Genomic DNA, 72,089 nt, shown 5'->3' with positions numbered 1-72,089 from the left:
TGAATTAAATTGTAATTCTCATGGCTTCAATCTCTTTTTACATCAATCTTCTTATTGCATCCTTACAACTTTCTTGAAGTCAGTGACAGCTGGTATTTTTTGCCATTTCTCAGATAGGGAAAGTGCAGACAAAAAAAATATCTAAAACCCTATTAAATGATCAAATCTCAAACACTGAATTTATTACTCTAAGTCAGGTTTTCATCACAGTGATCTGTAATCTGTCCAATGGGTTATGTAATATGACATGGTTATGTACCAGCACAGAGATGAGCCTAAAGGCAATATCATGGAGTGAGTAAGAGCGCAGACTCTGGAGCCAAATTTTCTCAGTACAAACTCTAGCCCTATCAATTACTATCAGTTATCTCATTTGTAAAATGATGTTAATAAATCTGCCTCCTTTAAATGATTTATTTGTAAGAATAAATAAGCAAGTAAAGGTATGAAAAGTACTTAACAGTGTGTAAGAATTCTGTAAGTTTTAAATAAAAAAATAATCATTATCATCTGGCATATGAAAGTTACTTAATGCATGTTAATTTCTTTTACATTCACCAAAATGTTACTTTTGAGAACAAACTTATACATTGTAGTAGGAATTTTAGAAATACAAGGAGTGATGGGAGGAATGGGTAGTAAATTTGAAAATAGTAACCTATTGCTTTCTCTTTTCACCATGATATTCTGCTATGTACTGTTTTGTAAAGTCAAATCGAAATCCTCTCCCAAACCAGGTATGTTCTTGATTTTTTCTTTTCCCAAAAAACACAGGTTACTGCACTAGGTCTCAAGTGGGAGAATGGGTGGCTGATATGCATTAGAATGCTAACATAGACTTCAGTAGAAATGGAAATTTTGAAATCTTATTTAATGATTGTTTGGATGATGTTGCCTGCTGTAAGGATTTCCTTAAATGCTCAGTTTTGTTTTTACTATAATTTCCAGCTTCGCAGTATACTAACATGGTGAAAATCAGTTCCTCATATTTGCCTTATTGTTCACAGGGCTGAAATTCTCAGGAAAATACTAAATTCATGTTTTGACTTGAACACTCTAAAGCAAGGTGAAACAAATACATATTTTTCCTACAGGTGATGGAGCAAAAGAAAGGTATGAGTTCATCACAGCACAAATTGAGAAGGAATGTCTATCTATTGGGATGTAACTATCTGAGAAGATAGAAGCAAATATGTGTAGTACTGTTTTATTTGTTTTCAAATGTATGACTCTGTGTCAGATTCTTAGCTTCATCCATGCTACAAATTAATTTAACTCAAAATTACCAGGAAATGATTAGAATGAATCGATGACCTCCATTCAATATAAATTAGCACCCACTGCCCATTTCAATGTTTGTGTCTTGAATTGCATGTGTAGATTTTTGAAATACTATTAATTATTCTTTGAAGAATGACAGTAATATTTTATCCAACATAAAAAAAAATCCTATGAAATAATGGCAATAATGAGTGTAGACTATGCAACATGGTTTCTCCTATCATAAAAAGGTGTAAAAATATTATGATTACCACAAATTGGAAGTTTACCAAGATGAGTCCAGAAAAAACTCATGGAAAAAAGGACAGTAGAGATACTTTAATATGGAAAAAGAGTAAAGATTGATTTAATAGTCACTTTCAACAGAAAACAGTGAAAGTCTATCCAGAGCGAGATTTATCATTTTAAATAGCTAATAATTAGAAATAGTACATTATTCATAATAACAGAAATTAAGAGAGGCAAGAATAATGATAAAAGGATAAAATGCTGTATTTCTGCAGATGAGAATACATTTTCATAAGTTTAGTATAAATATTATTTTGTTGACAACTCAGAGATTATGATTTTGGTCACTAGCACTAACAATGTAGGGGATAAATTAAAATTAGTTTTGTTTTATACAAGTATTAAAATATGTGCTTATTTTATGGTTTCTCATTCAATTTGCCACATACAAAATATGACAAAATTAATCAAAGATGATTAAATATACAGTGATAGACAACTTCTGGTGAAGTGATATTTCTAAAATATTGGTATGGCAAAGAATTCTGACATTTGACAACTGGATGACTGGTTTGATTTTCACTATTTTCTCAGAAATGTCTACAAAATATCAATAGGAATTTTGTTGTTTTAAAAATCACAGTTTACGTATATGGCACAGTGCCCTATTTTTCTCTCTGTTATGGAAAATTCAAATCACATATTTAAAAATAACAATGTATGGATGTGAATTAGTTAGTTTTTGCTGCTCTTTTTGAGTAATCTGTACTTGTATCTCCTGTTCCAGGGGAAATGCTTGGAAATAGAAGTAACAGAAGTGAGCAGGTTTCTCTTTGTTATAAATGTAGTTTCAGATTTTAGAATCTCACCACATGGGGGTTCTTCCACCATGCACAAGAGAGCCAAATGCGACTGCAGTGAGAATCCACTTCTATTTAGAGCCAATGCTGATACTTCAGATTTCACTGCTGTCTCTTCAGAGTGCAAATAGTCTGGGCTCTTGGCATCATACACGAAAACAAACTTGGTAGTAAGAAGAGGATTATGAAACAAGAAAAGCTGCATAGCTCACAGCACTTTGTCTGTGAGGAAGCTGAGATCTTTTTGAGATCTTCAGTGGATGAAATGGCTAAGTGATAACCTGTAAGTGGAAACATACAGAAAATTAACCTTCGTAGACCAATAATGGAGAAATCATTCAAAAGTCAGTCACTCTGATTGACCTACTGTGGTTTTCTCCATGGAGGCAGTTACAGCTCATGTAAAAACAAATGTCACGCTTTCTTTTCTGTATGTATAATTTTTCAAGCAATCCTCTTGCTGTGTATTTAATGTTCTCTCAAACACATTGAAGCTTGACCCTTATTGTAAACAGTGCTAAGAGGATGGGAAATCTGATTATGTTATTTGAAAGGCAGGGCCCTTAAAAGGTGATTAAATTGTAAGGACTGTACAAGGACTGTGAATGGATTGATCCATTTGTGAAGTAATGGGCATGGTTCCGAAGGCCTTATAAGGATGGCAGGTGATAAAGTTAGGTCTCTCTTGCTTATGCCATTTTCTCTCATAATGTGATACCCTGAATTGCTGTAGATGTTCACCACCTGGGAGATCCTTGCCAGATGTGTTCCCTGGATGTTAAACTTACCAGCTTCTGAAACTGTAAGAAATAAATTTCATTCCTTTATAAATTACCCAGTTTCAGATATTCTGTTATAAGCAGCAGAAGTGCATTCATATACATTAGACTAATTTAAAATATTTTATATATTCTCTCAAATGTTAAATTGATAATGTGATAAACACCTTTATTCCACGTAGTTTTTATTCCATATAGTTTTATTCCATGTAGTTTAACCTTTGTTAATGACATTGAGTCATAAGGGATTAATCCACCCATGGATCAATGGATTATAGATTAATAGGTTATTACAGGAGTGGGACTGGTAGCTTTATAAGAATAGAAAGAGATACCTGAGCTAGCACACTCAGTTCCTTCATCATGTGATGTCCTGCACTGCCTGAGGACTCTACATAGAATCCCCATCAAGGAGAAAACCCTCACCAGATGTGACTCCTCAACCCTGGACTTCCCAGCCTCCAGAACTGTTAGAAATAAACTTTGGTTTTTTATGGCTTATCCAGTTTCTGGTGTTCTGTTATAAGTAATAGAAAGCAAACTAAGACACTTTCCTTTCTCCATATAACTACTAAACCTCTCTAATTTGACCATTCCACTTTCTGAAATGTTCACACACTGATATATGTCTTGTCTGTACATTGCCTGTTTCTTTGTTCTAAGCTTTATTACTTCTCTCCTGGTTGATAACAACCTCTAGAGGGTCACTCTGGCTCAGTGCATTTCTCCTCTAGCACTTCCTATCTAATTTTCCCACAGGGATGATTCAAAGATTAAAGTCCTCAGATCTTATCAATAAGGCAGTTCAAAGATAGTAGAAATAAGCTAATATTTTGATTTCTCCCTACAATAAAGGAAAATATACCAACGATTCAACCAGTAGTATTTTTCAACAAGTTTCACTAAATCTCTAGAATAAAGTATATAACTGTTTGAGATTTAGAGGACAGTTAATGAAAGATTCCTTTAATGGAAAGAAATGAAAATGTCTTGAATAATAGAATTTCCCAATAGCTTTGTAATATAATTTGAAGTTGGGTAGCATTATGCCTGCAGCTTTATTTTATTTTATTTTTTGCTCAGGATTGCTTTGGATATTCAAGGTCTTTTGTAGTTCCATAGGGGGCTAATGAGGAATTGGTAAATGGACACAAAGAATGATTGTGTATTGTAATGATGAATAAGCTATCTATACTGATCTAACCACCACATATTGTGCACAATTATTGAAAATCAACATTGTACCACACGTGTATGTATAAAAAAACAAAGAATGCCAGGATTGCTTTTTTCTATTTCTGTTAAGAGTGATGGGGATTGCATTTGAATCTGTAGATTGCTTTGGGTAGAACAGACATTTTCACAATGTTAATTCTTCCTGTCCAAGAGCATGATATGTCTTTCCATCTCTTTGTGTCCTCTTTAGTTTCTTTCAGCAGTATTTTGTAGTTCTCACTGTAAAGATCTTTCCCCTCCTTGGTAAATTGATTCCTAGGCATTTTATTTTATTTTATTTTATTTTGGGTGACTATTAAAAATGGGCATACCTTCTTGATTTCTTTTTCTGCTAGTTTGTTACTGGAATATAAGAATGCTACTGATTTTGGGGTGTTAATTTTGTATCCTGCAACATTACTTGAAATTGTTGATCAGCTGTAAGAGTTTTTTAGTAGAGTCTGAAGGTTTTTCTATATATAAGATCATGTCATCTGCGAACAGGGATAGTTTGACTTTGTCCTTTCCTATCTGGATGTGATTTTTTTCTTTTTCTTGCCTAACTGCTCTGGCTAGTACTTTCAATTCTATGTTAAATAGGAGTGGCGAGAGTGGGCATCTTTGTCTTGTTCCTGTTCTTAAAGGAAAAGCTTTCAACCTTTTCCCATTTAGGATAATATTGGCCATTGGTTTGTTATAAATGGCTTTTATTGTGTTGAGATAGTTTCCTTCTATAACTAATTTGAGATGTTGTATTTTGTCAAATGCTTTTCTGCATCTATTATGATAATCATATAGTTTCTGTCCTTGAGTTTGTTGATGTGATGTATCACATTTATTCACTTGCATATGTTGAGCTATCCTTGCATCTCTGGGATGAATTCCACTTGATCACGGTGTATAATTTTTTTGATGTGTTGCTGTATTCTGTTTGCTAATATTTGTTGAGGATTTTTGCATCTATGTTCATCAATGATACTGGCCTGCAATTTACTTTTTTTGTTATATCTCAGTCTGGCTTGGGTATCAGAGTGATGCTGGACTAATAGAATGAGTTTGGGAGAATGGCTTCTATTTCAAGTTTTTGCAAAAATTTGAAGAGAAGTGATATTAATTCTTCTTTAAAGGTTTGATAAAATTCAGCTGTAAAACCAACCAGTCCTGGGCTTTTCTTTGTTGGAAGATTGCTGATTACTGCTTCAATCTCTTTGCTTGCTATTGGTCTGTTCAGGTTTTCTATTTCTTCTTGGTTAAGTCTTGGAAGTTTCTGTTTGTGCAGAGAAACTTACTATGACATTCATCATTTTCAAAGCTGGATTCCCATTACTTTTGGTGTCCCTGGAATCTCTGAGGTCATCCTAGGTGTCTTCCTTTGTCAGTCTAGCAGTTACAGGAAATCCACACAACCTTGATTACCTTCTTTTCTCAAGAAGTTATTCCTTAAAATGATTTGGAAAATTTTGAAAAAGTGCCAATCACTATTATTGAGTCACAGATATTATGCCATTCATCTGGGAAATGTCTTGCCTAACTACTACATTTCACAGACACAGACTTTTAGGAACAGATGATTAGATATTTCCCTAGTTAATAGAACTACAGTTGTCAGAGACAAGAGAAAAATCTAAGTTTCTTGATAGACATCTCAGTGCAATTCCCTCTAGGTTATTTATTATATATAGTTTCAGGGATGTTATTAGAGAAAACATGAGGTTATGAGAAATACAACAAACAGACTATTGTTCACATCAGCCTTCCTAAGCAACAAATGATGGGATGTGGAAAGACAGAATAGTGAACATTTCCTTGCTTAATCCAATTTCAACATGACTGTGGCAAGACATGTTTATTACTGGGGGAATAAAGTTTATCAACATTTTCTACTACTTACAACATTAATAGTATAATGTGTATTGCACATTTTTATAAAATGGATCATTCCATAATTGTCCATACTTTGTCATACGAAAAACATATTATTAATCCATGATATGTATTTCAAAAATAAGGGATTTTGAAATTTATAATAAAGCATAAATTCTGACCAACCAAAGATAGAAGTTAACATAGAGAGCAATGGCCGTCTAGGGAGATATCTAAAGAAAGAAATCCGATGTCTCAGAAAATATTAAAGGAAGGCAGTATTTTACCTGCTGTTTGACATTCAGCATGATACTCAATGGTACAAGAAGGAAACTATTGGATTTCAATGATACAAGGAGAAAACTTTGGAATTAAAGTCTAGTTTCATATGATAATAGTGTTAGAGTCATATAAACTGTTGCAAAGCTAATTTTAAAACTTGATACTCTACAGACTTCTGCTTCTGTATTCATTACAGACAAACATTTCTCTTAAATGTTTTTCTCTGATTGAAATTTTGCTCTTTAAAGTGACTGAACAGTATGAGGAAACATCAAAAAGTTTGTGAAAAAAATGAAATTAAAACATAAAAATAAAAAAAGTAAACTTTATTTCTCAACATAAACTCCACTGGATTCAAGACACTTTTATATGTGATGATACATACCAGATATTTAGTCCATCCCTAAAGAATTGAGGGTCCTTGGAATTTAACCATGTCAATGGAGTCTTTTTACGTTATTAACTGAAGAACAGTGAATTCCCATTAAATATATTTTAAGATTAGAAAACAAAAAGAAGTCAGAAGGAGACAAATCAAGACTGTAAGATGGAAGTCTAATAATTTCCCATCAAAACTCTCACACAATTGCCCTTGTTTGATGAGAAGAATGAGCAGAAAAACTTGCTGTGGTGGAGAAGGATTTTAGTGAAGCTTTCTGAGTTGTTTTTCTGCTAAATCTTTGGCTTCCTTTCTCCAAACACTCTCTTAATGAGCAGTTGTTATGATTTTTTGGCCCTCCAGAAAGTAAAAAAAGAAGATGCCTTGAGCATTGAAGCTTGCTCTGACATTTGCTCTTGACTGGTCCACTTTTGCTTTGACTGGACTACTTCCATCTCTTAGTAACCATTGCTTTGGTTGTGTTTTGTCTTCAGGATTGTACTGGTACAGTCATGCTTCATCTACAATTCTTTAAGAAAATTCTTCAGGCTCTTGATGCCTTTTGTTTAAAATTTCTATTGAAATCTCTGCTCTTGTCTGCAGCTGATCTGGGTACCATAGCTTTAGCAACTATTGAATGGAGAGTTTGCTTGCCTTTAGTTTTTCAGTCAAAATTATGTATGCTGAAGCAATTGAGATGTTTATGATGTTGGCTATTGCTTCTGCTGTTAATCATTGGTCCTCTTCAATTAGGGCATTAACAAGATTAATTTTTTTCTTACAGATGGATGTGTATAATCTGCCACTGCAGTCTCCATCTTCAACATTGTCTCATCCCTTCTTAAAATAAGTTTTCCATTTGTGAACAGCTGATGTCTTTGGGACATTGTCTCCATAAACTTTTCACAAAGCATCAATAATTTCACTATTTCTCCATCCAAGCTTCACTATTAATTTGATGTTGGTTTTTGCTTCAATTTTAGCAGAATTTATGTTGTTCTGACAGGGGCTCTTTTCAAACTGATGTCTTATCTATCTTAGTGCCTCAAACTAGATCCTGCTCAGACATGTTATAACAAGTTAGTACAAATTTATTTTGGTGCAAAAAATTTTGGAATTCATGCATAGTTTTCTCATAATACCCTCTTTACCCACTTTTCATAAACTTTTTGAAGACCCTTTGTTTTTCATTAGTCTTAGAAAATAATCACAGCATGAACATTCTAATGTCAACAATTCAATACTTAATAATTATATTTTATATATTAGCCTAAAAAATAATTTAACTTTTAATAGAACCTGAATTTGAATTACAAAAAGTGGAACTTCTTTTTAAGCTTTATTTTCTTTCCTCTTCAGAGGAAATTTTTAAGGACACAGTTAACATATAGTAAGCAGAGTTTTTATTTCAAGTTTCAAAAACTGACAGTAGTAATGGAAATACATAGAAGATATTCAAAATATTGTTTTTTTCTCATTCCCCCTTTAATATATGAAATAAAAGGAAAAAAAGGAAAAAAGAATAAAATATACCTCTGAAAAGTAATTGCTCCTTGTTTTTTAAATGTCCTTCACTTTCACTAACCACTTTTTCCATATAGTGCTTCTTATATTTTGATTTAGATTCTAATGTGGCTGTGTATTTGTTAACTAATAACAACAAGCAAACCCCAATATATTTTAGGATATGCACTTGTAATTAACTAAATAGACCTGACTTTATGTATTTGCACAAAAGTAGAAAATATTGAAAAATCTGAAATAAATCCTTTACACCAGTAATTTTTAAAATATATATTTAGGGCTTTTATTATCCCTACTCCGTGATTAGTCATAAAATAACTGTCAGTTTTGTCACTGGTGATATGGTACACTTTCAGTTTTAATTGAAGAACAATAGCAGGAACTTAGCAAAGCAATCTATTTATTTTTTATTTCAAAAAATGTAAGCAATAGTATTTACAAGCTTTTACAAAGCTGCTTTTCTCTCATTACTTATACAAGGGTGTCTGGAATGCCAAAGGAAACATTTTAAACTATCACCCATCAGTCTTAATGGTATAATCACGAACAGTATCTTTCAGTTAAGACTGTAACTATTCATCTGAATTTGAGCAATTCATGTAGTTATAGCTTTAAGACAGAGAGATCTTTTAAAGGAATTTATGAGAAGCCCATCCTTCAAGTCCCTAACCATCTTTTAAAGCACTTGTAATGCTTTGTGATATTCAGAAGCAAGAAGCCAAAGATCTCGCATTTCACCATTCCATTAGGTTAACAAAAACATCAGTCATCAGATTTTTATTATTTGTAAAGATGTTCTTAGCTATATATTTGTTTGAAATGAGGCATTTGATTAGAATCCACACAGCTCCTATCAAAAAAAGAAGAGGCGTCACAACATTCTTTCTGTGATAAGTGCTAAAATCTTGAAACAGGCTTTGTTTGGCCAGTTCATAGAGATTGCGCACTAACTGCCCTTTTGTACCCTGTAGTTATCTTTTGACATCAGGGGCCAAATTCCACTTCATTTTAATATTAAATCTTCAGCCTAATGTGAATTAGGGACATATGTTACATGTACCTTTACCTACTGCCCACGTGCATGACTACCCTCTTAAATACTCATAGAATTCCCCCGAACCTGCTAAATATGTATTTAAAGCTGACTCTGCAAGACATAAAGACCATTTTTCCCTCCCTCCTTAGAGTGTAAACTTTCAGTTTTTCCCGGTTTGCACTTCCCAGATCTGCAGATTGCCTTTATTTTTTCTTTCTTTGGAAATGAAGTTTCTCTTTCTTTCTCCATAGATCTTATGGTCTCTCTCTCTCTCTCTTTTTTTTTTATTATTCTTTTTTTCTGTGACCGGTAAGGGGATCGCAACCCTTGGCTTGGTGTCACCTGCGCTGCGCTCAGCCAGTGAGCACACCGGCCATTCCTATATAGGATCTGAACGGCGGTGGGAGCGTCGCTGTGCTCCCAGCGCCGCACTCTCCTGAGTGAGCCACAGGATATGCCCCGTGGTCTCTCTTGTTAACAGTACTTACGTCATCAATGCGAAAAATCTAAAGTATATATATCTCCCTATAGGAAAGCCATACTCAACATAAGTAAATGTTATTAGAATGAATAGTCGTAAAAAGGGGAAGGAGGTTTCCTCTGAAAATGCTTCATGGCTAACAATTGTGACCACCTCTGTGGAGGGGCATACAGGATTACATCACCTTGGCAATATAACAGTTCCAGATTTTCAGAGTGATGAGATGTATTCAAGGTGAGAGATGTTGCTTTGTGTTGCTTTGCCCCTGCCCCATGGATTTGTCACCCCACTTCCCCTGGGTGACGGAGATGCAAAGGATTACTCAAAGCCCATCTCTTCTGAGCAGTGAGAAGCCCCAAAGTGGTTAACTTCCCTGGGAATGCTCCCTCCAGCAAGAGGCAACCCTTCCTTGGGAAATTAACCATGAATTGGGGTTCTCTTCCTGCATTTATTTTCCAGACCAGGAAGTTACAGGAAGAGAACATAGGTGGGGTTATAGTTTAACAATATAGGCTAGTAACTTTCAGTGAAACAAGCCAGATGACATTCTAGTAAGATTATCAACAAAAGCTTGATCTTAGCAAACATTCCTTCTCCCTCTAGCAGTTTTCCAGCAGCTTAGATATCAATCAGTAACTAATCTGTCTTGAGCCAGCAACCTTGCTGTGCCACAAATCTTTATCTCACACCAGAGACTTATAGCCTGAGGAAACTTTCTTGTCCTTGCAAGGTCAATATTTGAAACTGCAAGGCTTTGGAAAACCAGGCCCTGTGAAGTACATATGCGTTATCGTATATTCCACAGAGAGAGAGAGTGATTTACACAAATCAAATACTAATCCTTGAGTCTTGTTCAGATTTTTATAATGTATAATAGTGTTGGCCTGAAGATATATTAGCAACTTCTATTATTTGCAATCTGTCACGAAGCAGTCTCCCAGTATCGACAATAATTTCATATTACATCCCTAGAGAAAATCAACAATGTTATTCTCAATTACTGATCTCTTTCAAAACAAAGGCATTTACACTTTAACAAATGTTATTCAGATATGCTGCATTTCAGACTGTAAGACTGAAAGAAAAAGTGCACAAGTAATATTGCTTATTATGGACAATGAGCCATTACCAGAGGTCAAGTTAACCAAGCATCATATGGAAGAAGAGAAAGAAGGTCAGCATTTGTAGATGTCTGGTAACGGTGGAAGACATTTAACTGTGATGGTTCCTGCTCTGTAAATGTTAAAAGGCTTAAATCACAGTTCATCACAGACCACATCCTAGGGGAAGATGTGAACACGGGGCATGTCTCTGAAAGGCAATGTCAACCAGGGATCTGGCTGAGGGTCTGTCATGAGGAGTAGATGTGCAGCTAAATGATTAATAAGGACACATCCACACAGTGTGTCTTCATCACTAGAGGAAGACATGGTCCATCTGACTAACACAGTCACCTGTGATTTGCATTTTCAGAAAGGAATGACTCAGTAGTCAGATTATTTGCAGAGACCTCAAATTCCAGAAATGAAGAAACTAGTAGTTTGCTTCTTTCCCCCTTTTCTCTCTCTCTCTCTCTCTCTCTCTGTGTGTGTGTGTATCATAAAGCTCTTTCTTCATTTTCTCTAACATGATAATGAAATTTTTAAAATAGAGATTTTGAAAGGCACAAGTCACGTTAAATAGCATATTTTAAATCCCCTTCCTATTGAGACAATGTCGAAGACATACAATAAATGGTATTAATAACAGTGCCAACAACATTTTTTAAATGTGGAGCTTTTACAAAGTTAAAATAATTATGTCAGTTACTTAATAAAAATGAAAACAAAATATATACCACTCAACTGCTTTTTCTTTGATTTATAGCTGTCATTTAAATAATTTCATTCATGAACTAAAATTTACATAAATATCTTAATAGAGAAGATATATGACTTAGGAAATTGTCTTTTATATAGATAAACTCAAATGCTCATTTCTTGGGTGATGTATTCACCTGGAACATTCTGCTAATGTATTTCATAAAAGAAACTAACAAATTATTTCTGTTAAAGTATTTAGGTTTGGGGTAACAAAGAGATCTATTTTTCATTAAGCAAATATTCATTAGGTACAATTTATAAATGGTTATGGGAAATTAATTCTCATGTTTAAAGGCCAACTTCATAATATTATTAGAATGAAATATTAGTTCATCGCTTCAAAACACATTCCATTTCAACGCTAGAATTAGCAGGACAATCTTGAGCAGTTCTGTTAAGTGTTCTCTGCCGGTAATAATTCAAGATTATTTGTGTGGACTTGGGAAGAAGACACTTGAGAATAATTTAGATTTCCTAAGATAAAATGGTTCTTAAGAAACATATACTTCATTTCTGTTCATGTGTTTTAGATTAGCACAATTTTCATTTCATTATTTTTACAGTTTCCATCTCACTGCTGAAATATCTTTTTTAATCATCCTTATTTTATTTTTTAAAATATGTATTGTACATTGACAAATTTATACTTATATACATTTATGGAATACAATGTGATGTTATGGTTTATGAATACAATGTGGAATAATTAAAACAAGCTAATTAACATATCTATCACCTGAAAAACATCATTTTTTATGGACAGAATATTTGAAATTAACTCTCAGTGATTTTGAAATACACAATACACTATTATTAAATACAAGCAGTTAATAATAGTAGAAATATATATATTGTACAATAATATATCGTACAAAAAACCATATGCCTCCTCTCTAAATTTTAAAATGTAAAATATACTATTATTATCTATATAGAGTAGTAACAGTACAATATATATACATAGTACAAAAATATATTGCACACCCCCCCCCCAAAAAAAACCTTATTCTTCCTGTCTTTTGTGCCCTTTGACCATCACTTCCCCATTCTCCTACCTCCCAGCCTCTGGCAAACAACATTCTACTCTATGCTTCTCTGAATTTGATTGTTTTAGATTCCACAAATAAGTGAGAACATGAGATAGTTGCCTTTCTGTGCCTGGCTTATAAAATACCTGTATTGCATGTTGTCTATCTTTTTCATTAGCACGATCAACATATTTACCATAATTATTTTAAAATTCCATCTTATAGTTTCAACGAATGTGGCATATCTGAGTTTCTTTCTGTTGATCACTTTTTCTATACAGACTGATTTTTCTTGGTGTGTTTTATAATTATATGCTGAAAGCTAAACCTATTGTTTATGACAGTAGATAGTAAGGTAAGTATTTTGTATATTTTGAGAGGACTATGCCTTTCCATCTGCTAAGCTTTAAATAAGGGGATTTGTGTTAGTCTAGTAAGAAATTGAATTGATTTTGAGTTACTGATGCTGTTTACCAGAGCTGGAGTTTGGTTTTACTATGGGCAATGGGGATTTGAAAATCTTCTAGTGATACCTTATTTTTGACTCTTATATTGGCTTTAGGTTCTCCCTAGTGCTGCTCCCAGAGAGGGTCTGTCTGAAGCTGTTTTCCCATTATTTATTTATTTTCCTGGTGGTAATGATGGTATGAGGCTAGGTGTTGTGAACCTTCAACAAGTGTACTTGTTCCTTCCTCAGATATAGAGCTTCTATTTTATTAGACCTTGTTGCAGTCTGCTGCTGCAATCGGCTTTTATTAGGGTCTAAAGCTTTGGTTTTGATAACTCTATCATGACATATTATTTTTTTGAGAGGAGAATTGCAGGGGAAATATTGGATCTCAGCAGAGTTTTTGTGGAGACCTCCTTTCCTAGTCCCCCAGTTTCAATGGAATTTTACAAGTGCTCCCCCCCCGCCCCCGTAGCAGATCAAGTCCACTGTTTTGTAGTGAAGACAGGGTAGGTGAGTGGGCCATCCCAGCCAATACCACAAGGAGAGCTTTTTGTGGAGTCTACCATAACTTCCCTTTGACGACCTGGCTTCCTGGAGGAAAGAACTGTACTAGGTTGAGAACTCCTCTATGTCTGTGGTATCTAAGAAATTTAAACTCTCTAACTCACACTTTGTCTTTAGCAGTTTATTAAAAATGTCTAGTTTAATCTTTTTACTAGCTTACCTAGTGATAGAGTTTGGATGTGTTGTCCCCACCAAAACTCATGTGGAAATCTGATCTCCAATGTGGCAGTGTTGGAAACTGATTGAATCTTGGGGGCAGATCCCTCATGAATGGATTAATGCTCTCACTGGGGGTGGGGGAAGTAATGCATGAGTTCTCCCTCTATTAGTTCCCTCCAGAGCTGATTGTTTACAGGACCCTGGCACCTCCCCTCTCTCTCTCTTGCTTCCTCTCACCATGTGATCTGCTTGTACCTGCTGGCTGCCTTCCACTTTCCGCCATGAGTAGAAGCAGCCTGAGGCCCGTGCCAGATGCAGCTGCCCCTGAATCGTAAGTCAAATAAATCTCTGTTCTTTATCAATTATCCAGTTTCAGGTATTTCTGTTATAGCAACACCAATGGACTAATACACCTGGCTTGCAGTGGTATATGTCCACTTAAGCAAATGCTCAGGCCCTGTTTCTCTCTGCAGGAGCCTTTCTTTCTCCAGATTTCAGGTAAGTTGTTGCCCCCACCTGAGTTCTATAATAGGACCAATAAAAGTAGCTTGCAGTTTGTCCAGCTTTTTTTCTTGCAGTATGGAAGCTGCACTCTTCCCAGCTCTCTGAGTATCTGAGCTGAAATCAGAAAATGCAATATAGAACAATAAGATAAAGACACTGTAGGCCCATTAGAATGGAATATATCTATATCTATATCTGTGTGTGTGTATGTGTATATATATATATATATATGACATATATTTGCTAGTGGAAATATAAAATGGTGCAGCTACTTTGCAGAGAAATTTGGCAGTTTCTTCCAGAGTTAAACTTATAGACATATCATATGACTCAGTAATCATACTAAGTATCTACTGAAGTGAATTGAAAACATATTTACACTAAAAATTGTGTTTTAATGATTATACAGTAGTATATTTATTCATAATTGCATGAAATCAACCAAGATATGCATTAACAGGTGAGTAGATAAATTGTGAGATATTCATACAATGGAATAACATTGAGCAATAAAAAGAGATTGACTATTGATTTATGCAACAGTATAGATTGTTCTTTTTTTTTTTTGAGAGATAACATTTATTTTTATTTTAATTATTTATCCATGGCAAAGCACAATGCTTATCATATGGTGGGTGCTAAAATCAAATTGTTCTTAAAGTAGATTTTTTAAATTAAACAAAGTCAGACCCAAAAGGCTGTATGTTGTATAATTCCATTCATATGACATTTTATAAAAGGCAAAACTGTAGGAAAAGAAAGTATGCCAGTACTTGCTAGAATTTGGGGGAGGAGAGAATGGTTGACTACAATGAACATACATAGGGGAATTTTTAAGGTGATGTAACTGTTCAGAATAGTACTATAATGGTATATTCATAATTATATGCATTATTCAAAACCTATAGAACTGCAAACATTATGTATGCAAATTAAAAATAAAATCAACCAAGGTGTCAGGGACTGTACACTGAGACAAATGAAAATAACTGTATTTTAAATGTATGTCATAACTTTATTGATGGGGGTGGAAGAAAAAAGAGCTGTCCTAAATAGCATTATACCAATATCAATAACCCCCAAGTTAATTATAATTTAGTGTGGACCCATCAAAAATACCAACTGCTGTTTTTTTTTTTTTCCCTGAGGCACAAAAGTTTGTTATAAAATAATCAACTAAGAATATCCAGGAAATCTCCAAAAAAAGAGGAGCAATAAGAGGAAGACATTTTGCCTTATAAGAGATTAAAAAAATTTATAAAGCTTTATATACCTATACTTAAAAGAGTGTGTACTAGCACATATGTAGATAGACGCATTTACAGAACAAAGTTTTTAAAATGCAAATATTGATTTAAATGTCAACATTTAAGGAATAGTATGGACTTTGTCATTAATTGTGTTAGAATAGCAGACTATCATTTGGAAACTATAATACTGGATATAAATTTACATAATACACTAGGATGAAATCTAGTGGACTAAAAGTATACATAAAGAGAATACAACTATGCTAGTAACAAAAGAAAATATTATTGCAGTTGTTCATAACCTAGGTGTAAGAAAAACTTCTTTGAATTAAAAAGCATTCCAAAAGTAAGAAATAAAGGACTGATTAATTTGACTACCACAAAAAGCACATGGCAAACAAAACAAAACAAAACAAAACAAAAAGCCACAAGGAAAGTCAAAGAAAAGTCATCAACTACAAGAAGATACTTTCAACTTATATCACAAATTCACAGATAAAGGCTAATATTGCCAACGTGCAAACAGTTCCTAAAAGCTAAGAGAATAAAGACCAACAATTAGGGAAGTGGGCAAAATATATAAATTAGCAATTCACAAACAAGAAATAAAAGTGGCCTATAATTATATGCTGATATTTATAGAAAATACGATAATCAGAAATGTAAACTATATCAGGATACTACATCTCACTGAATTTGAAACAATCCAGAAGTATAACAATATGCACTCTGAATGGCTTTGGGTGATAATACACTGTTTTAAATGGCGAAAAAATGCTACAAAGGGAATTTAAACAGATATTCTACTTTTCGAATCAATACCAAATATGCACCAGGAAAGATATAAAATATGTGCACCTATGTATGGAAGCTTATTTGTAATAGCAAAAGATGTCAAGGAAACTAAATGTTCACTCGTAGGAGACTCTTTGAAGAAAGTATGACATAGCTACTTAATGACATACTATGCAACTAGAAAAAGGAATAAAAAAGATCTCTGTGCAATAATAGAGTTTTAAATATATCTTCATCATGTAGTTTGCCTGGAAAATTTATAGATAATTAAAATATATATAAATAAAATTAGAAGTAAAATTAAATCACAAAAAGTTTTAAAAAATGGAAATAAAAAATATATAGTGACATAACTATATTAAAAATAATTATTTCAAGTGATTTTAAACACTGAATTTTGATTGTATATTTTTAGAAAAAGATAATATAAGGATAAATATCTTCAATAAAAATGTGAAACTGTATTTAGTAGTTTAATTAGTGAAAAAATATTTATATCATTTTGAGACTATACATATATTTTATAGAATGATACAAATATTAATCTTTTAGCAAGAGAAATATGAAATGTGACAGTTGATATAATTGTATAATCAGGCATTTAAAATTCTATAATATTTAGTGTAATTTGGGAATTCCACTTTATATTTTTTAAAATAAATGCATGCTTTGTCTGTTGGATTTTCTAGATGTAATTTCAACCCAATTGCAATTGGCATAGCTAGTGCTTGAATTGTGGTGTCTAAATACTATTTTAGGTATGACGAAGAAAAATATGCAAGAGGAGCTTGGAACTCTTTCGTGCTAGAAGGCCATGAAGCTATCAAATGTTAATGGAGATAAGCCAAAGGAAGCGAGAGAAGCAAGAGGTCTCCAGTGCTGAAGGCAAGCCAATTATGCATCCAAAAAAACAGGGAAAAAAAAAAAAGAAAAAAGGCGGGAATGTAATGAATGTAAATATATTGTGAGTATAAAGTCTGTTAGCTTACAACAGTTGTTAAATATAAAAAGAGGAAGCCACAACACCAGCAACAGGTTATTTTAAGCCATTTAACTAGAACATGAATTCTTTATTCTAAAAGTTAACCATTTAAGAGTAAAAAATAGTCTTTGGTTCTAGCCTATCTTTCTTGTAATAGTTGTATTTCAGGTTTGGTGCAGAAGAGTTCTTCTTCATAGAAGTTTTCTTTTGTAAAAATGTAGAAGAAATGATAGAAATAAAAAAGAAATGACCATGTGCAATTCTCTGGAAATAATTGAGTCAAAGATTATCAACGGATGAAATAATTAGATGAAAGCTTAATGCCATGATGGCATATCAGTGTCACCGTATGAATCTCTTGATCAATCTAAATATGATGATAAAAAGTTAAATCTTAATTGTCAGATGCATTTGATGAATATTTTATTAAATTTGCCATCCTTGAATCTTTTACCTTCTTACACATTTAAACTCTATATTGTTGAGTTAATAAATGCAACCTATCTCAAACTGATAGATTTCATAGATTCAAACTTTGTGGTAGAACTAAACATTGATTCCTTAATTGAAGTGTTTAGGAGACAACATAAGACATCTATTTCATTACTCAGAGGCAGTTGCTTTGGTCTTATCTATGAGTAATCTTTGATGTATTACCCCACTTTAATTTTTTATCTTTCTTTTTGTCTTCATATATTTTCAGTAAAGCCCTTTAAATAGAAATTTTTATATACTCAAAAACTTACCTATCTTATTTTCTTCCATTTAACGATTAAAATAAGTTCAAGCTTAGGTCATAAATGAAACATGGACAAAATAATGTGATGTTTTCAGAAATTGCTTCTTTTTTTTTTCTTATTTGCCAAACAGACACCACAGATCTCAGAAGAGGAGGGCTACATGCCAGCACAGTCAACTATTTCCTACCTGAGGTCTCTAACACTAAGTCAAACTCACTGACTTTACAGACAGCTACAGGAAAGACACTTTTCAAGATGAGTTTTTATTTTAGCTGAATTCATAAATTTTTCATTTATGGAAGTTGTCATTCATTTATATGCAAATGGGTTTCCTCCTTTGATGTCTCATTTTCTGAAGGCAAAAGGAATATGTTTGCCTTAAGCATTTCATTTTCATGAAAGCCATATGGAACCAGACAATATTGTATTATATTATGTTTAAAGAATCCTTCTATTTAGAGTAAGATTATAGTTAACCACCTTGTAAGCTTCCTTGTGCTTATGCTGCTGTGGTATGTGATAGCATATTTAAAAAATTTTTCATCAAGAAAGTTAATTTGAAATATGTATAAATGTTTCTTTTTAGAAGCAAACTCGTTAAAATTTTGGGAGACATCTGTTAATAAATGGGGCATTCGATGTGGAATGTCTACATTTTAAAAAGTCTACAATAGATGGGTAAGTTTATTTCACACATTAAAAAAGGGAAAATATTTACAAAAATTTGCATAATATATTTATGCAAAAATACATACACATGCATATACAATCATTACTGTTTATAGCATGCAAATTAAAATAAATTGCTTTTTAAGTCCAATTGAATTTTCTCATATAAATTAATTTTCATTGCCCACAACTTTATAACTTTATGATTATTTAAATACACACAAAAGCATGCATGTGTGTGCATGCACATGTGCATATTTGGGGAAAGTGAAACAGGAAGTTAATAAAATTAACACGAAAAAATATATTTCTAAAGGTGGCGAATGTCATACATCATATTTATGCAGAAGGGTTTATATTAATTCAATGTCATCACAAACATTTATGGGAATATCAAAGACAAAAACAAATTTAAAGAAAATGAAGCAGAACAAAGACAGTGGGGTGTTCTACTTGAGAGAATGAATCATTTAAAATAAATAGCATTTAATATTTACACTGATACAGAATAAAAAGAAAGCAGAGAAAAATGGCAAAATGTGTATGTGCATGTGTACACAACTGTATGTATATAAAATACAGCTATTAGATATAGAAAGCATACATTGTTCTCTCATGATATGTTTTTCTAATTTGAGTTTCTCCTTAAAAAGCCTTTGAAATAACTATCTGCCTTTATACAACAAATATTGACCTGGGTATACATTTCCACAGTAGGCTGCCAGAGACACACTACTGGTTCAGAACAACAAAAAGCCACAAATGGGCCGGCCTGTGGCTCACTCAGGAGAGTGTGGTGCTGAAAAAGCCGCAAATGGTTGATGAGTGGGAAAACGAGGGAAATGAACAGAGGCCAGAAATTACTAACAATATAAATTCAGAGAGGTAAATAACTGCTGAAGCCAGCATTAAACGTGGGGTCACCAGTCCATTCTAGTGGATTGGATTTGGTATTTATTGGACAATGCATGTGTTTATTCATGTTGGTAATAGAAGATAAAAAAAGAAAATCTGTGGTTCAATCAGAGCATCTTCCCATGCAAATAGAAAGCAAAATTACAGGCACCAGCATAAAGAATGGACTATAGAAGGCATGCATTACCAGTGGATAAACAAGAAACAAACCCATGTAACAAAAATACAGTAGCCTAATTTCCTGCCTTAGCTGTAATTCTGGATAGAGCAGAAGTAAATGTGTCCTTGGAGACTCTACTACAACAGTACACTTCTGTGAGTTTAGAACTGGTTCACATCACCTCAAAGCTCACTAAGCATAAATTTGTATTCTCAGACACCTAGCAAAAACGAGCAAAAAATAAGTCTTGAATGAATGTGCTCTAAATATAGGCCTCAAAGAATTCCCACAGATAAATTTCCAAAGATTATTAGCTCACAACAAAAACACAGGGGAATGCAATCTTCCATGAGCAAACAACAGCATTTAAAAAAAACAGGCCTGCAATGTGTGATGATATTAGAACTTTGATATACAACATTTATAGTGCATTTGCTTAAAAATTAAAGGAATAAAAAATGTATGACTAAAAAGCAAAAGATTATCAGGGACCAGGCAGTTTTGAAAAGTATTAAATAGGGCTTCTAGAAATTAGACATATAATCATACATGTTAAAAAATATTTGATGATATTTACAGCTAATCATATTCAGCTAGAGAAAGAGTTAATTAACATAACCTTAAATCTGTAGAGATTACTTAGTGTTCATCTCAGAGAGTCAAAGATACAAAGACTATGAAAAAAAGATAGGGAGAATTTAAGGACATTAAGAAAGGTCTAATGTACTTTTAGTCTAGGTTCCAGAAAAAGTATTATGGAAAAACAAAACAAAAAGTTTAAAATTGTTCAAAATGGTGAAAGTCACCAATTCATAGATTAAAAATCCTCCACAAATTATTAGCCTTTCTGTGCTTTCTGTTTAGTTTTGCTGTGAATGTAAAATTGCTCAAAAAATCAAATCTATTAAAAAAGTATAATAGTAGCATGCCCATTTATCTCATTTTTTTCACATACTTTTAAAAAATAATTACTTAATTTTTTAAATTGGCAAATAAAGATCACACACACATATTTATAGTCTACAGCATGATATTTTAAAAAAATGTATATGTTGTGGAATGGATAAATTGAGCATACATTGTGAAATGGATAATATTTGATAAATATATTAATTATAACATATACTTTACCTCAGTACTTATCTTTTGTGTGTGTGATGAGAACAATTAAACTTACTTTTTAAAAATTCTTTTTATTAAAATTATTTATTATTATTTACATTCCAAGATGTTGCAGAGCAGTTGGGGTCGGGGAGGGGGAAGAGGGGAGGAAGAGCAAGTGTGGGGGAGGGGGAGGAAGGATTGGGGATTGCTGATCTGGTTGCAGAGAGCAGAGGGGCATGGCTGAGGCCCTCAGACACCCCCTTCCCCGATTGGGAGCCCTGGGGGCTTCAGGCGGCAGCTCAGTCATCGCTGGGACGGACGCAGACATCAGGTAGGCGTGGCTGAAACCCTCAGGACCTCCCACCTCGGGAGCCCCAGTGGCTTCCGGCAGCGGCTGCAACCTCACTAAGCTGGAAACTTACTCTCTTATTGTGCCCATCTCCATATTAATCTTCCTTCTCCTCTCATCATTATCAGAAAAGAAAACATAGAGCTTTATACAGTAAAGTGGTACTTTAATAATTAATACCTCCACTTTTCCTACAAGAAGGAAAGCAAATGACTAAAATCATAAAACAAGTGAGTGGTAGAGTCATATCTAAATTCAGGTCTTCTGTGGTGATGTTTTTATGATCTACACATACTTAACCAAACAATTTTTTGAGTTCTTTCATATTTTACTTATGTGAAAAAATATTTTTATTTTTTTTAAATTATTTTTTAAAATTTTACTTCTGAATATACATTGTAGTTGATTTTCATGTCCCTTTAAGGGTTCCTCTTAATCCCCCCCCCCCACACACATCATATCTGTTCACTTGACTTAAATAGTTCAAAGAATTTTTGTGGTTATTCTGTCTTCTTCCCCTGTCCACCCTTGATTTGTTTGTGTGTTTATTTATTTATGGGGCTGAAAAATGGTGCAGTCTTTATGGAAAATGGTATGGAGGTTCCTCAAACAATTACAGATAGATCTACCATATGACCCAGCTATTCCACTGTTGGAAATATACCCAGAGGAATGGAAATCATCACGCTGAAGGGATACCTGTACTCCAATGTTTATTGCAGCACTATTTAAAATACCCAAGAGTTGGAACCAACCCAAATGTCCATCATCTGATGACTGGATAAGGAAACTGTGGTATATCTACACAATGGAATACTACTCTGCTATACAAAAGAATGAAATACTACCATTCACAACAACATGGATGGACTTAGAGAAAATTACATTAAGTGAAACAAATCAGGCACAGAAAGAGAAAATACCACATGTTCTCACTTATTTGTGGGAGCTAAAAAATATTGTTTTGATTTATTTCTAAACTCCCCACTTTAGGACATAATTGTAAATACAGTATCATTGAAATCTCTTTCTATCCATAGCTTTTTTAATATATGTATATTTTGTTTATAATTTAGTAAAATTAATTAGTTTAAAAAACAAGTCAATAAAACACTTTTTTATTTTTTATTTTTATTTTTTACCTAAAAACAAATTTAACTTCTAAACTCCATCCTCTTTCTCTCTCATTCACTCTCAGTGTTGCTGTTTAATTTTCTCTCTGTGGAATCCTTTTCATTATATAGTTATACCCTCATTGATATTATCCTTGGCATTTCTGTAAATCCCATCATCCGAATAACAAATCTGATCACACATGCTTGCTTTGACATGTGCATTTCTCTTCACTTTGAATTTCTTGAACAATGTAAACATAGAATACCCCCACACTCATGTATACGCTACAGAACTAACTTTGTTTTCCCTTTATAGCTAGCCCTTAATGATTAACTAAAATTGTATCAAAAGCAGACATCCTGTTTTGTCAGGTACATCTCTCAAAGCAGTAAGCAGATGTCCATCATACTCGAAGACATAAGAATACATCCTGTCCCCCATGATATTACCTGTATAAATCCCAGCTCTCAGTCAATAGAGGAGGCATTTGGGACTTCACCCTCTGTCTCCCAGTTGACATCTCCCAAATTAATTGAAAAAAAATTAAAAATAAATTTTAAAAACTTTCCTTTAAGTCCTGTCTTGTGGGCATGATGGGCAATCCTATAGCAGTGAGCACTAGGACCCACATGGGCCAGGGACTTCCTCAGAACTAGAATCCCATGGAACTTCTTTGTTACCAACAGTATTAGTATTTGTGTATTTGTACATATACATATATACGTATGTGTGTATGTGTTTATCACCCCATTTGGATAATAAAGCTCTCTTTGTTCACTTTATTCTCCCTACATATTTTACATACCCAATAACTTATGATTAACATATTTATGTGAATAACTCTCACTTCCTTTCAATTTATAAGATGTCACTTCATTTATTCAATTCAAACATATATATTGGATGCTTACTCTCTATTGGGAACTGTGCTATATGCCATGGAAGTGGGTGCAGCTGGAACCTAGTGAGCAAGGGGAAAGAGAGCCTTGATATGTGGTTGAAAGGCTAGGCTTCTGTAAGATCATAAAGGGCAAGGAGAAACACAGTCAGACATTTGAATTTTATTACAGCATTAAATGAAGTAATGAAATGACCTGACCTACATTTCTAAAGGTCATTCTGGCTTTTGTGTGGAAAATATCATAGGAGTATAAGGAGAAACTAGAAAACCTGTTCATAGGCTGTTCTTACAGACCCAGTACTGAGTATAGTGTCATGGGCTGAGACAAGGACAGTGGAGCAAGATGATAGAGAGAGAGAGATACAGAAAGACAGAAATACAAAGAGAGAGAGAGAGAGAGAGAGAGAGAGAAGAGGGAGGAGCAGAGATTAATAATTGTGGAATGAGAGCTGCTGATGCAGAATGAAGATGTGCTGAATGACGACAGGCTGAATGAAGATTGAAGTGAATGCTGACTGAAATGAAGACTTCTGGGTTTCTGGCTTAACAAGCTGTGTGATTACAATAATACTTTATATTTAAGTAGGATTGTAGAGTTCGTATAATACATAATTTCATTTTATATACAAAATATCTTTGATTTATATTTTAATTTTTCCATGTACATAAGAAAACTGAAGTTGAGAAATATTGTTAGTCAAAGTCACAAGCATAGGAAACAACAAAACTGCAAATCCTATATCTTCTGATTCCCAGCCCAATATACTTACTACAGCCCTACTACGGAGCCACTTTTGAGCAGTTCCAATGATTTCTCTTCAACGGCAATAACAACAAAATAGCCTTCATACTGATTATATAGGGAACTGGGGTAGGGAGTAGAAAAATATATGGTTTTTTAAGCATTTTGATGAAGTACAAGAGCAGCAAGACAGGAAAGTAAGTCAGTTAAGTAGGAAACTTTTTAAAGTTATATATTGATTTTATTTACTGTAAAAGCACAATTCCTACAGCACAAATTGGTCTTCTAAACAATTTCAGAAAATATCAAAGTTGCTAGAAAAAAGTTTAGTGGTTAAGATCCATATCTGTGTCCTTCTTGACTTTTATCTCTATAAGCATTTTAGGACTCCCTGCTGGCACAATAATACAGTTAAATAACATATCTAAGAATGTCTGTTATTGGAACCTTTTGCCAGAGGTGAATTTTTTTCAAAATTTCTTTTGTCAACACAAAAACTGAATGTATTACTGGATGAGAAAAAATTCAAAAGCATACATTCAATAAAATGATTGAAAGAACTCAGAAAAATTAGAAATAAAATCTTTTTGATGTTTAAACTCTCAACAAAAAGGAAGGAAGAAAAAGAACACTATTATTTGAATGCACTAGAATGGAAAATGGCTTCACATTATGAAGACAGTGGGATATCAAGGAAAGCAAATATCAAAAACTTCACTTTGGAAGAGTTAGATTTCCATCATCTTTATCTTAATGCCACAGTAATCCTTTTATCCTCTTACAGAATTTACTGTCTTTGGAGAAAATAAACAATGTATGTAGAAACAGCAATAATGTCACTTTGGATATTTAGTTAGAAAAAAATGGTAGAGATTATATATACAAATATTATTTAAATGAAACTATTTGAGTTTTTGAAAATTATAATGTGTGAAAATATTTTAAATATGTATATAATTAAAGACAAATACCATATTTTTGTTCATATGGATTAGAAAGCAGACTTAAGTGCCTTAGAATTAGAAAACAGGAAGAGAAAAATGACCAAGAATATATTCATAAAAAAATGGTCAACAATAATGTGCATTATGTTCTCTTTAGTGCTCCAGTTCTATTTTTCTATTTTTTAAAAATAATTTATACACAAAATTTTCTTTTCCTTTTCCAGTCTCATTTTATCTATTCCATGCCTAATTCCACAAATGTTTATGTACTTACATATGGTTAAAGAAAATAAATGACTCATTTGAGAAATGCCTATTCAGCTCACTCCAGTCAGGATGACTAATATCCAAAAAACTGAGAATGATAAGTACTGGAGAGGTTGCAGAGAAAAAGAAACTCTCATACACTGTTGGTGGGACTTCAAAATGGTGCAGGCTTTATGGAAAATGGTATAGAGGTTCCTCAAACAATTACAGATAGATCTACCCAGCTATTTTCATATGACCTAGCTATTCCACTGCTGGGAATATGCACAGAGGAATGGAAATCATCATGCTGAGGGGATACATGTACTCCCATGTTTATTGCAGCAATATTTACAATAGCTGAGTTGGAACCAGCCCAAATGTCCATCATCTGATGAGTGGATAGGGAAAGTGTTGTATATTACACAATGGAATACTACTCTGCAATAAAAAAGAATGAAGTACTATCATTTGCAACAACATGGATGGACTTAGAGAAAATTATATTATGTAAAACAAGTCAGGCACAGAAAGAGAAATACGTTTCACATTTGTGGGAGCTAAAATAAATAAATAAGTAAACACACAAACAAATAAAGGGTGGGGAGGGAAGAAGACACAACAATCACAACAATCTCTTGAACTTAAGACAAGTGAACAGGCACGATGTGGGTGGGGGAGGGGAGGAAAGGAGGGGGAAAGAGGAACGGGTAAAGAGTCATGAAAATCAACTACAATTTATATTGAGACGTTAAAATAAAAAAAAAAAGAAAAAGAATAAGATAAAAATAAATGATTCCCAATCCTCGAAACACATATAAATTGCTTGGGATAATTTACAAATTGAGATTCCTGAATTCCATTAAAAATTAAGGAAATAAAGGTTTAATTTAGTAATTTTAAAATTATACTGCTGATCTGGGTCCAGACTTAGCTCTGTGAAATATCTTGTTATAAAGATAATGTGTGAAGATTCCTGTTTCTCCACATAGTCACCAACATGTGGTTTTATTTAACTCTTAAACTTCTCTTATCTACTAAATACAAGCAGCTTTCTCACTGTTTCTAATATAAGCATTGAGAGTGTATATAAATATCTGCTCTCTTTATTCTTGCTAGCCATCTGTATTTCTACTGCCAATTGCAAATTATTTATGCTTTGATAATCTTCCTCTTGGGTTTTAACTCTTTTTCTCCTTGATTTGCAAAATTTATCTTGATAGTGTAGATGTGTATTCCTTTGCATATTTATAAGATATGACTTTAGTGGTTTTTTTATCTTTATAACAAAAGACAACAAAGAACACCAAAGGAATTCTACTGCTAAACATCATTAGAAACCTTTGTAGCTTCCCCAAATGTATCACAGGGGATAGGGTATGGTACATCATTCCTTGTGTCTATCATTTATCTCCTTTTTTAGACTGCATATCCTATGTAGAAAGGGTTCAAATCTGATTTTTCTCTGGAATCAGCAATGTGTCTGAAAAATGACAGCACATATTTAACACATTTAATATTTTGATTAATAAATAATTAAGTGGCATACGTATAAAACAGGAGTTTTTCTTTTTCTTTTTTCTTTTTTTTGAACGGTGGTATTGCATGGGCTGTGATCTATGGATTATAAAGAAAAAACAGCCATTTTTTTAAATGTTATTTTTCAGGCACCTTTTGCTGGATTTTCTTTTCTACTCGTTAAGCAGGATCTCTAATGTATCTTATAACTTTCTTTCCCTTATAAGTATTAAAATAATCTAATTCCTAGGTGTTAAATTGTTTTGTGCAATCAAGATCACAGGGCCATTTCATAGCCCATTTAATGCCTTTCTGTTCCCAAAAGCTTAGACTTACATGGCAATTCAGTGCAAATGGGGGTGCACTTACCTATTTTTTCTTCCCAAAGCTTCAATTAACCTTACCTACTTGCTCTGCATTCTGGTTCTCAATAGTCAGAAAAGGAAGTGAGGATACGTTTAAGAAAAATTGCAAATTATTTAAGAATTAGTCTTGTAGAATCTGACTTCCTGTACTCTATGGGTGGTGTATGTCTAAATACAGAGCTTTCCCATGGAGGGTCTTGATGTTCTGAGAGCAGGTCATCTATATTTGCCAGATTGAATGGAGTTCATCTTCCTCAGTAACTGCAGCAGGAAAAAAACAATATCCTCTTTCTACTGAGATCAACTTGACTCCCAAGATACTATCTCATGAATAAAACTTTTTAAAGATGACTTAAACTTGATTTTCCTCTTCATGTTCCACTTGGCCAAGAGAAAAATACATGTTCTTGCTTCACTAAATCATGGAAATGCAAATTTCCAACCTCTAACCTCTTCCCTTACTCAGCCATTATGGACAGCTCTAGTCCATTGTTCTTCAAAGTGAAGAACAGGTACATTTGGAGGAAATTGAGGAATTTCAGCAGGCTTATAGATCCAAATCAATTTAATGACCTTATTCTTAACTTTAAAAGACACTTGATCCAATGCCATTTGTGATAAAAATCTTTCAGCAAACTAGGAATAGAAGATAATTTTCTCATCTTGATAAAGAACACCTACAAAAACCTTACAGCTAACATCACGCTTAATAGTGAGAAATTTTAACAGATGCTTTTCTGTTAAAATCAGGAACAAGGCAATATGCTCCTCACACTCCTTTTTAACATCATACTGAAAGCTCTAGATTATGCAATATGATAAGAAAAGGAAATTAAAGGTATACAGTTTGGGAAGGAAAAAATAAAACTGACTTTGCAGAGGACCTGATTGTCTATTCAGAAAAGAATTGATACCCCCCAAATAAATACATAAATAAATGAGTTTAGTCTTAACAAGCAATTATAGCAAGTTGCAGGGTACAAGGTTAATATACAAAAGTGAATTGGTTTCCTATATACGAACAATGAAAAAGTGAAATATGAAACACAATACTATTTACATTAGCAACCCCAAAATGAAATACTTAGGTATAAGTCTAACAATATATGTATAAGATCTATATGAGGAAAACTAAAATACCTTGATGAAGGAAATAGAATGACAAAATAAATAGAGAGATTTTCTATATTCTTGAATAAAAGATTCAGTATTGTCAAGATAACAGTACTTCCCAACTTGATTTATAGATTCAATTCCATCCTAACAATATCCCAACAAATTATTTTGTGTATGTTGACAAAGGGTGCCAGAATAGCCAATTCATTGCTAGAGAACAGTCAGAGGACTGACACTACCTGATTTCAAAACTTACTTTAAAGCTGCAGTAATCAAAACAGTATAGTATTAAAGTATATACAAATAGATCAATTGACGAGAATAGGTAGCCTAGAAATAGACCCACATAGATATAGTCAACTGATCTTTGACATAGGAGCAAAAACAATATGATGGAACAAACATTAGTTTTTTCAACAAATAGTGGTGCAACAACTATTTTACATATGTTGGAAAGCCATATGTAAAAAAATGAATCTAGATACAAACTTTATAACCTTTGCAAAAATTAACTCAAAATGGATCATGCTCCTAAACATAAAGGAAAAAAACTATAAACCTCCTAGAAGATAACATAGGAGAAAACCTAGATGGCTTGAATATGGCAATGACCTTTTATAATCAACACCAAAGTCACAATTCATGAAAGAATTCCTGAGCTGGACATTATTAAAATTCAAAATGTCTGCTCTGAGAAAGACATTGCCAAGAGAATGAGAAGACAAACCACAAACTGGGAGAAAATGTTTGCAAAAGATACAGCTGATTAAAGATCACTATCCAAAACGTACAAAGAACTCTTAAAGCTCAACAATGAGAAAATGAACAACGCAATTAATAATTGGGCAAAAAACCTGAACATAACCATTAGAATGGCGAAAATCTGAGACACTGACAATACCCAATGCTAGAGAAGATGAGGAACATCAGGAAATCTCATTCATTGCTGGTGGGAATACGAAATGGTATAGCCACTTTGGAAGAAAGTTTAGCAGTGTCTTATGAAACTAAACATAATTTTACCATGTGATTCAGCAATCGTGTTCCTTGATATTTAGCCAAATGAACTGAAAACTTCTGTCCACACAAAAATCTGCACACGTGTTTATATCATCTTTATTCGTAATTGCCAAAATTTGGAGGTAACCAAGATGTCCTTTGGTGAATGGATGAGTGAACTGTGGTAATTCAGACAATAAAATATATTCAGCACTAAAAAGAAATGAGTTATTAAGCCATGAAAATAAGGAAAGAAAATGTAAATATATATAACTAAAAGAAAGAAGGCAGTCTGAAGAGGGTACACATGAGTATTGTAAAATTTTAACTATATGACGTTATGGGAAAGGCAAACCTATGGCGACAGTGAAAAGATCAGTGGTTGCCAAGGGTTGGGGCAGAGCCGGGTGGGGGTAGCGGGTGGTGAATAGCCAGAGCACAGAAGATTGTAGAGCAGTGAAGCTAATCTGTGTAATATTATAACGGTGGATATTTATCATTATACAATTGCCCAAACCCATAGAATGTACAACACAAGAGTGAACCCTAATGTAAACTATGGGCTTTGGGTGATAATGCTGTGTCGAGAAGGTAGGTTTATCGATTGTAACAAATGTACCATTTAGGTGTGAAATTTTGTTCCTGAGGGAGTCTGCATATGTGGAGAATGGGGTATATGGGAAATCTCTGTACTTTTTGCTCCGTTGAAAGAAAGAAATAGTTAATACAAGCCACAAATGTTTATAAGGTTATTGAGTTATTATTTATTTCAATGATATATAGTGAGAATTACGATTAGTAAATTTCTAGAGCATATATGCATTTTTATATTTGGTTCACTATAAGGTGGAAATTTACCAAAAGATAATGGTTGCATAGATACTTTAATTTATGGAAGTTAAATTCTATATTTATTTTACTATATAAATCATAAAATTTCCTTGAAGGTGACAACAGTTTTTAAAATAGAGAGAGCTGTCATGCATTCTAAAATCTGTATACAAACTGTAACATTAATCATATTAGCACAATTTTTTTTGCAGTGGTGACAAAAGTGAATATTAATTAAAGAGTAAAAGTGGGTTCATAAAGTTTCATAGTATAATTGGTGTGTGTATAAATGATTCATAAATTCTTAAAGGGAATTTATAATTATTGTAATTCCAAAGTTAGCTGTTTTGTGGATTATTTGAAAATAAAATCAATATCATAATATTTAAATAGAATTTATTTTACTTAATACAGCCAATATGAATTTTTATTCTTCCATTTATCTGATTTCAATAATTGATTCACCCTCCCATTAAAATCAATCATTATAAAATGCTGTTATCATCTTAGACATACTAATACACATATGTATGTTCTCCGATCACTTTCTTAACACTTTATTTTGTTATACTTTTCCTAGAATTTTGATGTATATATTTTGATCTAATCTATTGTTAAACAGTAAACTTTGATCTGACTCAGTGAAGGTGCTAGTAAGCTGGAGGACGAGATGTCTAGTGAACATCTCTCTCTCTCTTTCTCTCTCTCTCTCTCCCCCTCTCTCTCTCTGTGTGTGTGTGCATGCATGTGTGTGTATATGTATATATTATAAAATTTATATATATATATATATATAAAATGACTAATGGTTTTTTTGGAATTCTACAAATATAGCACTGCCAAATCTGTTGAGGAATCTTTTGAAACTAAGCTATTTTAAAGAGAAGTTTTATTGATTGATTACACAGAGAGGGGGCACATTTTAATCATTTTTACATTATTGTACTGCCCGAGATATCAAAAACCATTAAATAAGGATTATAAACTTTGTTTTAAACTGGATTCTAAATTGATTCATGATGTACTGTCAACAGAGGCTCTGGAGGAGTAATCAAAACTACTAAGCCATATTAAGATTAACTTATTTATTTTTAATTGTTCATATCATGTCTCTCTGAAACGTTGCTGGTCATACATCTAAATTACTGTTCTTTCAGATAAAGTTTCCTTTTTATTGTATGTTGCAATAATTTTTTCTCCTATGTCCACTGATCTGCTCTCTTCTTTACATAATTTTTCTTACACTAACATTCCTGTCCTGTTACCCAAATTTACCAACACCTAAAAATGTTCCTTCTATTCTTTTTATAACCTTACTAGTTAACAATAATTTTAAATAAATTATTATAATTGAGAGTATAAGCATATTGTGTGTCCAAAGACCTCCACACACGTCTTAGAAAGATGTATCCTTGTAGAGTCTTGATTGGTTAACTATGTGAATGTACACACAGGAAAAATAATATTTAGTTTGTGTGTTTTTTGGGTTCTGTCATTTATTTATTTAATTCATTTTTAATTGGCAAGTGTCAAGGACCGGTCCCTGAGAGGAGATGGTAGGGAATTATGAGGTAAAAATGACTTTACAAGCAGCTGACCTGTGAAGCATCTCAGTTTACTTTGGGTTCTTTTTATAAACCAGTAGAAATAACATATTATACTGATTAAGCCAGTTATGTCTGGTACAAAGCTGTTTATAGGACATTTTCTGTTGCCGTGGCGCTTTGAAGGTTCAAGGCTAACTACTTATCAGCAATGTAAAAGTATAAATTCCTCCTTTATAAAGTTCTCAGGGTCCTGGGTTTATTCAAAGTTCAGATCTCAAGGAGAGGGAGAAGGGAGAGACGGGCTAATGGGAAGCCAGGTTTTGCTGGTGTAATTCCCATAAGATAACAAGAACTTTGTCAGCTTGCTACCTAGTGCTTTACAGGCAAGTAAAAATTGTATATAGGTATAGTGCACAATATGATGTTTTCAAGTACGTATACATTGTGAAATGGATAAAAATACTATTTAACATATGCATTATCTCACATACCAATTTTCAAAGGTAAGAACACTTAAAATCTATGTTCTCTACAATTTTCAAGTATACAATATATTTTTATTGACTGTAGTCACCATGATAGACAGTACAATAGATCACTTAAACTTATTCTTCTTGTCTAACTGAAACTTTGTGTCTTTTGACTAACACCTCTCCAATCCCCACCGTTCCCCCAGCCTCTGGTAACCTCCGTTTTACTCTCTACTTCATTGAGTTCAACATTTTTAGATTTCAAATATAAGTGAGGTCATCTGGTATTTGCCTTTCTGTGCGTGGCTTATGTAGTCCCCTCCAAGTTCATCCATGTTGTTGCAAATGACAGGATTTCCCTCTTTATTAAAGCTAAATAGTATTCCATTGTGTGTATATAACGGCATTATCTTTATACATTCATCCATTGATGAACACTTACAATGATTCCATATCTTGACTATTGTGAATAGTGCTACAATGAACATGGGAGTGCAGCTACTTCTTTGACACATTGATTTCATGTCCTTTAGATATACCCAGACGTGGGATTGCTGGATCATATGGTGGTTCTATTTTCAATTTTCTGAGGAACCTTCATACTATTTTCCATAATGTCTGTGCCAATTTACATTCTCATCAATAGTGTACAAAAATTTTTTTTTCAATTTTTAAAAATTTACCTATATTTTAATTGATACTGAGTGACTGTACATATTTACAGGGTACAGAGTTATATTTTCATACATGTATACAAAGTGGGATGATTAAATCAGGATAATTAGCATATCCATCATAACAAAAATTTATCATTTCTTTATGATGAGAGCATTTGAGCTTCTCTGTTCCAGCCACTTGAGAACATACAACAAATTATTGTTAATTATAGATGTGTAGCATTAATGTACAGAACTGGAACTTATTTTTCCTTTCTAGCTGTAACTTTGTATCTATTAACCAACCTTTTTCTCTCTTCCTTCCGTTCCCAGCCTCTAGTAACCACAATTCTACTGTCTACTTCTATAAACTCAATTTTTCTCTCATATATCACATGTGACTAAGAATGTGGGGCATTTATGTTTCTGTGCCTGACTTATTTCTCTTAATTTCTTCCAGGCAAACTCATCCATATTGCTGCAAAAGACTGGTTTTCATTTGCCTTTTTAAAAATCATTTTTTCTCTTTTTATTTTTATTTTTTATTATTTTAGTTTAATTTATCAATATACAATGTAGTTGATTTTCATGTCCCTTTACCAATTCCTCCTTTCCCCCCTCCCTCTTACCCCCATCTCCCAACATCGACATCATTCCTGTTCACTTATCTAACACATTCAAGGAATTATTGTGACTGTTGTGTCTTCCCCAATTTATTTGTTTGCATATTTATTTATTTATTTATTTTTATTAGCTCCCACCTTTTTTTAATTGACACATATTGATTGTACATATTTATGGGGTACAGAGTTATATTTCAATACATATATACAATTTGTGATGATGAAGTCAGGGTAATTAGCATATTTGTTATTGTAAAACTTTATTGTTTATTTGTGGTGAGAACATTTGAGCTTCTCATAGTTATTTGAGAACATACAGTAAATAATTTTTAATTATAGATGGTTGGCACTACTGTACACAACTAGAACTTATTTTACTTATCTGGTTTTAATTTGTGTCCATTAACCAACCTCTATTCCCTCCTTCTCAGTTTCTAGTAACCACAATTCTACTCTTCACTTCTAAAAAGTTTAACTTTCATTTTTTTCTTAGCTTCCAAATATGAGTGAGAATATGTGGTATTTATCTTTCTATGCCTGAATTATTTCACTTAACATTATGTCCTTCAGGCTCTTTCACATTACTGCAAATAACAGGATTTCATTATTTTTCATGGCTGAGTAGTATTCTATTGTACATATATAATAGAATATATATATGTATATATATAAAACATTTTATTTATCCATTCATCAGTTGATGGATACCTAGGTTAATTCCATTTCTTGGCTATTATAAATAGTGCTGCAATAAACATGGAGGTTCAGATATCTCTTCAGTTTGCTAATTTCCTTTCCTTTGAATAAATACCAAGCAGTTGGTTGGATTACTGAATTATATGGCAGTTTTATTTTTATCTGGTTGAACAGTCACTTCCTCTAATTTTCTGGAGTAGCGTTTGAAGGGAGAGAATCTTTCCTGTAGATGTGTTTTATAGTGTCTGACAGGTAGGGTTTTTTAGGTTTGGTTTTGGGTAAACACAGTAGAGTAGTCTTCTTGTATTTATTTGACTGTATTCAACTTCAAAGTTGTCAGTGAGTACTACCAAGGTCTAGGCACTGGGGCACTCGGCAGCTCCTTTCTAGAGTGGATGACACTGAGTGGGGTTAATGTGGCTGTAGGTAAAATCTTGAACTTCTGTGAGATGCACTGGTACACTCAGTGCTTGCTCAGCTGAAGTGAGCAACCCTGGATGAGGTCTTAGGGTCACTGTAGAGATTTCGGGGTTCTAAGAGAGGTGCTGTGGCAATCAGCTATTTCTTTGCTAAAGTGGGCAGGATCACCTGGCTAATGGGTGGGACTGTGGACCCATGGGAGAAGCACTGGGGTACTATTCAACTCATAAACTGGAGTGGCCAAACCTGGGGGGTGGCCATTGGGGTTGCAGCCAGGACCTCAAAATCTTGGGAAAGGTGACAGGGCATTCTGAAGCTCCTCAGCTGAAAAAGGTGACACTGGGTGGGGTTGTGAAGTTATGAGTAAAATCTAGGGCCCCTGGGGAAAGGCTTGGAGTGCTCTGCAGCTTCTTGGCTGGACTGGATGACACTGGGAGGTATCATTGTTGTTGCAGCCAGGATCCTGTGTCCCTGAGAGAGGTGCTGGGGCTGGAGTGGTCTGCAGCTCCTCAGTTTAAATGGGCAACACTGGGTGGGGTTGGTAGGGTTACAGCACATCTTGAACCATGGCTTTGAGAGAAGTGCTAAGGCACTCAGTGACTCCTCAGCTAAAGTGGGTGATTCTAGGTAGTATCACTGGGGTTTAAATGGGACCCTGAACACCCAGAAGAGGCACTCCAGGGCTCTTAGTCTCCCCAGATAGAGTGGACCACTCTGGGGAAAGTCGCTGGGATCATGGGAGGAACCCTGCCCCTCCAAGAGCGACACTGGGGTACTCTGCAGCTTCTCAGCTTGAGGGGTTGGCTTTGGGCATTTTTTTCTGGAGCTACAAATGTGATTCTATGCCTCCAGGAGAGATGCACAGGCCCTTTGTAGCTTCTCAGCTGGATTGAGTGGCTCTGGGTGGGTTGGCTGTAGCTGTGGTGGGACTCTCTGGCCCTGGGACAGGCACATAAGCCTTCCACTGAGGAGAGCAGGCCCGCTGGCTGTGGCAGAAGGCCCTGATTAGTTGGCTCCCAGCACACTGGCTCCCTCTGTCTTAGGGTCAGCCTCCTCATTTTCTGGACTATTGTTCCCATGAGTGCAGGGAGCTGTGTGGGATTGGGTGTCAGAGTCATGGTGTGATGAGGCGGCCTTAGGGATGTAGAGATGTCCAGGCTATTGGGCACCAGGGCAAAATGCACTTTGATGTTGGCTATGATCCCAAGATGGCCACATGCTGCAGCAGCCCAAGACCTGGGGTTCAGTGGTAATTTCCTCTATGGAATAATGCAGTCACATGGGCTCTAAGCAGCTCCCTATACTAGGCTCATGGCCTGCAAGGACTCCACAGCTCTCTTGTAGCTTGGACTGCAGGCATCTGTGGCAGGAGTGCAAACCCTCCAGAACTCTTTTTGTTTAACTTCTTCCCCCTGCAAGGAGTCCCTCCTGGGTCTAAGACAATCTCAGGTGGGCACTTCATTTGTCTTTTGATGCTGCCATCTCAAGTCTGTGAGCTCCGGGGGTCTTCATTATTTGGCTGAATTCTGGTGTTTTCTCTTAGATACTCTGTTCAACAAGTAATTATCTATTTGTTGTTTTGAACTTCTTTGTGTCAGAGGTGAGAGCCGGACACCTCTAGTCAGCCACCTTGAACTTTCTTCCCTTAAATTGCCTTTCAGATTTTACTCTCTTTGTGGCTAATTGGTATTCAATTGTGCATATACATATACCATATTTTCTTTATCCATTTATCTATGGATGGACACCTAAGTTAATTCCACATCTTGGCTATTGTGAATAGTGCTGCAATAAATATGGGGATGAAGATATCTTTTCAGTATGCTAATTACCTTTCCACTGGATAAGTACCCTGCAGTGGGATTACTGGGTCATATGGTAGTTATATTTTTAGTTATTTGAGGAAGCTCCATATTGTTTTCCATAATGGCAGTGCTGATTTATGTTCCCACCAACGGTCTATCAGAATTCCCTTTTCTCCACATCCTTGCCAGCATTTGCTGGTTGCCTCTTCACTCTGCTGATTGTTTCTTTTGCTGTGAAGAAGGTTTTTTGTTTGATGCAATTCCATTTGTTCATTTTTTCTTTTGTTGCCTGTGCTTTAGAGGTTTTCTCCATGAAGTTTTTGCCCAGACCAATTTTTGTCCTGGAGCATTTTCCTTAGGTTTTCTTCTATAAGTGTTATAATTTCAGGTCTTACAATAAGTGTTTTATCCATTTTGAGTTGATTTTGGTGTATGGTGAGAGATAGGAGTCTAGTTTCTTTCTTCTGCATAAGAAATCCAGTTTTGGGCCGGCCCCATGGCTCACTCGGGAGAGTGTGGTGCTGGTAGCATCGAGGCTGCGGGTTCAGATCCTATATAGGGATTGCCAGTGCACTCACTGGCTGAGCGTGGTGCAGATAACACCATGCCAAGGGTTACGATCCCCTTACTGGTCAAAAAAAGAAAAAAGAAATCCAGTTTTTCCAGAACCACTTAGTGAAGGATGCTGTTTTTCCCCAATGTATGTTCTTGGCTTTTTTGCCAAAAATCAGCTTGCTGTACAGACATAGGTTTATTTCTGTGTTTTCTGTTCTGTTTCATTGGTCCATGTGTCTATTGTTATGGCAGTGCCATGTTGTTTTTATTACTATAGCTTTGTATACATATTTTTAAGTCAGGTAGTGTAATGCCTCTGGCTTTATTCTTTTTGCTCAGGATTGTTATAGCTGTTTGAAGTCTTTTTTGATTCCACATAAATTTTGGAATAGTTTTTTGTATTTCTGTAAAGAATGTCATTGGTATTTTGATAGGGATTACACTGAATCTGTAGATCACTTTGGGTAGTATGGTCATTTTGATGATATTAATTTTTTCCAATCCATGAACAAGGAATGTCTTTTCATTTTGGGGCATCCTCTGTAATTGTTTTCATCAGTGTTTTGCAGGTCTCATTATAAAGATTTTTCAACTCCTTGGTTAAATTTATTCCTTGGTATTTTATTTTTTGATAGCTGTTACAAATGAGATTCCTTTCTTGATTCCTTTTTCTGCAAGTTCATGGTTGGCATATATAGAAATGCTACTGTTTTTTGTATATTGATTTTGTATCCTGCAACTTTATTAAATTTGTTTATAAGTTGTAAGAGTTTTTTGGTGGAGTTTTTAGGTCTTTCTGTATAAAAGATCATATTGTCTGAAAAGAGAGAAAATTCAACTTTCTCTTTTGTAATCTAGATGCCCTTTATTTCTTTCTCTTGTCTAATTCCTCTGGCTAGGACTTCCAGGAATATGTTCAATAAGAGTGGTGAAAATAAGCATCCTTGTCTTGTTCCTGTTTAAGAGGAAAAGATTTCAACTTTTCCTTATTCAATATGATATTAGTGTGGGTTTGTCATATATGGCAATTATTGTGTCGAGATACTTCCTTCTATATCTAATTCATTGAGAGTTTTTAAATAAAGGGGTGTTGAATTTTATAAATGCTTTTTCTGCATCTGTTGAGATAATCATATGGTTTTGTCCTTCATTTTGTTGATGTGATGTATCATCTTTATTGATCTGAATAGGTTGAATCATCCTTGCATCCGTGGTATGAAATCCACTTGATCATGGTATATAATATTTTTGATGTGCTGTTGAATTCAGGTTGCTAGTATTTTGTTGAAAGTTTTTGCATCTACATTCTTCAGAGATATTGGCTGGTGGTTTTCTTTTTTTATTGTGTCCTTGTTTGATTTTGGTATCAGGGTGATGCTGGCCTCTTGGAAAGAGTTTGGAAGAATTCTCTCTTCAACTTTTTGGAATAATTTGTGAAGACTTAGTGTTAATTCTTCTTTAAAAGTTTGGTAGATTTTGTCAGTAAAGCCATCCTGTCTTGGGCTTTTCTTTGTTAAGAGACTGCTGATTATCTATTCAATATTTTTACTTGTTATTGGTCTGTTTAGGTTTTCTATTTCTTCTTGATTCAGTCATGGTAGGTTGCATATTTACATACAATTCATCTCTTTCCTCTCAGTTTTCTAAGTTGTTGGTGTATAGTTGTTCATAAAGTCTCTAATGATTCTTTGTATTTCTGTGGTATTGGTTGTAATATCTCCTTTTTCATTCCTGATTCTTGTTATTTGTCTCTTCTCTCTTTTTTTCTTAGTTTAGCTAATGGTTTGTCAATTTTGTTTATCTTTTCAAAAAAACCCAACATTTGATTTTGTCTACTTTTCTTTTTTTGATCTTTTTTTCATTTAATTCTGTCTTATATTTATAATTTTTTTTCATCTATTAATTTTGGAATTGGATTGTTCTTTCTTTTCTAGTTCCTTGAAGTGCAATGTTAGGTTATTTTGAATCTTGTTCTCTTTTGTCCATATCCTCAGCAGACATTCTGATAGGTGTGAGGTGATATCTCATTGTGGTTTTGATTTTGCATTTTCCATATGATTAATGATGTTGAGTATATTTTCATATACCTGCTGCCCATTTTTATGTCTCCTTTGGAAAAAAATCTATTCAGGTCCTTTGACCATCTTTTAAATCAGTTATTCATTTATTTTTTACTGACTTGTATGAGTTCCTTGCATATTTTGGATATTAACCTGGTATCAGATATAAAATTTGCAAATATTTTCTCCCATTCCATGTGCTGCATTTTCATTTTATTCATTGTTTCCCTCGCTGTGCAGAAACTTTTTAGTTTGACGTAGTCCCATTTATTTAAGTTTGCATTTACTGCTTGTGATTTTGGTGTCAAATTTTAAAAAGTATTGCTGATTCCACTCTCAGAGAGATTTTCCTCTATTTTTTTTTCTTGAATTTTTATGGTTTCACATCTTATGTTTTATTAAGTCTTCAATTCATTTTGAATCTGTTTTTGTATATGGTGTAAGAGAAATATCCAATTTCATTTTTTTTTTTGCATGTGAATGTCCAGTTTTCCCAACATCATGTATTGAAGAGACTATTCTGTCCCCATTATGTATTCTGAATACGTTTGTCAAAAATGAGTTGACTGTATATGTATGCCTTTATTTTTAGTCTCTTTAGTTTTTTTAGTTTGTTTTTTGTTTTAAAAATTTTTATGAGGTTTCTATGGGGCAGAAATGAGCCTAGAGTTGTTGAAATTCATCTTTGCAGCACAAATGGAGTAACTAATTGTAAAGTGAAAGCTTAGGTTTCAAAAATGGGGATGTATGGGCTCTGAAACCTGCCTGAGATGATGAATCCAACATTCATAACACTTAGGTCTCCCCATAAAATGTTTAGCTACTTTTCTAATAATCTACTTTTTAAAATTTTAGTAGAAAATTGAACTTAAGTGGAAAAATTGAGATGCAAAAGAAATGCTATTCAAGGAAAAAGAATAAAAAAAGGAAAAAAGAAAACATAAGGGTAAATCCAAATAAGTTATAACTATAAAACAAAACAGCTATAGCTGATTTGAGAGATGTTAAATGGTAAATGATTCTATGATACCAGTCTATTTTGGAGCATGACAAAAATATTGGTCAGGATTTGCTACGAAATGAAAATGTAGACTTAGCATGCATATTGAAAATTTACCAGTTATCACACACACACAAAAACCATATAAATTTGTGTTATTTGATTCAAATCAGTAGAGGAAAAATTTGGAAGTTATATAAATGTAGTCAATACAACAGAAGACTGCCATTCAAAATAGTGCTCTAAATTCACACTTTCAAACACTACTTCCATCCTCGCTCGTAACACATTCCAATGATAGATCAAATATAAAATGTCAAAGTTGAAAAAGGCATATCTAAAATCCACAAATAAAATAAACACTTTTCTGTACAGTGACATAATAGGAAGACAATAATTTGGGCCAGCAACTACTATATAGAAAGCAGGTTGATGGTGTCATGGTCTAATTTTTTCATAAGACATGAGGGATCAGAGCGAATATCAGTGTTTGAAATTGAGATTGTGGTTTATCTTTCTCTTTACTCTTGAGAGAAGGTTCAAAGAAACTGTTGCCAATAATAACCTGCAGTTTTCATATATATGATGCCAGGTGCCTAAAACAGCCAAAGAACATACACACTTTCTTGCATAAGCTGCTCTCTTGTTGCTGCCTATGTGATATTTTCAACATCTCTAGTGAGCAGGAAGCTAGTACCACAAATATAAACTCTAGTCATGGTTGGTCATAGTAGATGGGGAATTTATGGTAGAGCAATATCCAGATTGCTAGACATTAAGAAATACAAATGACAGGAAAAGAAATAAAAATAAATAAGAATGTATTAAGATACACCAACTTGTATTCATATAATCCAATTGCCCAATAATATACAAAGTGTGTATTTGTGTACACAAACATTTCTCAGTATATTAAAATAGTGACTAAATGATTAAGTTTACAAATATAGATGAATTTAATTAATCTTTTTGAAACAAATTTAATATGCAATACGATTACAAATAAATAATTAAACTATTTCTGTGATTTTTTTTTTTTCCAGCTTGCCAGTTTGGGGATTCGAATTCTTGACCCTGTTGTTATCTGCGATGGTTTTTTCATGTGTCTTGACTGAAGTCCTCAGAATTTTCTTTCTATTATGTTTAAGGTTAGGGTGATCTACAAGTGCTAATCTCTTGAAAGAGCTGGAGAATAAAAAACAAAACAAAACTGTGTTTATTTCGTGAGATATGCATATCTTATCCCAGTTATTCAATCAAACAATAATTTAGGTGCTTAAGAAACAAAGGGACTTTGTAGATACAAGTAAACCTACTAATCAATTGATGTTAAGTTAGTCAAAAGTGAGATTACTCTGGCTAAGCCTAACTGTATTAGTTGAAAGTCTTTTAAAAGAGGGCCTTCTCTGAGCTCAGAGAATCTATACAGTAGCTGGTCTGCAGTTGTTCTTTTCCCCAGATCTTCCTTTCCTGACTGCAGCTGGATAACAAGATCAGCTCATGACCTTAGGGTTCAAGCCTGCTCCTTCTCTACCCTTCCTGACCCTCTGCTCTGTGGATTTTGGGCTTAGCCAGCACCCACATTTTATACATAGTTTCATACTGGTTCCATTTCTGCTTCTCTGAATAAACCTTTACTGATACAGTTGACTAAATTATACTAAGAAGTATTTGTAAATAAATGCAGTATAAAATTGTCCCTTGTTAAAGAGAAATTAAAACGTTAAAAATAAAACATTTGATCCAAATTATAATGAAAACACTATATACTAAAAGTACTTGTATGATGTAATTTGTAGTTAAGTGTTATAAAATTGTGCATCATAGAAATATATACGCGTGTGGGTATGTGTACTCACACACACTTATACATATATACTAAACAAAAATAAATATTAACATTTATGAACTAAATGTTTAATTTAAAACAAATAGGGACCTGAATTTGCAAGAATATGGATGAAGCTGGAGAAAATTATGTTGAGTGAAATGAGCAAAGTACAGAGGGATAAATACCTCATGTACTCTCTCAATAAGAGAGAAAGAAGGAAGGAAAGAAAGACTACAGTTTTGTATTGGACTTGCAGAGGGAGAGAACATATCTTGGGATACAAAGTGGAGTTGGGACGAAGGAGGAGGGGGAGGGAGGTTGGGGATAATTGGTTGGGGGACACAGGGTACAATCGCAATTTGTAGTAATGGGCATACTGCCAGTATGTATCTGGCCTTCACATCTTGGGCCCAAAGGGTGACAATTAGCTTTGTATCTCATGAATATTCATAACCAATAAAAAAAATACTTAGGGAATGAAAAACTGAGTAAATCAAAGAAAGGAGAAGTGAGAATATAAAAAAACTAGAGTAGAATACAATAAAATAAAATATAAATACTAAAATAGTTTAAAAAATCAACTTTAATTTTTACAAATTTATTGGTCAGAAAAAAAGCAGCAGCACAGAAAAACATTAGAAATACAAATGCTGATGCACGTGTGGCCAGGGGGGCCCACTACAGGTCTTGAGGCCGGAAGTGAACGATTTCTAAATCCCGCCTCGTTTTCTTTTCTTCTCTCCCAGCTCCTGCCCCTGCCAAAGCCGAAGCGAAAGCAAAGGCTTTGAAGGCCAAGAAGGCAGTGCTGAAAGGTGTCCAAAGCCACAAAAAGAAGATCCGCACATCACCCACCTTCCGGCGGCCCAAGACATTGCGGCTCCGGAGGCAACCCAAATATCCTCGGAAGAGCGCCCCCAGGAGAAACAAGCTTGACCACTATGCCATCATCAAGTTCCCCCTGACCACTGAGTCTGCCATGAAGAAAATAGAAGACAACAACACACTTGTGTTCATTGTGGATGTCAAGGCCAATAAGCACCAGATCAAACAGGCTGTGAAGAAGCTCTATGACATTGATGTGGCCAAGGTCAACACCCTGATCAGGCCTGATGGAGAGAAGAAGGCATATGTTCGACTGGCTCCTGATTATGATGCTCTGGATGTTGCCAACAAAATTGGGATCATCTAAACTTGAGTCCAGATGGTTAATTCCAAATATACAACTTTTTTCACCATAAAAAAAAAAAAAAAGAAAAGAAATACAAAGGGACATAAAAGTAAGTAGAGTCGGTAATCAAAAATTGTAAGATAATTGTATTGATAATTTTATAATAATAATTTGGAAAACTCAAATGCAATGGACTCTATATGGGTATTATATAAAATAAAAATTATCCAATCTGACACAGCAAAACATGTGTAAATAGAGTAAAATCCATTTTTTAAAAAAATGTAAAAGTAGGCACAGATTAAAAGATACTTAACTTTGGTTATTTTACATGTGAGTTTTACCAAAAATTCAAGGACGATGCCTTTTTAATTAAAATGTTCTCAATAACTGAGAAAGACTAAGATACCTACAAATTACTATCATTAATAAGCAAGGTCAGCAATAAAAACTGTAAGCAATCCATAGCTTTTTATATATTAACAATAACAAGAAGGAACTATAATGCAATTAAAGTAACAAAATAACAAAGAATTACATCAAAACCACAATTCGTTCAATGTATCTTGGACTAAATGTAATATACCATGTGTGAAGCTTTATGAATAAAGTTATAACAAGCTACTTATATTCATCAAATATATTATACTTGGAAGTAAAACCTCAACATTGTGAAAATACCAATTCATCCCTCTAATTAAGTCAACAGCATTTTAATCACAATCCCAACAGATTTGATAATGGAGAAACTAGTTGATTTCAATCTCTAAATGGAAGAGTACAAGGCTATCAATAATCAGTCTCCCTAAGAAAACATAGTGGGCAGTGTTTGGGTGCGTTCTTACTTTACAGTATAACAAAACTTATTGAAAAGCTGTCATAATTAAACAATTTTCGAAATAATACATTCCATAAGGTAAAAAACTAATGTTAATTTTTGAATATACAATATAATAATCCATATTGAATATACTCAGCACCAATATATAATGGTAATCTAAAAATGTAAAATATATACTCTGGAAATATATCAAATTCATAATTTGGTGCAATAATGATAGAGTTTACATTTCTTATTTTTGGTTGGTGGGAACCTGTTTATGTGTTGCACTATCTGTGCTTTTATGTATTTGATTTTTTTCCATAATCAAAAAACAAAAAGAGAGAAAGAGAGAAATGTCATTTCAAGGAAAGCAATGGAAAAATGGCATGTTTAGAAAATAATGATCATTTTTAAAGAACAGGATCTGCCTTGTGTATCAGAGCTCAAGCCTAGAGACAAAACTGAAAATAAAAATTATGGTCAAATTGTCAAATATTTTGAATGGCATACTAAAAAGTTTTAAAATACTTTAGAGTCAATGGCAAAACATTCATTTTAACAGGTATGTCTCAACGAATTTGTGATTTTAGAAGGGTAATTCAAGAGGCATTGTGTATTTTATATTTGTAGGCTGATTGCATGCAGACAAGGAAACTAGTTAGGGGTATATAACAATACAGTATTACAGAAGAAATGAAAGTCTGAATAATGACTAGCTGTAAATAAAGGAGTGGTTTTCAGATGTAGAATGAACACTATTTAGGTATAATCACAAAGGAGAAGGTGGTAATGATGAACTTAGGATTTCTAGCTTGGAAAATAGCAGACAATACCACTAACAAAGATAAAGAACACAGATATAGATGTATCGGTTTTGGACGAGAGACAAGTTTTATTTTGAACAGGCTGAAGTTTCAGGAAACTGTTGAAATTCTGCTGTGGACAAGCATTAAGAAATAGTGAATGCCATTTTCAGACAATCACCATATGGGTAAAAGTTGTTATGTGAGGAGATTATATCACAAAACAGTATTGTAAGAGTACAAATAGGTGATCAAATGGAATATTTGGGAATATAAATATTAAAAGGAACAGAAAAGCAAAAAAAGTTTATGAAAGAAATTGCTCCAGAATGGACACAACCAAACAGAACCAGGAGAAATAAGCCAATAAAAACAAAACAAAGAAAAATAAACATAACGCAAACAATCAGAATTCCTGAAGTTGGAGATCTGAGCAATATTTGGAATTTCAAATGACAAAAACATTTGAGGTAGTGAAAAAATCATTTCACTGCATAATGATGAGATTATTAGTAACCATTAAAAGTTCATAAGGTGGTCAAGCTGGGAAAAGATGAATTAAGTGGGAGAAAGGGGTAGAAGAAGTCAATGAACCAGGGAAAGACCACTGGGAACGGGATAAATGGAGGGAAAGTATACCGCAGGGAAAACCTGATGCATTTAAGTAAAATGGTGCTAGAAAGGATTTAATATAGGATTCGTTTTTGTGCTGGGTAATTCAGGGAGGGACCAATAAAGTGGTACTTTGCTCTGCACCGTATGCTGTCAAAACATGGTGATAATTCTATGGGTGGGAAAAGACAAGGCCAAAGTTGTTATTCAGCAGCCATCACTCACTTTCCAGGACAGGGAGATCTTCCGTTTTTTGTTTTTGTATGTTGTGGAAAATGTTTTGGTTTTCATCTGGGTTCAGACACGATCACAGAGTGGTCTTGTTTTCCGCTCTGCCCACCTCATAGGATTATTTGAGAAGACAAGAAAATTAACATGTAGAAAATTCATTTGTAAACTAAAGAAGGTACTTTTTTATATTTAACGATGAAATGTTAAAATGATTGTGAAAAGAGAGCATTGCAAAGGATCACCTTCAAGGGCCGTTTCAGATATGCTATTCTATGAGTTGCATCACAATTTTACTATGTTAAGTTATTTTAAGGGTTTTAGCCATTCTAATTAGCTTTAATAGCATTCTATTAGTTACATTTATCATCCCATCAAGCCCATCTTCTGGATTAAATCTGTAATTATGATATTATTCCTCAGGAAAAATGCGCTACGATTTACTATGATTTGATTTATGGTGTTTTCCACAGTTTACTTGGGGAGAAGAAAGGATGATCTCTTTTCTCTAGATTGAGGGCAATAACAACATTTTTTCCAGACAGAATGTGGTAATGTGAATAAAGTTGTGTAATGTAATTATTCCCTGTATCTATCTCTAACAATTATTGCACTAAATTTATCATTTTTGCCCACAGCTCTCACTTGAGATACTAATCTTCTAGGCAGGAAGAATTTTTCTCTCACTTTAGCATCTCCACCACCCAGCATAGTTCTTGGAAAATTTTAAGCATTAGATGCATGAACTAATGAATGAATGCCATGAATATTTTGGAAAGATTAATCTGATGTGTTAAACAGAGTAAAAGATGGGAAACTATTGATTAGCCTGTGATTTAGGAGATTGAGGCAAATGTTTATACAAGCCGTGAAGAGGAACCACAAGAGGGTAACGGAAGTGATGATAGAATCAAAGACAGGCAACATCACTGAGACCAATTGGAACACTCTCCTGTCCATCTTTGGGGCTTTTGCTTCTAAGAAACCTAATCTCTTCCCTGACTAGAAATAACTTCATCATAGAATGGACAAGATAAAAGCCACTTATTTTTTAATTTTTTTTTTCAGCATGCTAGAGTCCACATTACTTGTTAACTTCTCCGAGTACCGTAAAAATATCAAACTGGCATCGTAGAAAGACCATTAGCTTTGAATGCCAGTAGGACTGGGTTAAAATTCAGCTCGGCCAATCTCAGGGCATTAACGCAGATAGCTCTAGGTATCACTTAATATTCCTAAAACACACTGTCATAATATCCTATAGGATTAATGTCAGAATTAAGTTAAATTAAATGGGACATAAAATATTTTTATGTAGAAGAATGCTCAGTCTTAATACCTATTGTACTTAAATTAATGGAATTAATAGAAAACACTTCTCAAATATTTTAGTTTTGTGACTAATAAAAAAAATGTTTTATATAACGATGGCTATATAGGTCTTTGTAACTTCCACGACACCCGGTATACCATTAATATTTTCTTGTTCACTGTTTGAAATTTTTGAAACTAGCTCTATACCTTCAAATCTGTTCTTGTCCTCCAACTATTAACTAACTACAAAAAAGGTCAAAAATGGTGCCACAGGCATGTGGGTTTTCAAAGATTAGAGATATTAATAACAGTAGTGAATTATCTGAGTCTACTGAAACCTTAATTTCATTGTTGGATAAACTTATAATGCTAGATGGAAATATTATCCTTCTACAGGGACTAATTTAAAATGCAAAATAAATGTTAAATATCTATAAAACACTCCATGTTAATTTTTTCAAGTCTTTGTTATCTAAATATACATGAAAGATTGAAAACAATCATCAAATGTCATTGCATTTTGATTATTACACAGACACTTTTTGAGTATTATTTTGCAGCTGATCTAAACAACTCAAACAACATTTAAACTTTAAATGAAATGCTACCCTTGGCTTGAATTAAATAAAACCAAAATGCAAAAATCATTATATTGTACATTTGTTTGTTCTTTGCCACAATCATCAAATTGTCTTTAGAAAGTTTTGAGTTTTCTTTAAGACATGTTTTAAAAGATGTAAAAAGATTTCCTAACATAGTTACACTTATTTACAGTAAACAAAGAAAACCACATGATTCACAGTCTTACTAGAAATTAATGTCAGATTTACTTCAGTTATCATTCACTTCTCTGAAGGCTAAAATTTGGCTTTCTACTATTATATGGTACATTTAGGCATAAAGCGATTATAGCTTTGATGAGTTGGAACTTCATGTTTCCATTGGCATTAACATTCAGTGAATTTTAGTTGATAAGGAATCTATAAATATAGCAAGTTGAGAGCCAAAAGTGAGATATAGAATTAATCAATCAGAGTAATTAATCTCTTTTTCTTGACAAATAAAAGGCTTTTACCTCATATTCTTCTATACTACTGGGATTATTTTAAGCCAGGAAATTAACAAAAACAATAATTTGAGAGAAGCTGAGCATTCTATAAAATTCAGTTCCTAAATTTTGAAAGAGAAATCAAACAAGTGAAAAATTGACCAAATTTGTCACTGTGACATAACTTTCTGTTAGTAAGCCACCCACATCCTTCTAAATACATAAAATAAATTAAGAGTTCTGTGTATTTTATGTTACATTTTGCTCAAAAATTTAGCTTAGTCTAAGCATTTACTGGTATTTTTTGAAGGATATCCTCCAGAAAAAAATTGAGCTTGAGGAGAACCTTCATCATCATGAAAACTTGGCAGAAAGTCACATGCTCCTTGGTGGGCTGGGATCATTCTCATTTGACAGAACGGATAAGGTCAAAAAATCAGTCGTTCTGTTATGTGCCCCAAGACAAGACCCAGACAAAAATCACTGAGTAAATACATAGGAAACGTATTGCATAATTCAGCATAGATATATGTACACAACATTGGTGTATGGAAAACTCAAAAAGCATTAGAAGCATCAAATACTGAAAATGAATTTGAATTGAATAATTATTTTGGAAGCTCTTATTATATATCCCTATGCATATAAGCAGGAAATAATTATGATATACAAGAGTACTTCAAAAATTTATGGAAAAAATAGAATTATTAAATAATACATTTAGGTTGGTTCCAACTCCCGGCTAATGTAAATAGAGCTGCAATAAACATAGGAGGGTAAGTATTCTTTTGACATGGTAATTTGCATTCCATTGGGTATACACCCAAAAGTGGGACTGCTGGATCCTATGGCAGTTCTATCTGAAGCTGTCTGAGGAACCTCCACACCGTTTTCCATAATTGTTCGCACTAACTTACAGTCCCAACAACATCGACAGACGACTGGATAAAGAAAATGTGGTACATATATACACAGTGGAATACAATGCCATAAAAAAAGAATGAAATTCTGCCACTTGCAGCAAGGATGAATGTATATAAAATTATATTAAGTGAAATAACCCAGGAATGGAAAGAGACTCATAAGTGGGAGCTAAAAATAGTAAGCAAATCAATAAAAAAGGGAAAGATGCAACCATTATAATAATTTGTTGAACTTTCAAAAGGAGAAGACAGAACTGAAGCTACTAGAGGTGAGAAATGGAGAGGGAGGGGGGTTAGTGAGAAATTGGTAAAGGGCCACAAAAAATGGTTACATTGTGTAGTGTTGAATATACTAATTATCCTGATTTAAGCATCACTTATTGCAAGCAGGTATCGATTGAGATTAATATTCAATGTTATACCCCACAGATATGTACAATCAATTGTGTTAATAAAAAAAGAATATACTAATTATCACATTGTTAGAAAAATAAAAATCTTTCCATAAATTTTTTGTAGTCCCCTCATATTTACAAGAGTTTTAAATGCTACTAAATTGCAAAAAACTTCACATTATGATGATGTAATCATTCATAAGTCATTTGTGAAGCATCTACTGTTTACATGGCACTGTACTATATGTTGGATGGTGGACAATATAGACAGTTCCCTGGTCTTTGTGAGACTTACGGAGTAGAGAATGTAGATATTTAAAAGAGCAAAGTTGAAGGAAGAAGACTGAGCAGATAACAGAGAGGCTTATAAACTTATTATTACCCTGTTTTAATCAAACAGTGCACTTCGGTTTTGGATATGTGTTTATAAGAACAGAAAAAAGCACCAATGCGCCAGTGAGAAGGGTACACAGACCTTTAGGCAGAAATCCAGAAATAATTATGGTTATGTGGGAGTTGTTTCAGTGAGCCAGTGCACTAGAGATACAGGGAAGACTTCAGGTGAAGTGATATTGGAAAGAAAGAAAACAGTTCAGTTTCACAAATCTTGATTGTAGGGTAAAGTACATGCATTTAAGCAAAAGTAACCATAGGGAATCACGGGGATGAGAATCAGGCAGTGGAGGTAAAGCAGTGAAAGGATGACAGTACTTGCTGAGTATCTAAAAAACATCTACTAACAGATAAATGCTGAAGACACAGTGAATAAGAAAAAGAAGAAATAAATATAACACAGAAAAGAGATGTCACATAAAGCTGAGAAAGAAAAGGGTGCTGAAATTCCACATAAAACGTTTCAATGCTGAAAAGTATACAATGATGATGTGTTCCAACCTGAAAATTTCAGTCTTAACATTAACACACTATTCCATCAATTATTAGTTAGAAACCTGATCGAAGTTGTATGCAGAATTATTCTATTTTATTTTAAAAGAATACTAAAGTTTTAAGTATGTATTCTGAAACATGACGAGGAAAGATTGTAGATATTTACTCCAGTAAAACAAGGCAAAAATTGAAATTAAAAAAGTAATACATGGGAAAGTTCTGATGCAAAGGGTTGGCAATGTGAAAGGAAAAGAGTGAAACATAGTTAGATCTAAATAAATATTTTGTAAGTTAAGAAACTTTAGTAAAAATATGCAGAATAAGAGATATAACTTGAGAAAAGTTATCAGGTATAATAATGTGAATCTGAATCCTTTCATTCTATCCATGAAACTGCGAAATGAATGTATTTAAGAGAAGAATTAATAGTGAGCTAATTATCTCAGCTTTTAATAGGGTTAAGAGTAGTTAATCATCTCAGCCTACAGTAGGTATAAGACTAATCTTTCTTGTCATTTTCATAAAATAAAAATGTTCAAAAACATAAAAACCTAATCACAAAATTACAAATAATAGAGGATAAAATAGCAAAATACATATACTCAACACCTGAAAAAGAAAAGAAAACAAAAAGTAAAGCCCAAACTATAAAAAAAAGATGAAACAAGTATGATTAATATAGTTGTCTTTATAGTATTGGTACATGCATTGAATTCTCCCATCTTTGTCATTATGTGAAATCTTAGAGATTTACATCCTACAAATGAAATGAGAATATATGTTTATTTGAAATATCTTTGAAAGATTTTCACAAGTCCAGAAAATATAACTCAAAGATATTTTAAATGTAATCCACAAGAACTATAATTAAACAACCAATATTTAAAAAAAATGTCTGAACTCTTTAAAATTTAAATATCCATTTCAAAAAAACAGTTATAACAAAGGAGAACTGAAACTTCTGATTACTGACATAATGACAATAACAGTTAGAATGGCTCATACCAAAATGGGTTTCAGTGGAAGTTTTCACAGCTTTCTTCTTTTTAATATTAATCATGAGAAAATTAAAAATAAATGAACTAAAATTTCAAATTAAAGAGTTAGAAAAAATATTAAATATAAATCAGGAAAAGAAGGAGGAAAATATTAGATATTAAAGTTGAAATTAATGAAAATGAAATAGCAATAAAGAATGAGCGATAAGTCTAGAATTGATCCAGTAGGTGGAAAAGAATAGAATAAAATAAGAACGCTTGAGTCTGATGGCTTGGATTTCTATTTTACCACTATCACTTAGCAGTCATGTGATTTTTGTGAAGGATATTAAATGTATATGGCTTGATCTTATCTGTACTCATAAGCTCCAGAAAAAAAGAGATGCAAAGTAAAAAGATAGCTGACATGATGCTGCTAGTAACTGATGTTTCTATAAATTTATTTATTTTGTAATATGTATTTTTATTTTAATTTATCAATATACAATGTAGTTGATTTTAGTGTCCCTTTACCAATTCCTCCTTTTCCTCCCTCCCTCTCCTCCCCCCCAATAAACATCATATCTGTTTACTTGTCTTAATAAGTTCAAGGAATTGTGTTTAAATCTAACTTTGTAATAAATATGGAACACTTAGATGGTAGAGTTAACATCAGTCCTTGAAGAGAATTTGCTTGTGTGATCTTTAAATGTCTCTGGATTAAGCACCCATAAGTGATTTAGCTATGACCCACCATGAAACAGTCACACTCACACCAATTCAAAACTTAGTATTCTCTGCTAAAAATTACTTTTGAACGAAACTTTGATTAATATTTTATCAAAATACTAGTCTTTTGACCCACCACAAGTGCAGTCTAGCCACATGAACAAGGCTTTTCACTGCCCTTTTGTCCACAAACCCAGGAAACCAACCTCCTAAATATTTTTTAAGCAGCAGCCTCATTGATCATTTTGACAGCCACTGGGCTAGATCAGAGACCCATAAAGAGTTGTGTTATGGATGAAAAAATAGTGCAGTTAGAAGAGTGTTATGGATGAAGAATTTTCATTATCTCTACATAGTCAACCTACTTGAATTTTTATGCTTTAACAGGAAAAAGAGAATGAGATCATCAAGTATAAGGACAAATGATAATTAAAAATATAAGAATTTTTAAAAATTTTAAACCTTTGCATCTGTCTTTCTTAAACATGTCTTTGAGTAACATTTGTGTTCATTATTATTTGGTTGTTCATATAATTAATTTCTCTAATTGTTTTAAAAGTAATTAGTTAATGATTTATTCAAAATATAGGAATTTAATAATTATGCTGACATAGAAAGCAAGGCAGTGAAGAAATATATTTAATAGTAATAATTGAAGAGCAAATAGCTTTCTTAAGTTCACGTATCCTTGACAGTTTCATAAATATTACTCGTAGACTTAGCATGTATTTGTGGAATATATACAATCTCCTGACTTTCAAGGCTCACGCTCATTACTAATGGGCTTTATCTATTAATAGAGTCACTTCAGAAGACTCTCATTATGACTTTCCAAGCTTTGACTCTGCCAGAAAATAAATCTGCAAAATGGGATGCCCCAGGAAACTGGCACCATCAATTTGCTAAGTGATCTGTGAATAATGAGAGACCCTCCTACTCTTGTACAAATGGATGATCAGAGCTATCAGCCTGCTCGGATATGGTTGTAGAACCTGTAGAAATATCCCCCACATCTGCGCTATTTCCGTTCCTTTCCATAAACACACGTCATGTCTTATATTTCTCTAATCTTCTTTCTAAGAATTCTTTCACAAGGATTCTTAGTGAATATATAAAAGCAAAAATAATATTGCCTCATGACATCTCTTTAGCAAGTGCTCAATGAATATTCAGGCTTAGCGTTAAAAAAAAAAAGCATAAACTACGAGTATAAGGAAGGACTCAAACATACATGCGAGTTAGAAATGCTGCAGTGTAAAAGGCAAAATACTACTCAAAATTCATGTTTGGATACAATTAGTATCTCTAATTTCTGAATCCAAGTGGATTCATCTTCTGGAAACACATCAGTTCCCATCTTCATTCAAAATTAAGACTTCTGAAACTAAAAAATGCAACTCTTTATGTAAAAGTTTAAATAATTTAGCATCTCCCTGCCCCAAACTTTATGATCAAGAGAAATAATTGGGTTGCTTGTTTTCTTCTTGTAAAGTTGTTTGAGTTCCTTATATATTCTGGATATTAATCCTTTGTCAGATGTATATTTTAAAATATTTTCTCCCACTCTGTTGGTTGTCTTTTAACTCTTTTAATTGTTTCTTTTGCTGTGCAGAAGCTTTTTAGTTTGATATAATCCCATTTGTTTATTTTTCCTTTGGTTGCCCGTGCTTTTGGGGTTGTATTCATGAAGTCTGTGCCCAGTCCTATTTCCTGAAGTGTTTCCCCTATGTTTTCTTTAAGAAGTTTTATTGTCTCAGGGTGTATATTTAAATCCTTAATCCATTTTGAGTTGATTTTAGTATACGGTGAGAGGTATGGATCTAGTTTCATTCTCCTGCATATCGATATCCAGTTATCCCAGCACCACTTGCTGAAGAGGCAGTCCCTTCCCCAGTGAATAGGCTTGGTGCCTTTGTCAAAGATCAGATGGCAGTAAGTGTGTGGGTTGATTTCTGGATTCTCTATTCTATTCCATTGGTCAGTGTGTCTGTTTTTATGCCAGTACCATACTGTTTTGGTTATTATAGCTTTGTAGTATAGCTTAAAGTCAGTTAAAAAATGGGCAAAAGAGCTAAGTAGGCATTTCTCTAAGGAAGATATCCAAATGGCCAACAGACATATGAAAAAATGCTCAACATCACTCAGCATCCGGGAAATGCAAATCAAAACCACATTGAGATACCATCTAACCCCAGTTAGGATGGCTAAAATCCAAAAGACTATGAACAATAAATGCTGGTGAGGCTGCGGAGAAAAAGGAACTCTCATACATTGTTGGTGGGACTGCAAAATGGTGCAGCCTCTATGGAAAATGGTATGGAGGTTCCTTAAACAATTGCAAATAGATCTACCATACGACCCAGCCATCCCACTGTTGGGAATATACCCAGAGGAATGGAAATCATCAAGTCGAAGGTATACCTGTTCCCCAATGTTCATCGCAGCACTCTTTACAATAGCCAAGAGTTGGAACCAGCCCAAATGCCCATCATCAGATGAGTGGATACGGAAAATGTGGTACATCTACACAATGGAATACTACTCAGCTATAAAAACGAATGAAATACTGCCATTTGCAACAACATGGATGGACCTCGAGAGAATTATATTAAGTGAAACAAGTCAGGCACAGAAAGAGAAATACCACATGTTCTCACTTATTGGAGGGAGCTAAAAATTAATATATAAATTCACACACACATACACACATACACACACAAACCGGGGGGGGGGGGGAAGAAGATATAACAACCACAATTATTTGAAGTTGATACAACAAACAAACAGAAAGGACATGGTTGGGGGGGAGGGGGGGAGGGAGAAGGGAGGGAGGTTTTGGTGATGGGGAGCATTAATCAGCTACAATGTATATCGACAAAATAAAATTTAAAAAAAAAAAAAAAAAAGAAATAAACGTGACTTTGATTGACTTAAGTACTAGCGATGGTAATAATTCTCCTCCTTATCTGTGACATGGATTCAAATACTTCAGAATATAAATAGCAAGATGATCTGTTTTAGGTACATAATTAAAAATTTAAAGTATAGTTTAGAGTTTGAGGGCACCATGAGTTTTGGGGTTTTGTCGTTGAGCTTGAACAGCCCAATTTTTAACAAAATATTGCAAACTAGCTAATTACTGCCCTTACGTTGTCATCTTATTATTTAACATTCTTTCTTTAAGTTATTATTATAGAAATTCATAAACATATGCAAACATAATTATTAACATTTAAACATTCTTTTTCTATCTGTACTCTCAATGCACTGGAATATTTTAAAGTAAGTGTCAAATATTGCATCATTTCTTATGTAAGTAAGTATCACTAAAAGATAATTATCACACTTATATGAAAATAAAATAATATATGATAAATTATCACATTTCTATGAAAATAAAATAATTGTTTAATATAATAAACATACACTTGTTCAATTTTTAACTTACTTAGTTCAGTAATAATTTTTTTTAGAATTGGGCTGTTCAAATCCATAACCAAAGACATAACTTTTTTCTTATTTTTATATTCATCTTTTAATGGCAGACACATATATTCTCCTCAGTTCTTCTATTCTCCAAGCCTTTATCTAAGTTAAACACTATTTATGGCTTTTTTAATGTTCTCTTCCACTTTTCTTTTTTTAAATCTTTAATTGAAATATATTTATTATATGTATTATGAAACAGAGTTATAGTTTAATACATGTCTGCAATGTGTGATAATTAAATTAAATATAATAAATATATTTATTATATGTAATTGTGAAATACAGTTACATTTTATATGCATGTAATATTTTATACCACATGTACACAATGTGTGATAATTAAATCAGGGTAATTAGCATATTCATCATTGCAAAACCTAATCATCCTAACAAATTATTGATGAATTCTCCTTTCATGATCTGACAAAATTGCTGGACAGTTGGTATTCAGAGTACTCAAGATGGGTTTACATGATGTGACTGTAACAGAAATGAGGTTCTGAGAAAAAGGCAATGTGCAATTTGGTGACTATTTTTAACTATCACCAAATGAAGTATAGACTCTTGTGATTTTTGTTCTTGGTGGTGAAATATTTAATTCTCTTGCTCAGTCCCAACATTGTATTAGGTGGACTTTGGAGTATTATACTTACTATAAAAATGTTGTAGAAAATGTTTTAAATGGGAAAAGATAAATTAAAAAAAATAAAGATCACTTTTAATTATCCTAGCCAGATCAGAGATAACCACAATTTTATTTGACATATTCTATTTTCTTTCTTATAATTATGTATAAAATAAATTCATCAAGATAGAGACACATTTAAGATAACTGAGAGAATTATATAAGGAAGATTAGATTCTAGATTTAAGCAGAATTAAATTCAATGAGCCAATTTTCATTGTCTGAATCATCAGCAAGTTTCTTCAATCTACTAAATCTGAATTTTCTAAACTGTAAAGTGGGACTGCTGTTAGAACTTATTTTCCGGTAATTAAATGAGATAATACAAGCAAATGCTTAGAACAAGGTCTGACAGTGCTCCAAAAATGTCCACTCTCATTCTCATTATTACCATTATGCTAATATAAATCCAGAGGCACAGAAAGTTTCAAACTTTCCCAGTCCTTTCTCTGACACTGTTCTGCCCCATTGAGAGGATGATGTCTCCTGGCTCTACCACTTTTTCACAGACATCTGAACAAATGGAGTACAGGAAAACTGCAAACCCTAGCTTGACAATTAATGAGCTGATCTCTTTTTATTTTCCTTTCTGTATTACTATCATAATGGCAATGCTGCATTTATAGTAAAAAATTTCGAAGAAAGTGCCTCCTGTCCAGTTTGAATTGGATGTGGATGGACACGAAATAGTAGAGGAAGGTGCGAATGAGGGCACCATCTGGCTGCTTAGGTAACACCAGGTGGATGGTGGAGTTTGGCACAGATTTCTGATCATTTCTCAATAGAAACATTGAAACACATAATGGATGAGAAATAAAAAGTTCCCCAACCTTCCCTCAGTCTCTTACTTGCTCTTTTGCTGGTGGTATCACATCACAAGTGAGGACCAAGGTTTTTGCATGTCAATCAAATTTTATTATGCTCACATGAGATATAATATCTTAAGAGTCTAACAATATATTGATTATTAATTTATTTAAAATTATATATGTATATATATTTTTCTTTTCACCATTCTCATTGGTATTTTATTAAGATTTAAAGAATAGTCACTAGAATAACAACAAGTGCAAATTATTACTGAAAAGACTTCGTTATTTGAAGTTTTGATCCAGCTACTGTCACTAATTTAGAACAATTTAGTAATATGACTAAGATTATATTGTAGATATAATAAAATAAAAATACTTAAGGAATATATAAGCCAAGAATAATAATATCTCCTTTTGCTAATTCTATTCATGGAATATATCTGATAATTTTTTACATGAACTAGTGACAAAGTTGCCCTTCTAAAATAGAAGTTGACAAAATTCAACCATAAAAGATTGCAGGTTACCACTGTTACGATTGTATTTTACTAGGATCTCAGGTGGTAAAGTTAGAAGCAATTCACCTGTCTTATAGCAGTCTGAAGGTATGTGCATTTATAAGCACTTTCACTCACTTTTCAGACTTATTGGGCACAGCATATCAGTAGCCAGAACACCTACAAAATAAGTAGATACTAATTTATATTTCTAATTTGTATTAGATATCCAACCTACACATAACCAAAAGATAAATGTGAAACCAAAAATAGTTTATTCCAAATTCCACAAGAAATAATTTTTTTTTTTTTTTTTTAAGATTTAGCTGCTTTGATTTTTTGGAAAAAAAATATTCAAATTTGGAGAATGCAGTCATTTATTTTTAGAACTCAGGATTTTCCATTGGTATAATTGCTTTTGATTACACTTACCTTTTTCATACACACAGAGTAACAGAAAATAATTCTAAAAATATTTATTAATATGTTCAATATTTTGAATTATATTCTAAATTCTAGAGGAAAACTGGTTTATTTATTTATTTTTTTCAAGTGCACAATTTAGTGGCTTTTAGTAAATTGACGAAGGTGTGCAAACCATCAGCACTATTTAATTTCATAACATTCCGTTTTATCCCGAGGAGCCTTCTGGGGCTTCTGCTGCTTTTTTTGGGAGGAGCGATTGTTACACACATCTCACTCTCCTCGGGAATACTGCTGCTGTTTTTTTGAAGATGCCAAGACAGGCGCAGCCAGCTCTTTCTTCAAGTGTTTCTTCTCCTGTTTCTCCAACTTCCTTGCAATGTCTGCATTAGCCTGAACCATTGCTTCCCTCATGACGTCCAGATTCTTTCATGGAATATCTTCAGTCTCGTAGGACAGCTGCTCATCAACTTATTCTCGAAGATTCTTTCCAAATACACTTGTGGGCACCTCAGAGAAGCAACTGATTCCTGAGGCGATACTGCATTTGTTTGCCAGGTGTTGGGAGATGCAGTCTTTGTTCTTGACAGCTGCTCGCCCAGTAAAGGTAGAGTGGACTATAAGTCCATATTTTGTGGAATCTTTAGGTTTTTCTTTTCAAATGTAATTTAATTCTATTTTATTGAAACCCAATTAATTGTACATATCTGTAGAGAATAGGGATAAATATCAAAACTTATGTGCAATAGGTAATGTTCAAATCAGGATAATTTCTATATTACTATATTCTCCTTTTGAAAGTTCAACAAATTATTGGAATCGTTGTACCTTTCTTTCTTTCTTTTATTATTTATTTGCTTGTTTTATAGCACCACTTATGAATGTGGACATGCACTATTTCTCCTTTGTCCCTGGCTAATTTCACTTAACACAGTTTTCTCTAAATTCAGACATGTTGCTGTGAATGGCAGAATTTCATTTCTTTTTAAGGCAGAGTAGTATTTCATTTTGTATATATACCACATTTTCCTTATACAGTCATCTGCTGATGGACATTTAGGTTGGTTCCAACTCTTGGTTGCTGTAAATAGAGCTGCAATCAAAATGGGAGTGCAGGTATTCCTCTGACATGATGATTTCCATTCCTTTGGGTATATACCCCAAAGTGGGATTGCTGGATCATATGGTAGTTCTACCTGTAGTTGTTTGAGGAAATTCTGTACTATTTTCCATAATGACTGAACTAAATTACAGGCCCAGCAGCAGTGTAGGAGGGTTCTCCTTTCTCCATGTACTCTCTAACATTTTCAATCTTTTTGATAATGGCCAGTCTAATTGGTGTGAGATGATATCTCAGTACAGTTTTGAGTTGCATTACCCTGATGCTTACTGATGCTGAGCATTTTTTCATATGTCTGTTGGCCATTTGTATATCTTCTTTTGATTAATACCTATTTAGCTCCTGTGCCCATTTTTAAATCAGGTTACTTTTTTTTTTTTTTTGCTATTAAGTTGTTTGGGTTCCTTGTATGTTCTGGATGTTAATTCCTTGTCAGATGCATAGTGTGCAACTATTTTCTCCCATTCTGTAGGTTGTCTTTTCGCTCTGCTAATTGTTTCTCTTGTTATGAAGAAGCTTTTTCGTTCAATATAATCCGATTTGTTTATTTTTTTCATTTGTTTCATATGCTTTTGTGGTCTTATTCATAGTCTTTTCCCAGTCTTACTTCCTGAAGTGTTTCCCCTATGTTTTCTTTTAGTAGTTTTATAGTTACAGGTCTTTCCAATATCATCTTGAATGGAGATAAAAACAGGAACAATACAAGGATGCCCACTCTCACCACTCCTATTTAACATAGTATTAGAAGTACTATCCAAGCAATCAGACAAGAGATAGAATTAAAGGGTATCTAGATTGTAAAACATGAAGTCAAACTGTCCTTGTTTGCAGATGACATGATTCTCTATATAGAAAAATCTAAAGGCTCTAACAAAACTCTTAGAGATGTTAAAGAATTTCAGTAAAGTTGCAGGACACAAAATCAGCATGCAAAAATCAGCAGCATTTTAATACTCTAATAACTAGCAGAAAGAGAAATCAAGTAAACAAGCCCATTTACAATAGTCATCAAATAATTAAATACTTGGAATCAGTTTTACCAAGGAGTTGAAAGATCGCTACAATGAGAACTACAAATCATTGCTGAAAGATATTAAAGAATGAACAAAAAGATGGAAAGACATTTCATGTTCTTGGATTAGAAGAATAAACTTGTGAAAATGTTCATATTACCCGAAGTGAACTACATATTCAAGGCAATCCGATCAAAATACCAATGACATTCTTCACAGAAGTAGAAAAAACAATCCTAACATTCATATGGAACAATAAAAGACCCTGAATGGCTAAAACAATCTTGAGCAAAAATCATAAAGCTGGAGGCATAACACTACCTAACTTCAAAATATACTGCAAAGCTATGGTAAGCAAAACAGCATAAATACAGACACTCAGAGTAATGGAACAGAATGGAGAACCCCCAAATCAACCCACATGCTTACACCCAACTGATCTTTGACAAACACACCAAGACTATAACTTGGTAAAAAGATTTCCCCTTCAATCAATGGTGCTGGTAAAACTGGACATCCCTAAGTAGAAGAATGAAACCTATACCTCTTGCTATAAACCATCAACTCAAAATGGTTTGAAGAATTAAATATCAGACTTGAAACTCTAAAACTACTAAATGAAAACATAGAGGAAGCACTTCAGGTTTTCTATATATAAGATCACATCATCTGCAAACAAGAAAAATTTGACTTTCTCTTTCCAAATTTGGATGATCTTTACATCTTTTTCTTGCCTGATTGCTCTGGCTAGAACTTCCAATGCTATATTGAGTAAGAACAGTGAGAGTGGGCTTCTTTTTCCTGTTCCTTGTTTTAGAGAAAAAGTTTTCAACTTTTCTCCATTCAGGGTGATGTTAGCTGTCATTTTGCCATATAAGGCCTTTGTTGTATTGAGATACTTTCCTTCTATACCTAATTTGTTGAGAGTTCTTATGATGAAGGTATGTTGAATCTTATCAAATGTTTTTTCTGCATCTATTGACATCAATAGGATTTTTGTCCTTCATTCTGTTGATGTCATGTATCACATTTATTGATTTGAATAGGTTGAACCATCCTTGCATCCCTAAGATAAATCCCATTTGATTACAGTGTATAATCTTTTCGATGTGCTGTTGAATTCAGTTTGCTAGTATTTTAATGCACCAATGTTCATTAAGGATATTGGCCTGCAGTTTGCTTTTTTGTGTGTGTCCTTGTCTTCTTTTTGGTATCAGTATGATGCTTTCCTCTTAGAATAAGTTTGGGAAAATACACTTTGCTTCAATTTTTGGGGATACCTTGAAAAGAATTGTTGTTAATTCTTCTCAAACTATTCTAAAAAGTGTATTAGGAGGGGATCCTTGGAAAAGTCTAGAAATCCTACCAATCCAACAGGTGAGCCTGTAAAATATTCATATAAATGTTTTAATTATGATTTATGATTCATGTAAAATAGTGTAAAGAAATACACACATAACTGCAGAAAAGCTCAACAGAATATAATATAATGAAAAAACCTGCTACAGAGGACTCCTATGTAGCTATTTCTGAATTTCTACTGACTTTTTAAATAAGATCCTGCTGTATTGCCCATGCCAATCAATTGACTGTTAAACACTTCATCTTTACTGTTTTTAAATCTTTAAATGCAATAAAAAATAAAAGGATCATTATCTAATTTTTTATACACAATTTGTAAACAGTATGCTCTTTCCTGCCTACTTATGCTAAGATTGTTATTTTGTTTTTGTTTTATTTTTACTTGTGAGCAAATAAAACTTATTTCATAAGACTACAAAATACACCAATATATGGCAAAGTTTCTCTAATTCACTATTTCTCCAAACGGAAGCAACCTAGAAACGACTAATTGAAAGGTATATGTAACTAAGTTAGGTCATTCTCTTATTACTAATCAATGTTATTTTGACAAGATAATAGAGAAGGAATAATAAACTGTAAGTATTTATTTTTAGTATTGAATTGTGCTCCCGAGGAAAATAAGAACTCATATTTTCACAGAGCATAATAGGACTAAATTAAGCAGGATAGATAAGAGAGGCTTTTTCATTCGGAGGCAATTTTGTAGAAAACACTCAACATCCCACTACAGTGAAGTTATTGACCAACTTAAAACAATCTGTAGTTTCCATGAACTCTTCTTGGTATCTGTTTGCAAATGCAAAATTAAAACCTGAAATCTTCATGTGATAAATTCTTTGTTTTTTGTGAAAAATGATATTTAAATTTCTTTCAGAGAAGAGAGAGAAGGAAAGGCTTACCTGGGTTGGCTTTGTCTAGTCAAACAAATATTTTATTGAAGACCGAAAAATTCACACATGCTCTCTGTCATTAAATTTACATGTCCAGGAGAAATGATATCACTTTGACAGTACTAAATTGCTTAAAACAAGTGTTTACCAACTGTTAGAGTTTTGTTTTATTTTGTTTTGCTTTGCCAACTCTTCCCATTTACAGACTGTACCTATCAAGATAGACAAGTGTTAATTGCTATGCATACACTAAAATTTTCATTTGGGACAGATGAAATCTAGAAGATATGTAGTATAAAGAAAAAAATCTTTAAAATCATCCTTAATGACATAATCTGGCACAGGTACAGCTGAGTAACCTTAAATATTAGCACCTTCCTCAAAATGATATTTAATTTTCTTTTATATGCTAGCAGTGTCTTGTAAACTGACTTGTCAGAATTTGGCCCTGAACATGGTGAGAAGCGTACTGACGTGTACCATGGGGAAGAAAAATTATGACACCTCTCAGCAGCATATCAGTATGAGGAGACTTTATCCTCTGCTGTCAGTAGTTCTAAGGATAATAAGGTATATAAATCCTATCCGTTTACTCATGAGGATCATTCTTTAATTATCTGAGGCAAAGAAGTATTTGTTGACATCTGTGGAATTAAGAAATAAAGAATGCAAAATGCAGCAGGAGCTGTTATGTAATTATGCCCATCAGTTTTACCTAAATGTGGCATAATATTAATTAATATTATCATACCCAGGTCTGATATATTCTATCTTTAAGATTTCTGTTCTTCACAAGCCACTTCCTTACTTTCCACCAGAAGATAAACACAATGATAACAGGGAATAATTTATTTTTTCCCCGCACAGCTGAATCTCTGGTAACTAGGTTAGTGTCTGGTTGTATATAGTAGTTGTTAGAAAATGATTGATTGAAGAATTGAATGAATGAATGAACAAATAACAAGGTCACTGTCAGAATCCCAGTTGTGAAGGTATAGCTAATTGTACAATAGTAAAATGCTCAGGAGACTTTATTCATCTTTAGTAAAAATCATCATAAATATATTTTAATCCTATCTTCTCCATTCCCACTACTTTCATTATGTATGATTTTATTATTTTCCACCAGGATGCAACAATGTCCCTCCTGCATACCTACAATTCACCTTCTGTATTACAACTAAAACTATATTTTAAAAATATGCAAGTAATGATGCTTTTCCTCTGCCATGCAGTCCCGTTATCAAACAGATTAACAGGAGATTTCTTATCATTGCAATATATGCTCCAATGATCTGGCCTCTATCTAACTTTCAATTTCCCTACAGCCATAGAGTCATTTCTGGAATCCAAATGCTCTTTTACATTCCCATATCTTTGAATGAACTATTCCCACCCCAAGTAATTTCTTTCCCATTCTGTCATAATATTCATTCTTTAAGTTTAGTTCATATAATCCTTCCTCTGGGAAATAATTTATGATACAATTTTCCTCCCATAGAAATTCAACATTTTCCACTCTCTGGTTTCAGGATCAATTTATATAAATATTTAACACACTGTGCATTATATAGTGAAGATATATTAGTATGTGTTGCTTTGCCTCCCATGGATTTGTCACCCCTTTTCCCCTGGGTGATGGAGCTGACAAAGATTATTCACAGCCCATCTCTTCTGAGCAGTGAGAATCCCCCAAAAGGGGTTAATCTCCCAGAACCCTCAAGAGCGAGGCATCCCTTCCATTTGGGAAATTAACCACTAATTGGAGTTCACTTCCCACATTTATTCTCCAGACCAGGAAGTTCCAAGAAGAGAACATAGGTGGGTTTTTTGCTAAATACAGTTTAACAAGTTTAACAATAGAAGCTGGTAACATACAGTAAGACACGCAAGGTGACTTTCAATAATGCTATTTGCAACAAAAGCTTGATTTTAGCAAACATTCTCTTCTTACAGCAATTTCCCAGTATCTTTACATATCAATCAGTAACCTGTCTGTCTTTGGGCCAGCAACTTTGCTGTGCTGCAATTCTTTATCTTACAACAGAAACGATAGCCTGGTGAAAATTTCCTGTCCTTTGCGAGGTCAATATTTGAAACTGCAAGGCTTTGGAAAACCAGGCCCTATGAAGTACATTTGCTTTATGCATACTCCACAACTATGCAAGTATAAAACAACGTAAAATACGAGAAGGTTTGTAAAAGAGTTTATCCATCTAATTATTCCCAGGAACCTATACAAAACACAATATAGCTACTCGAAAACTTTGTATTGAAATATATAACAAATTTATATGTTAACATAATATTTAAAATACTTTTACACAGATTCTTCAGATATAAAAAGCAAAAGACACAGCCCCTATTCTCAAAGAGTGTAGAAACCAGGAGGAAGACATATGTGCAAATAAACTAGTATAATACATACCACACTTATAGAAATAGAGAATTAGTAAGTTCAGTAGAAAGATGAATACTCTCTCTCTCTCTTTTTTTCTTTTTTTGTGACCGGTAAGGGGATCACAACCCTTGGCTTGGTGTGGCCCGCACTGTGCTCAGCCAGTGAGTGCACTGGCCATCCCTATATAGGATCTGAACCCGCGGCAAGAGCGCCGCTGCACTCCCAGCAGTGCACTCTCCTGAGTGAGCCATGGGGTCAGCCCAAGGTGAATACTCTCTTAAATCTATCTCTAGTAGAAAAGGAAAACTTTATATTGATGATAGCATTAAATTTGAGGTTTGAAAGATAAATGAATTTATCTATTGGGCAAGTAAAAAGTTCTAAGAAGCTCAGTCAGCACCCAAAGGGCTCCCCCCAAGAAGGAAGGTAAACTAGAGGAGCTTCTAATTAGTCAAACTCTAGTTGATTTAGGTTTATCTTTCATGGCTCTACTGAACTGTGATTAACAAAGCTAAATTCTCTCTGGATGAAGATCAATAGGAGCCGCAAAATATCACTAATATTTTTCACAGACAGTGTCCAGAATGCAATAGAGAATTACATGGAGTACCAGGAGACAAGAACAAGTGATTGAAACAAGAGAAAGAAAGGCAATAGAATCAGACTCTGAAGATCCATATTTTAAAGTTATAAGTACAAACTTTATGATGACTATGATTTCTAGGTCCAAAATTATATATAATAAAGCATAGAACTACAAGTATAAAATATCAAATTGGAATTATAAAGATGAGATACAAAATAATTAAAATTAGCAACTCAGTAAATACTTTTAAAAGCTGATTAAGCAGAAGAAAAAATTAGTGAATTAGAAGATAGGTCAATAGAAAATAACCAGACAATATCTTAAATAGAAAAATAAAAAGGAAAACTTGGTAATCATAAAACAACTGCTAAAACCATAATACAGGAGACATTTTTAAGGGAAGTCATAGAAAAAGTCACACTATACTCACAGGAAGAAAATTTAAATTGACAGATAATCAACATAATTATAGCCAGAGACAGTGAAAGATATTTTGACAGTGCTGAAAATAAAGAGCTGAAAAGGTAGAATACTCTGAATTATTCAAAATTGATGCCAAACTAAAACCTCTGGAAAAAAATATGCGGAAATATTCATATTTGCAAATATTTTGTAGATAAGATACAAAAAGAAGAAACTATACGAATAGCAGAAAAAAGCCACAAAATAAATGTAATAAAAACTCTGTTTTTCAAAAGAACCAGCAATAATAAGTAAACAAATAACATATGTAAATAAATATACAAAGACCAGGTACAGACTGGAACAAAATACAATATATTTGTCAGACAAAATACTTGTATTTAAGATAAATAAGAACTGTTATAGCTCAAGAAGAAAATTCAATGGAAAACATAGTCAAAAATTTGAAAAGAAATTTCTTAAATAGGCACTACATGAATGGCCAATGAACACATAAAAAAGACATTCAGTTGTATTAATGATCAGAGAAATGCAAATTATAACCACAGTGAAAAACCATTATACATCAACTTACAAAGACTAAAATTAAAACGTCTAATCATGCCAAGTTCTATATATTATGATCGTGTTTACCTCACACAGAAATGTAGCTACTTATTAATCAGTGTTCTTCTGTAACTAGCTTTGAAAATCTGAATCAACTTATTTTTATTTTCTGTGAACTATTTAAAACATAGTTCATTCATTAAAAAAATATTACATTATTATTTCAATAGCCATAGCTTAATCACAGTTTTCCATAAACTTAAAATTTATAAAAGAAATAAGATATTATATGGTTTATATTCTATTTTATCTGTTTTGATTATTAGTTTGATGCTCAATAAAATGCTATACAAAAAAATCATTTATTTTCCACTGAAGGTACAGACTGGAATACTCTTCACACATTTCACATAACAATTTTCCTATTGCTGCAATTCTTATTACCATGTAAGAAGATAGATATCTGAGATAGGAAGTTTTATTATGGTGGCCTTACCTTCCAAATTAGTTCACAATGAGCATAAGTCAGAAATCACCATTTAGGATATAATGAATTTCAACACTGCCACGTTTAATATAAATTGGTAACCCAAAGGTAAAAATATTCAAGCAGCATCACCACTCTCCTTATTTTTAGATTCCATTCATTTGCTGGGAAATAATTTGCTTTCTTATAGGTACTGATTGTTTTGTATGTATTTGGTCATGAAAATTGATCTGACATATATGGTTAGATATGTGAATATTTAAGTGCATTTTATATTTACTATCTTATCAGACAATCATACATTATGAACATAAACTAATGATCAATTCAGACTTTTAAAATTTGACACCAAAAATGATCAAATCAAAACACGTAATGTCACATTGCAGAATAATCTTGATTCACATTCTTTATATATTGCTACCTAGGTTCTCTTTATGTCCCCTTCCTACTTATTCTCTCAATTTCTGATAAAGAAAGCATTCAAGAATACATTTCAAGGATAATACCTTGAAAGGTTTTTTCTATGACATATTAGGCAATTTTATAGTTGATTAGAAAATCCAAGTTCCTTATGATTTTCCAAAGTATATTTCCAGTTTCATTATCAATCTTGTAATATTTCAATAACCTGGACTTTCCCCTCATTAGTTTGAGCATTTTGGAACTATTATCTCCTGAAATAAAATGAGAAAGCATTTATTCTGTCTTTTAACCATTCTCAGGTTTAGCTCTTGCTGAAATGGTCCATTTTCTCTATGTCAACAAAATTAAATGTAAGAGACAGTTTTTTGGAATCAAAAGAACAAGAGAATCCTAGAAAAAAATGATCATGCAGCTTCCCTTTATATTTTTTCTGGCAAAGCCTAGACAACAATGCATGTAGAGCAATCACTCTCTTTCCGTAGAGAATCGAGCTGCTATTGATGAGTAGCAATGCCAATTCCTCACAGTTTTATGGAGGATACATAAAAGAGAAACACCGGGAGAAAAACAATGTATCCTATAGTCTCCCCATTCTTACTCTGTTTATTAAAAGTTAAGATGCAGTAAGAGAAAAACGAAGTAAGTAGTTATCCCTTGTGTGTGGTTTTGCCTTTTTCCTTCTCAGTTACTCGAAGTCAACCGCAGTCAGAATAGGTGATTATAGTACAGTAGCCATTTAAGACAGAAAGAGAGAGAGACCACATTCACATATCTTTTATTACAGTATATTTCTATAGTTGTTCTACTTTATTAGTAGTTATTGTTATTAATCTATTACTGTGCCTAGTTTATAAATTAAACTTTATAATATGTATGAATATACAGGGGAAAACATAATATAGGGTTTGATACTACATATGGTTTCAGGTATCCACTGGATATCTTGGAAGGTATCCCACCAGTTCAATCAAGGAGAAAGATAATTAGGGGTGATCATTAGATTTGGTTATTGATAATCTCCATGTGGGAAAGTGAGAGAAAAATGGGGATTTCACTAAGATAAAAGGTGAAGAATGGAGACTTAAACACATGCTTTACTCTTCTTCCTCTCAGGATCTGAAACGACAGTAATGAATATATAGTTGTCCCTCAGTGTCTGTGGTGCGGAATTGGTTTCAGGACCTCCCTCAGATACTAAAACTTGCAGATTCTCAAATCCCTGATATAAAATGGGTAGTATTTGCATATAAACTATGCACATCCTCCTGTTACCTTAAACCATCTCTAGATTTCTTATAATACCTAATATAATTTAAATGCTACATAAATAGTTGTACTATATCGTTTAGTGAATAACAACAAGAAAAATTCCTGTGCATGTTTAGTACAGACTCAATTTTTTTCCAAATATTTTTGATCTGCCATTGTTGAACCCATGGATGCGGAGGGCCAATACCAACATACACATGCATATGCATGAAGGCAATGAATACCAGAGAGGAGATAGAGCAGGGAAGAGGTGAGGTGCAAACATATTTTTGAGACGTGGGAAGCAGATGAAGAGACAGCAATATGACTTATAACATAGGAAAAGCCAAAAGCTAAGTGCATGTAGAGGAGGTTGAAACAAGCCGTCTGGGCTGCAGAAAGAAGCATGAGGAAATTCCAGGAATGGGAGCCCTGCAGGCAGGGCACAGGGTGAAACTGGTTACCATTCTACACAGGAAAGCATGACAGGCCCAGATTTGCCCTCACCCCACCCCACATAGACATCTGTACATGTTTCCAAGGCTAGACAACAGATGAATAATCTATCCTTTGGAAGAAATGAGTGAGAGAAATCAATATTCAGGGATGCCAAGGACAGCTGAGGGTGAGAGTGAAAAACTGTCCTGACAGCAAAGTAATTGAGTGAAATTCTGAAAATTAAATCCAATGATTTATATTCCGGTTCTCCAACCCATTACCATTTTGGTGCCATTCAGATTATATTCCCAATAAAGCAATTTGAAAGTTTATCTCTGAAAAAATTGATCAGGCTGAAGGAGAAAAAAACAAAACAAAGCCTACAGACATGGACAGACTTAGAGTCCAAACAATACTCCACTGTAGAGTGAAGCCATCAGTAAGTAAATAAGGTTCCTAGGTATACAAGCACATGCACAATCTCAATAGGCTATTTCATTTTATTTTAACTGCTTTGAGATATAACTTACCTACAATAAAATTCACCCACTTAAAGTGTACAATTCAATGATTTTTAGTGTATTCCCAGAATTGTGCAGCCATCACCACAGTCAACATTTAGAATATTTTCAATACCCCAAAGGAAACCCCATACCAACTAGCAGTCACTCCCTAGGCTTTTTCCCCAACTCTCCCAGGCTTAAACAGCCACAAATCTACTTTCTGTTTCTATAAATGTGCCTATTGTGAACATATCATATAAATAAAATCACATATTATGTATCCTTTTTTGAGAAACTTCTTTAATTTAGCATAGTGTTTTCAGGATTCATCAAAAAATTTTAAATATTATTTATTTAATTAGTTTTATTGAGAAATGATTCATATATGATACAATTCCCCTACATAAGTGTACAATTTGAAGCTTTTTAACAAATTCAAATAGTTGTACATCCATAACCACGATCAATTTTAGGAAATTGAATCAGTCTTAGAAGAAATTCTGTTTTCATCAGCCGTGACACCTCATTTCTCTCCCATACCTCCTGACCTAAGAAACTTCTAATCCAATATCTGTCTCTATACATTTACCAATTCTGGACATTTTGTATTGAATCATGTAATATGTAGTGTTTTGTGACTGGCTTCTTGTACTTAATGCAATATTTTCAAGGTTCGTTTATGTTGTGCCAATATTAACACTTCAGTCTTTCACTCTTATTATTATTCAAAAGCCACAGGTCAATAAATACTTGATGAAATTTTATATGATAATTTTGAAGAAATCTCCCAGAAAGTAGAACAAAAAGGCAAAGAGAAAATAGAAAAGAAGAATAAGGTATTATATAAAATGTCTAATATAGGACTGGCCGGTTAGCTCGCTGGATTAGAGAATGGTGTTGATAACACCAAAGTCAAGAGTTCAGATCCCCGCACTGGCCCAGCCAGTTTAAAAACAAACAAACAAAAAGTCTACCATACAACTAGTAGGAATGAAAGACTGAACCAACAGAAAATGAGAGGAAATTATCAAATACCTCTTTAAAAGGACTAACAAAGTTTATTTTATTTTTATTAAAAGGCCACAATAATTGCCCACCATTTAAATTGGAAAACTTATCCTCCCAGGGGTGACCATACAGTAATTCAGAACACATGGATACAGAAAAAATATCAGTTAGGGCTGGAGCCATAACCAAGCTGGTTTCAGACACACAATCACTTTAAGAAATTTATTTCCTATATATCTTTTCCCAGGAAACTATTGCGGGATAAGCGGCATCTAAAAGAGAGTAGGCGAAGGAAGAAGAGGATGTGGGATCCAGGAATTTGAGATTAGTCAGAAGAGAGAAGTCAAGGACAGAAAATGGCGAGTAGTGAAAGGACATCCTTGGGCTATGGCTAGAGATCACTTAGGGCAGATTAAGAGCAGCTTCAAAATAAGGAAATAGGATAGACAAACTCCTACATGAGTTTAACTGTGGGTAGAAGATTTGGAGAGCTCCTTTGAATATACTGTTAGGATGAAAGAAAGGGAGCCATGTTAGTGGATGAGGGGGAGGGATTGCGAGAAAACTAAGACAATTTTCATTTTTCATCATAGAAAATAAATAATTTACAAAACAAAAAAATTAAGCAGCACCGGTATTACTATAATATTTAGCAATACAGAGATGAATACCATAATAAATAATTTGCAAGAAGTTGCTTCTGAGTCTCAAACTTCAGTAAAGTGGAGGATGGGGGGAACTAATCTTTTTTTCCTTTCTTTCTTTCTTCTCTCTCTCTCTCTTTCTTTTCTCCCTCTCTCCCTTCCTTTTCTTTCTTTCACTCTTGCTCTTCTTTCTGCTCCTCTTTCTCCTTTTTTCTTTAAATTATTAAACTCTTCTCACTATTTGATTTAAAGCATATGTCACTTTGATGAAAACCATATTGCAATTATTATTATTATTATTATTTTATTTTTATTTTTTTTTTGCCCTTTTTTTTGTGACTGGCACTCAGCCAGTGAGTGCACCGGCCATTCCCATATAGGATCCGAACCCGCGGCAGGAGCGTCGCTGCGCTCCCAGCGCCTCACTCTCCCGAGTGTGCCACGGGCTCAGCCCATATTGCAATTATTTTTAAAGAGAAGGGTAGTAAACATTTTCTCCCATTCTGTAGGATGTCATTTCACTGCATTGATTGTTTCCTTTGCTGTGCAGAAACTTTTTAGTTTGATATAATACCATTTGCTTACTTTTTCTTTTGTTGCCCGTGCTTTTGGGGTTTTATTCATAAAGTCATTGCCCAATCCTAAATCCTAGGGCATTTCTCCTATGTTTTCTTCTAGGAGTTTTAAAGTTTCAGGCCTTATATTGAGTCTCTAATACATTTTGAGTTGACTTTGTTATATGGTGAGAGGTCTGGATCAAATTTCATTCTTCTACCAATAGATATCCAGTTTTCCCAGTGAATGCACCTGACAAGTGATTAATATCCAGAGTATACAAAGAGCTCAGACAACTTTACAGCAAAAAACAAATAATCCAATTAAAAAATGGGCAAAGGAGCTGAATAGACATTTCTCAAAGGAAGACATACAAATGACCAACAGGTATATGAAAAATGCTCAGATCAGGAGAATGCAAATATAAACCACTTTCAGATATCACCTCACCCCAATCAGACTGAATATTATAAAAAAGACAGAGAATAACAAATGCTGGCGAGGATGTGGAGAAAGAGGAACTCTCCTATAACATTTGTTGGACTATAAATAAGTACAGCCATTATGGAGAACAAAATGGAGGCTCCTTAAGCAACTACAGATAGAACCTCCATATGATCCAGCAGTCCCACTACTGGGGATATATCCAGAGGACTGGAAAACAACAGGTCAAAGGGATACCTTCTCACCTGTGTTTATTGCAGCTCTATTTACAATAGCT

The 72,089-nt window shown here is 33.6% G+C and overlaps 1 protein-coding gene across 1 annotated transcript; it reads left to right on the top strand.

Moving 5' to 3' along the window:
* The first annotated feature begins 21,347 nt into the window (after window positions 1-21,347).
* On the top strand, window positions 21,348-43,145 carry LOC134385770 (large ribosomal subunit protein uL23-like). Its single transcript, XM_063107472.1, has 3 exons — window positions 21,348-21,442; window positions 22,705-22,826; window positions 42,648-43,145. Exons 1-3 carry the CDS (start codon window positions 21,348-21,350, stop codon window positions 43,088-43,090), a joined length of 660 nt encoding a protein of 219 aa, XP_062963542.1. The 3' UTR covers window positions 43,091-43,145.
* The last annotated feature ends 28,944 nt before the right edge of the window (window positions 43,146-72,089 follow it).

The sequence above is a fragment of the Cynocephalus volans genome, chromosome 9 (genome assembly GCF_027409185.1).
Source record: "Cynocephalus volans isolate mCynVol1 chromosome 9, mCynVol1.pri, whole genome shotgun sequence".
NCBI lineage: Eukaryota > Metazoa > Chordata > Mammalia > Dermoptera > Cynocephalidae > Cynocephalus > Cynocephalus volans.
Note: the sequence above shows the minus strand (reverse complement) of the source record. Positions and strands in the feature narration are given on the sequence as shown.

What these genes read in the sequence shown, in the direction of transcription:
- LOC134385770 (XM_063107472.1), top strand. Translation starts at nt 21,348, where the DNA reads ATGGCTGAGGCCCTCAGACACCCCCTTCCCCGATTGGGAGCCCTGGGG. An exon ending in GGGACGGACGCAGACATCAG is followed by an intron (nt 21,443 to 22,704) that starts GTAGGCGTGGCT and finishes TTCATTATATAG; the next exon opens with TTATACCCTCATTGATATTA. An exon ending in CTTTGAATTTCTTGAACAAT is followed by an intron (nt 22,827 to 42,647) that starts GTAAACATAGAA and finishes CTTCTCTCCCAG; the next exon opens with CTCCTGCCCCTGCCAAAGCC.